We start from the raw sequence: 72,089 nt of genomic DNA, 5'->3' as shown, positions 1-72,089 counted from the left end.
CAGGTGAGTAAATACCCATTAACAGGGGCAGCATTTACAGATTAGCAGGGAAGGTTCTGATGACAACTTGATTAATGCAAAACTAAATTAATCAATCTCTGATCACCACAAAAAGGAGCGGGTGAAATGTTTCTTTTTTTCTCATGAAGGATTTTTTTTTTCTGTGACTTACGTGGCATTGACTGAAGAAAAAAGTCCACAATTTCAAAACCCTTTTGGCAAAAACTTTATGTACCTCTAGCTAGCATTTCAGCCAGCATTAGCAAGTACAAGGAACGGAAAGGACTAAAGAAGAGAATACAGTCAAAGGAAAATCATGGAATAAAGAAAAACCAGGCACAGAGATAATATACATACTTTTTTAAAAAAGGAAGGAAGTTGAGGGAAACCTTTTTTGTTATTTCCAATACCTAGTCAGTCAACAAGTTTTATTTTGTTTTGTTCCGTTTTTAAGAGACAGGTCTCGTTCTGTCAGCTAGGCTGGAGTACAGTGGTGTTGTCATAGCTCACTGCAGTCTCAAATTCCTGGGCTCAAGGAATCCTCCCACCTCAGCCTCCCAAGGAGCTAATACTATGGGTTCATGCCACCATGTCCAGTTAATTTTGTTTTCATTTTTGTATTTTTTGTAGAGATGGGGTCTGATATGGTTAGGCTTTGTGTCCTCACCCAAATCTCATCCTGAATTGTAATCCCCATAATCCCCAAATGTCAAGGGAGAGACCAGGTGGCGGTAATTTAATCATAGGGGACAGCTTCCCCCATACCGTTCTAATGATAATGAGTTCTCATGAGATCTGATGGTTTTATGAGGGTGTCTTCCCCCTTCCCTTGGCAGTTTTTCCTGCTACCTTGTGAATAAGGTGCCTTGCCTCCCCTTCACCTTCCACCATGATATTAAGTTTCCTGAGGCCTCTCCAGGCATGCTGAACTGTGAGTCAATTAGACCTTTTTTCCTTTGTAAATTACTCAGTCTTGGGCAGTTATTTATAGCAGCATGAAAATGGCCTAATACAGTAAGTTGGTATGACTGAGAGTGGGGTGCTGCTATAAAGATATCCAAGAATGTGGAAGCAACTTTGGAACGGGGTAACAGGCGGAGGTTGGAACAGTTTGGAGGGCTCAGAAGAAGACAAGAAAATGAGGGAAAGTTTGGAACTTCCTAGAGACTTGTTGAATGTCTTTCACCAAAATGCTGATAGTGATATAGTCAATGAAGTCCAGGCTGATGTGGTTTCAGATGGAGATGAGGAACTTGTTGGGAAGCAGAATAAAGGTGACTATTGCTATAATTTAGCAAAGAGACTGGGAGCATTTTGCACCTACCCTAGAGATCTGTGGAACTTTGAACTTGAAGGAGAAGATTTAGGGTATCTGGTGGAAGAAATTTCTCAGCAGCAATGTGTTCAAGAATTGACTTGGATGCTCCTAAAAGCACTCAGTTTTATGCATTCATAAAGAGATGGTTTGGAATTGGAACTTATGTTTAAAAGTGAAATGGAGTGTAAAAGTTTCAAAAATTTGTAACCTCATGATGTGACAGAAAAGAAAGAAAAACCTATTTTCTGTTGAGAAATTTGAGCTGGCTTCAGAAATTTGCATAAGTAACAAGGAACCAAATGATAGTCACCAAGACAGTGGGGAAGATGTCTCCAGGGCATGCCAGAGAACTTCATAGCAGCCCCTCTTATTACAGACCTGGAGGCCTAGGGGGAAAAAATGGTTTCATGGGCTGGGCACAGGGACTTGCTGCTTTGTGCAGTCTTGGGGCTTGGTGCCCTGCATCCCAGCCATGGGTAAAAGGGGATAACACAGAGCTCAGGCTATTGCTTCAGAGGCTGCAAGCCCCAAGCCTTGGCATCTCCCATGTGCTGTTGAGCCTGTGGGTGCACAGAAGCCAAGAAGTTAGGTTTAGGAACCTCTGCCTAGATTTCAGAGGATGCATGACAATGCCTGCATGTCCAGGGATCTGCCCCAGAATGGCAGATCCACTGACATCTTGCACTGTGCTCCTGGAAAATACAAAATACATTCAATGCCAGCCTGTGAAAGCAGCCAGGAAGGGGGTTGTACTCTGTAAACCACAGGGGTGGAGCGCCTAAGGCCATGGGAACCCATCTCTTGTATCAGCATGATCTAGATATGAGACATGAAGTCAAAGGACATCACTGCAGAGCTTAAGATTTGGCTGCCCTGAAGATTTCAGACTTTGCATGGGGTCTGCTGCACCTTCATTTTAGCCAGTTTCACCCATTTGGAATGGGTGTGCTTACTCAATGCCTGTACCCTCATTGTATCTAGGAAGTGACTAACTTACTTTTGATTTTACAGGCTCATACGCAAGACTTGCCTTGTCTCAGGTGAGACTTTGAATTTGGACTTTTGGGTGAAATGTTGGAACTTGGACCCAATGCTAGCTAGTGGTACATAAAGTTTTTGCCAAAAGGGTTTTGAAATTGTGGACTTTTTTCTTCAGTCAATGCCACGTAAGTCACAGAAAAAAAAAATCCTTCATGAGAAAAAAAGAAACATTTCACCTGCTCCTTTTTGTGGTGATCAGAGATTGATTAATTTAGTTTTGCATTAATCAAGTTGTCATCAGAACCTTCCCTGCTAATCTGTAAATGCTGCCCCTGTTAATGGGTATTTACTCACCTGATGTCTCACCTCATTTCTCTACAGATATTCTCATTGTAAATTAAGGGAATCGGGGCAAGATGAGAAATTTAACAGTTAGACCACAACACAATGTTGCCCTTAGCAAAGTGCTTTGAGATTGTCGCATTGCCTAAAAAATGCAATCAATATCTAGGAAAGCTCTTTAGAAATCAGAGCTAACAGTTCTCCTTCTCTCTGGCAATTCCTTGAGCTCCCCCCAAAAAATGTTTGAAAGTACTAAAGGGCTAACTGACTTGAGTAACAACTCTCATCTGTTTTTTAAAAAGAGGTCCAGCAGAGTTGACAGGTTCAAAGACATTGAAAGTTTCAGTGGTTAATGTTTACACCAGAGATTTCCCTTTCTCTCTGATTCATGGCTTAAATTTCTCCAGTTTAGGAAAAGAAATTCTTGAAAATAAATGTAACTGTAGTTCATCACACTGAAGTGGAACTTCAAAGAGGCACCAATACCGCTGCACCTTTGCCTGAGGGACTGAGGAGGAAGATAAAGAAGGAAGCTGGCTGGGTGTGGTGGCTCATGCCGGTAATCCCAGCACTTTGGGAGGCTGAGGTGGGTGGATCACCTGAGGTCAGGAGTTCGAGACCAGCCTGACCAATATGGTGAAACCTCATCTGTACTAAAATTACAAAAATTAGCCAGGCGTGGTGGTGTGTGCCTGTAGTCCCAGCTACACCGGACGCTGAGGCAGGAAAATCAGTTTAACCTGGGAGGCAGAGGTTGCAGTGAGCCAAGATCGTGCCACTGCACTCCAGTCTGGGCAACAGAGCCAGACTCTGCCTGAAAACAAAAGAAAACAAAACAACAAACAAACAAACAAACAAAAAAATGAAGGAAGCCAGATTACCACAAAACAATATGATAAAGACAAGCAACTCAAATGAAAAATGACCGGAGGCTATGAACAGGTCTCTCAGCAATGAGGAATCCAAACAGTCAACAAACAGTAGAAAAAAGTTTAACTCCATGAGCAGTCAGGGAAAACCAAAGTAAAATGAAAATGAGATGCCACTTCTTGACCATCAGGTTGGCAAATTAAAGAGTAGTGATATCAATATTGGAAAGTGAATAGACAAATGAAGACTCTAACTCACAAATGGTGGAGTGTAAATTGGTACATACTGGCACAACACTTCAAAGGGCAATTTTCTGATATCTATTAAAATTTGAAATGTGCATATCCATGACCCGACAGATATATCTCTTGGCGTTCACCCCCAGAAAAAATAAATACTCATTTGGCTCCAATGAGAGAGGTTCATTGTATATTATTAATAACCACGACAAAGCACAAGTGACCTAAATGTCCATTGACCAGGGAATGGCTAATAATGGTGGCATATCCATATTATGTAAAATTATGCCAAAGTTAAAAGGAATTAAGTATATATATATGTGCTGACATTAGAAATTTCTGAGTAACTGGGTGTGATGGTGTACCCCCATTGTCCCAGCTACTCATAGGCTGAGGTGGGAGGATCACTTGAACCCAGGAGTTCCAGGCCAGCCTGGGCAATACAGCAAGACCTCATTTCTAAAAAAGAAAAAAAATCTACCTGTTAATGTAGATATTTCTGAGTCATGTTCTTGGAGGAAAAAAATCAAGTTACATACATTTTAATAGCATTTTTGTTCAAGAACATATACCCCAAATAATATATATTCCCTCTATATACCCTCTAAGTATAAACATATAGTGTAAGCATATATTTTCTACAATATGTATACATATACATATTGCTTATTATATGAATATAATTTCTCTATTACAAGTATAATAAAAATGCCACATATTTTATGTTAGTAAATATGTTCTGTAAGTTCAAATATCAAATGTTCCCTATAAGTGTATAAAAGGAAACATCTAGAAAAACATCTGAAAGGATTTACACCAAACTACCAATCTCTGGGAATGGATCTGGGATGTAGAGCTGGTGGTCAAAAGGTAACTTAAGCCTACCTGAATGTTTTTAGTATTTTAAAGAAAGGGGCACATATTATCTATTACTCATATTGTCAAAAATGGATAAGAAACAAAAAATGAATGTAGAAAGAATAAAACTAAGGAAATGAAGGTTAGCATGATTAGGGATGAGGAAAGGAAGAAGAGTGAGTTATACCAGCTTTTTCTCTCTGCTTCCTCCACAAGTGTTCAACTTGTGATTTGCAAGAGTTTGCTCAGTAGTGATGCCTCCTGATGCAGAAAAAGCAGTTTCAAAGCAACTGGGAGAAGTATGTGTGTGAGTAGTCAGTCAGTGGTGTAGAGATGAGATTGATTCCAACATTTGAAAAAAGTACTGAAAGATTTGTTAACAGGCAAAATTCAGAAGGAAATGTGGAAATTTTACTTTTGTTAAGCAGATAGGCTCCTCAAGGGCCAATTGTTTTGGAGCAATTCATTAGTGTAGATAGATGTATTATCTGTTCAGGCTGCTATAGTAAAAGCAATACTCCACAAAACAATAGTACATGAACATGATTTATCCAAGTTTGTTGCTACTTTGTAACTAGGATTGTCTTTCCTCTAGTTTCCAATAACATGTTCCTCACGTCAGAATGGTCTTTACTGTCTATATTTCTACTAAGTCTCTTCACAACTACTTAGGTACTCTCTAAGAAGAGTCAAGTTTTCTCTACAGCTCTCCTTTTCTCCTTCTGAACCCTCATCAGAATCACCCTTTATGGCCTGGTCTGTTCACAGCAGTGTAGGATTTTTCTAGGATACATGTCAAAACTCTTCCAGCCTCTACCCATTACCCATTTACAAAACTGATTCCATAGTTTTAGGCATTTATTATAGCAGCACCCCTCTCCCAGTACTACCTTTCTTAATCTGTTCAGGCTCTTATAATAAAAATACCTGAACCTGGATGGCTTATAAACAACAGAAATTTGTATCTCACAGTTTTGGAGACTGGCAAGTCCAAGACCAGGGTGTCAGCACGGTGAGGTTCTGGTGAGGACACTTTTCTGGGGTGCAGACTGCCAACTTCTTGCTGTATTCTTACATGGTAGAAGGAGTAACTAAGCTCCCTGAGTCCTCTTTTACAAGGGCATCAATCCCATTCACCAAAGCTCTGGCCTCATGACATAATTCGTCTCCCAAAGGCTCCACTTCCTAATACCATCACTCATTCACGAACGCTCTGCCCTTAGGACCTAATTCATCTCCCAAAGGCTCCACTTCCTGATACCATCACCCCAGGGACTAGAGTTTCAACATATGTACAGGTGAGGGGTTGAGTGGGGGCAAACATTCAGACCATAGTGTTGTTTAGGGCTTAGATTTGTGGTTTGGCTTCTTTGTTTAGCTACTCTCATGGGAACAAGACATTTAATACATACATTTGTCCCACTATATTACCCCTTTCTTCCTCCATGTAGTTTGCTAATATAGCATAATGGTTGAGAACTCAGATGTTAAAGTCTGACTGGGTTTAAATCACAGCTCTGATGCCTACCAACTATGATCTCAGGCAAGTTATCCAACCTCTGTGTACCTCTACTTCCTTCTCCGTAAAATTGAGATCATAATACCACCTAGTATTGTTATGAGGATTAGATGAACTAGAAGTAAAATGATTACAATAATGCCTGGTACATAGTATGCACCGTATCAGTATCAGTGCCTTGTGTCAACATTATCACTTTTAACAAATCAATAATTTTTCAGTTAAATATTTAATATTTAGAATCAAGAGGCCATCATGAAGATTACGCAAGTTTGCTTCAGACCAATCCCAAAATTCAGACAATCTGCTTAGGAGATTTAAGTTTTGACTGAATAAACTATTATTGCAGGTAGTAGGATTAAAGGTGAATAGGCAGGGCTTAAGCCAATGTTGCTCAGTTGATAGACATATCTGTAAGTATGCACAAGTGTACACGAGATGCGTGTTGCTATGCTGGACCACACGATTACAGGCCCAATAGAAGATGAGGCACCATACCCTGAGATTTAAATGGAATTGGTTTAAACATCTGCTAACATGCAATGGGAATAGCACGTATTTCTTTCTATCTTGCTGGGCATACTGAGCTTATGATTTTTGCTTTTCCAGGTCACTTTTGGCTGTAAGCTACTGTTCCTGCTGAATTATTTCATCTACATATCATCTTGCTGTGGATCAGCATGCTGTCCCTGACCCATGTTGCAACGGACAGTGTCCTTGACACTCCTCACAAAATACCGCTGACATAAGGCATTTGTGTGTGTACTGGAAACTTGGTAAAGGTTGGACACAATAGCAGGACAGTATGCTACATAACCACAGTAAAGAGTCATAAATCTTTTAGCTGTTAACCTTCTTTTTAAAAGCAGTCTGGCTAACCTCACTCATCACCTAATGTAGTCAAGATGCTTCGTTGCAAGCAATAGTCACAGAAGTTTTGGCTGGTTTAAACAGGAGAACAACTTATTAAAATTTATTGGGTAACTAGCCCACAGAATCTCAAAATGAACCAAAGAGCCAGGTTGTCTCCAGGAATGACACACAAAACCATGGCGCAGAACTTGTCCAGTGAAGAAACCTCAGCTGTCACCACTGGGCACTGAGTTACATTGTGGCTTGCACAACTGACAGTAGTGGCCATTGCAGCTCTAACCGATACCATGGCTGCCGCTGCTGCTGTTGATACTCTTCTCCAGAAAGTATTCTCTGCAGTCCCTTCTTTACAGCATCAGTAGTCCCCTCTTCAAAATTTGGGATGGGTGCATCTCACTGATGTTGTGTAGGTTACCTGCCCAAGATGTAGCTGCAAGAAAGGCTGAGAAAGTAGACTATTTATTTATAAGGTGAAGCATTCTCAGATCCAGGGGGGGTGCAACTTGTTTATGACAAGCGCTCTCGATGGCAATGTTTCTTGACCGTCAGTGTGCACATGAGCCATTTGGAGATCTTGTTAAAATGCAGACTCTGATTCAGTAGGCTTGGCATGGGACCTGAGATTCTACAGCACCCGCGTGATGTGAAGTTGCTGATCTGAGGATTACATACACTGAGTAGCAAGCCTCCACAGCACCAATAGCACCAATTTTCAAATTTGGCGCCATATTGGAGTAACAAGATAAACTTTTCCTTAAAAAAAATATTGACTTCTGAGCCCTGCCCTCAGCTGATTTAATTGGTTTGGGGTGAGGCACGGATATACAAATGTTTTAAATTTGTTTAAAAAATAGTTAAATTTATTTAAACAATAAATATAATTTTTAAAATTATATTTTAAAAACATATAAAAAAAGTTTCTAATATACTCAGACATCTTTCACTGCAGGCTCCAACTTCTTGTCTCTTTGCAAGGTTATTTTAATTTCATTTTTCTGAGAAGGAGTCTCACTGTGTCACCCAGGCTGGAATGCAGTGGGGGCAATCTTGGCTCACTGCAACTGCCACCTCCCAGCCTCAAATGATCCTCCCACCTCAGCCTCCTGAGGAGCAGGGACCACAGCTGCACACTGCTACACCCAGCTAATTTTTGGTATTTTTGGTAGAGACAGGGTTTCCCCATGTTCCCCAGACTGGTCTCAAACGCCTGAACTTGGGCGATCCATCGGGCTCAGCCTCCCAAAGTGTGAGAATTACAGGTGTGAGCAAATAAGCCAACCTGCAAGGTTACTTCTTTTCTCCAGCTTCCAGGACTTCCACTTCTCCCCCCACCCCCTTGCTTGGTTTCTCCCCTTGTAATTTGATTATTCTCATTTATTAGGCAGAACAATTTGAAACACTACTCTTTAGTCCCTTGGGCCTAACTTTGCATATCTAAAGCTCTATAGAGTTCTGCTAATCCAGTGTTTGCCAAAACCATGTTACCTGTTGACCTGGCAGAATGTGGTATGAAGTGACGCATAAACAAACAGTGTTTTAAATTTGAATCTTTCTGTATTTATTTTAATGTCACTGTTTAAAATGCAGATAAAACAGTACATCTGATCTTGCAAATGTTATTGTTTAGGACAAGAAGTTAATTTTAAGAACAGGTAAATAATAATAGACGCTCAGGGCAGATAAAACAAAAGTCTTGAAAATGATTTGCAAGTGATTGAAATTCAAGTGTGCCTATACAAACATAGCCTTCTTTCCAAAGCCGTAGGCTTTAGGAGCACAGAAGAACTGGCAGAGGTGTTCAAAGACACCAGCATTTTTTCTTCTCCCCCAGCGTATAGGAAGAAATATAGAGAGCTATTTCTGAGCTGATACGAATTACGCCACTAATCTTACTTAACACACTGAAATGGATACAATCAGTTTTGATCCTAAAAATTTTTTTAAGATATTTCATAAGATTTCAAGAAAACGGCACCAGCCTTTGAAAAATTCATGATCTAAAGAAAAGTAAATTCTAAGAATCACTTATGAAATATAAAATACAAATAATGTTTGATCCCTTGACCAGCTAACCTTTAACAAGAAAATGGGTGAAACTGTTCAGAACTGTTAAGAACTAATACACAAATCCAGAAAGTGTTAAAACTCCTAAGCAGGCAAAATTTTTAAAAACTCCACACCTACTTACATCATTGTGAAAGTTCAGAACACCAAAGAAAAACTGATCTTACACAGCAAAAAGACTGACAGCAGATTTCTCAGTTGCAATAGAAACTAGAAGATAACAGAGTAATATGCTCAATATTCTGAGAGGGAAAATACTTTTAAACCTAGAATTATATATTCGGTATAATTATGAAACAACAGGGAAAAATCAAAATATTTTAGGTAGAAAAAAACCCAAGAGTTTACCACATCACACTGTCACACAAGGACATTATAAAGGATTTGCTACGGGCGTAAGGAAAATGATTCAGAAGGCAGATCTGAGATATGCAAAGAAATGGTAAGCAAAATGTTACTACATATGTGGATGGGTCTAAAAAAACGATGTCTAATTTATATGATGAAACCAGGATAGAGCTAAAATAGTGAATAACATATAAACTGAGAGAGGGGAGGGTGTCCAAAGCTAAAACATCCTAAAGCCCTTTGTATTATTCAAGAGGAGAGTAAAGCTATGTATTAGCTTTATATTTTAAGTTTACATTTTCAAATAGTAAAACAGTCACCTAAAAATATAGACTGCATTACTCCAAATAAGTTGAGGAAAAAAATAACGTGACAAAAGGAAAAAACACAAAACAAAACACATACACACGTGAGCATATTACTGTTATCTTCCAGTTTCTATTGCTACTGAGAAGCTTCTTCTGTAAGTTTTAACTTTCTTGTTTGTATGCCATTCTTATTCAAGATAAGTAGTGTTGTATAAATTTTTACTGTGAGCGTGTCCTTAAAGGATCATTTTCTTTCAGCCTAGGTTGTAGAGGGATTCATCCAAGTCGGCTTTATGTTTGCTTCTGCCAGGCATTCTAGATGCCCCATGTCTAGGATCTCTTTAGGCAGGAGAGAGGGTGACGGTGTAGGAGGACCCATTTCTTGGCTTGCGGATTCCAATAATATGTCACAGATTTAAACCCCAAACTTTCATGAAATGCAGGTCTAGGGTTTTAAAATATAATGAGAGTTAAATACGTATTTTCTTCATCCAGAGATGGGGCAAGCTTCCTCATCTGCTCGTTCATGGGTGATTTATATTTTCCCCACTCCATCCTTTTCCTAAGGATTTTAGGGACAATGGCTTTTTGCAGAGTACTCAGTTCCAGCTCCCACCTTGAGCCCTTACCTCCTGCCCCTAAACATCCAGACCTCAAGTTAGAGAGAGTAACATTTTGCCCACACCTAGGAGGACCAATCCTTCTGGTTTCCTTAGGGATGCAGGGATTTCTCAGTGCTAAAACCAGTTAAGTCCTGGGCAAACGAGTATGACTGGCTGCCCTACAACCCAGCCCCCATATCCAGGGCAGGAGAACAATCATTTGAACAGTTCATTGCTCTGGTTTTCAGTTTATTTTTGGTTCTTGGAATTTCCCTTCTTTTTTTATGGGTTTATCTGCCTATTGGAAACAAAACGTTATTTTTTTTTTTTTATCCCGCATTACTAGATGTCAGTAGTGAGACACGTCTCACGTTATAGCAGTCCAGCATTTTGCCAGTTCAAAAAGTCACATTTTAATTCTTTCCGTCAGTACAGAAGTGAAGTTTGAGGATAAAGGTCATAGCCACTTAGCCCTGTGTGCATAACAAGGTGCTGGAGTGGTCCCCAAACTTCTGTGATTGGCTCCACCACCTGCCCCGCAGCTTGCTCCCGCTCTAGGCCCTTGGTCTGATCTTGAGAATGTTCTGTAAGTCTCTAGGCAGGCCTAGCGTCTTTCTGTAAGTCCTAGAAGGTGAAGTCTTCCATTAAAATGTAAAATCCCTGAGCAAAGAGATATTATTTTATTCTGTTCACTCCTGCATCTGCAGTACCTGGTAATCACAGGCACTCAGTAACTATCTCTTGAAAGAAGGAACATCCTGAATGTCAAAACTGGCGTTTCCTCCCATCCAACCCCTTATATCTCAAACTTGACAGAAAGGAGTCCAAGTTTCTGGCCTGTTGATGTCTCCCTCCGTTTTCCACAGACTTGCTACTATTTATTTCTGCAGGTACTTTAAAAGATTTTGGGGTGGGTGTGACGCTAACAGTGATTGTGCTAAACCTGTGCATTCCGGAAGCCATTTTGAAACTACAGCCCAGACACATTATCATTTTTTAAAACTATACCATATATTTCAGTATGCATACTTATTTCAAGGGTGTTTTGGAGGCGGTGCCCGCCTGGAACCCAGGCACTGGCCAGCACACACGCACGGCATACCCTGCGTACTCTACGCACCCACAGCGTGGGGGACGCCGTCATCCCCCGCAGGCCTCCGCCCTCCAGGGGGCGGGTGTGCTGCCACCCATTGGCTCAGGCCGATACCACGCGCCCCGATACCCGGCACAGGAGCCACCTCCCAGAGCCCCGCAGTCCATGCCTCAGTCTGCCTGCGCTCCTCAGTCTGGCGGTTCTGCCTCTGAGGGTTCGCCCGCCCTTGGTTTTCCTTACACCTTCGCCTTTGGCTCCTTTGACCACTCGAAGCCCCACAGCGTGTTCCAGCGGACTTCACCAGCAGACCCAGAAGTGGTGGGTGAAACACTGCCTCTGTTCCTCCTTGAGCCTGTCGGGAGCTGCTGCCTGCCACCATCATGGTGAGTTGAAGGAAAGACCTGAGGGGCAAGGCCTGTGGGGTCTTCACCGGTGGGTGAAACCAGGCTCCGCCTTATCCTCGGTTTTCCTGTTTCGGGGCCACCCCCCTGAACGCATTAGGAGCCGTGGCCCACAGGGTGGGGTGAGGCGGCCTGGCAGCAGCGCGGCCTATACAGAGAGGCAGGCACAGAAGTGGCGGGACAGCAAGCATGGCGTGGGTCCCCAGGACGCCCTGCCTCACAGTTCACTTACAAGGGCCACGGCCTCCTTGCGGAACCCATTTCCTGCCCCGGGGTCTCTCCTGGCAGCGGTTTGGGGTGCGGGTTCCCCACCCCCACGCGTCCCCACCCCCACTCCTAGGCGCCCTTTCCCCCTTCCCCCACTCCCACGCGCCCCCACCCCGCCAACTTCACTTCTGACGCTCTCCTGGTGGCTCCGCAAGATGGCGGCGAGCCTGCTGAGAGACTTGCCTCCTTGGATTGGGAGGGCCGGAACTTCTTCAGGAAGTGGTTCCCTCCTGGTCCTTGTACTACTGGGTGGGGTGGGTTGGTGGGGTTTGTGGGGGCCTGAGTGTGGCGGGTGGGGCGGCCTGAAGGCGCGGCCCACTAGCTGAGGGGGCTGGGTGGGAAGTGCCTCTGATCCTTTCGCGGCTAGCAGCTGCTGGGGGCTTGGCTGATGGCGGCTGGCTGATGGCGGCTCCCTACTGCGGCGGCGACAGGCACAAAAGCTCACTCGACGCCATCTTTGTGGCAAGAGGTTGGCTTCGGCAGCTACCATTGAGAATTTTAGAATTTTTAAACTCCAGGCACAATCTTTCCCCCGTAGATAAACCAGGAAACTTTGACTAAATGTCCAATTGGTAGATAATGTTGGGTGTGCATTTCTGTGAGTTTGGTAAATGCCCAGCGTTCGTTGAGCACCATCACAGATGTGGCTCTGAATACGCTGACCAAACACGGAGTCACAAACACGCGTGTTACATGCTGTGTGCGTATCTGCATTGATAATTTTGTCTTTTCGTTTTTAGAAATAAAAGGAGTTTTATACACGGTTTATATTACCATGTATAAACATTAAAATAATATATAAGCAACTATAATGTGTAATAAGTGTGCAACATGTTACCCATGCTAATGAAAAAATCACCTTGAGTTATAAGTTATAATTATTTACAATAATACTTTTCATTTTTAGAGGTAGAGGGAAGAAATGCTTATAGTTTCATTAGGTTTTTTTCCTGATTATAAAAGTAGTATATTTACTCATTTGAAAACAATCACAGTAAGAAAATAGCAGTCCATCTTAATACCAACACATAAAACCACAGTTAAATTTTGATACATGAATGCCTTTCCAGCTTATTTTTATGCATGTATTGCAATTGCATATAGATAGGCCAGCTTTTACAAAAGTTACATAGTGCTGCTTAATACTATTTTACAACGGGCAGCTTTCAATTAATGTGGGTATTATTCTGAAGATAACTTTAATTTTCAGTATATCATGTTAAAAATTGTACTGTTGTTTTACTGAATTCCCTTATGATGAATACTTTTTCAGTATTAAAACTATCATGGGCTGGGCGCGGTGGCTCACGCCTGTAATCCCAACACTTTGGGAGACTGAGGCGGGCGGATCACTTGAGGTCAGGATTTCGAGAGCAGCCCGATTAACATGGTGAAACCCCATCTCTACTAAAAATACGAAAAATTAGCCAGGCGTGGTGGCGTGCACTTGTAATCCCAGCTACTCGGGAGGCTGAGGCAGGAGAATCATTTGAACCTGGGAAGCAGGTTGCAGTGAGCTGAGATGGTGTCACTGCAATCCAGCCTAGGCAACAAAGGGAGACTCGGTCTCAAAACAAAATTTTAAAAATGCCATGAATGTCCTTGTGTAAATATCTTGGCACACTTGTACTTAATTATTAATTCCTTGAGATGAATTGCTGTAAGTGGCATTGCTGGGTGGAAGTGCTTTGCCCTTTCATAACAATTTTAAATTATGCTCCTCATTAGTATAGTGGTGAGTATCCCCCTGTCAAATTATGATACACCTTTTCCAAGGTGCTCTTGGTAAAGCATGTATCAGTATTTTCCCACTGATGGTGTGTAGAGTGATCTCTGTTCCACACCCTTTCTAATGAACGGTATTAGGATTTTGTACATCGTCAGCCTAATAGCTGGATAATATTACACTATGTTGATGTGCACTTTTTTGAATCATCAGTGAAGTTGAGCATTGATCATTCGCTTTTTAGATTTCCTTTTTTAATTTTATTTTTCTTACTGACTCATAAAAACTCTGTATTAATATTCGCACTTGTCATACATAGTGGGAAAATATATATAGTAGTAATGATGAGGTGCCATGGTGCCCTTACCTTATTCCTATTTTCAGTGGAGATGGCTCTAGTATTTCACTGTAAGCTTCATGGTAGGGTAGAATTAGATTGATAGAAAATAAGAATCCTCTATTTCTATTTTACTTAGGTTTTTAAAAAATTTAAAAATGAATGCTGTATTTTATTAAATACTTTTTCAATGATGAATTAAAGTAACGTATCCTGCGAATGCAGTATTCTTGCATTGCCAATATAAACTATATTCTTTCCTACTGGAATTTTGCATTTGTGTTGAGGAGAGGGTTGGACCATCTTGATGAGGCTTTGTTGCTTATGTGCTGTTAACCTTTGTAAAATGCATTGAGAAGTACTTTTTTCCTCTTTGAAAACTGAAGAAAAGAGTTTAAATTTCTTAATCTCTTCTTCTATCTTTACTTCAGGTTTCTGGCGTCTGTGTGCACCTCTCTGTGACACACCACATACACCCAAGTTACCTGTTTCTTTGCAAGTTGAAAAAACTCCCAGGGAAACTAAGCCAAATACCATTGGGTGTTCTTTTTCAAGATTGTTTGGGAAGAATTAAAATTTCTGTACAAGTTGACCATGTCGTTGATTTCAAAATTTATTCCTATAGAGTTTGTGCATAACAACATTCTTTTATAACCACGGGCCACAACCCATTTTTCAGGTCTCATATATTTTTGCTTTTTCTTGCTTAGTTTTGCAACGATTGTGTATTGCTTGAATTTCATCCTTGCCACCCACCACTCCCCGGGACTCTGTTCTTGGATTAACTTCTGATTTTCACGTCATATTTTCTTAATTTTATCACTCTCTTTATTTGCTCCTCTTCCTATCGCTGTGAATGTAACTTCGATGACTACAAATGATAGGCTTTTTCCTGGCCAGTTTATGTAAATAACAATTTACTTACATGTTCACATAGTAATTGCATTAGATAATACTGGCAGAGGAGCTGACATGGCAGGAGTTTAATGATAATTTTTTCCAGCTTTTAGCTGTCTTTGTCACTTGATTGTCCGCATATAACAAGGAATATGTTTGCTAGAAATAGCAATGAGAGTTGTGATTATGACGGTCTTGAAGCTCACCCCTGTTTACTATTGCAACATTTCTCATTTGAAAATTCAACAACTCACTTGAAGATACGGTTAAGAAAATTGCTTCTTTAATGCAGTTTGTTTTCAGGATGCCATTGACGGTTACGATGGTACTTTCTTTAAAATTAAACGTTTGCTTATCCGAAGCATTCATTTATATTTTTGGCCGTAGTTTAAAACTAACCAAAGATTGTCTGTTGATTGTGGATTTTTATATATACGTTATATAATTATGTATAAGTACACAGTCGGAATTGAACAATCCCTGCTACTCGAGCCATGGTAAAAGTGAAGTACATTGCAGAAAACGAAGTACATTGCTTACCTTGTTAGCTTTGAGCGCCACCTGCTGGCTGAGGACTAGGACATGATCATTACTTCCTTAATTTAAAGTATTATGACGCTATTAAAGAGATTCAGTGAATTTTATATGTACGATTCCAGTTAAGCAGGCAGCCGGTTTGTAAGATCCAAGCTAAAGTCAGACTTCTTAATCATATCAAATGCCTTTTTTCTTCTTTACCAAACTACGGTTATTTCGAGTATCCAAATGAGTATGAGAATCAGAAGAGACACCCGAGGTCTTTTCCGGCCATTCGTTTTCAAGCAAGGAAGCTGAAACCGAGGTCATGAAAAGATTCACTTTAGTGAGCGATGGAAATCAGGTTCTTCCCAAAGAAGAATTTTCCTCTTCAATTCTTGTGGCACGGTGACAAGGTTTCTTAACCAGACCCTTTTCAAATTGCGCACCAAATACTTCCTTGTTGTAGGAGGCTGTCTTTACACTGTAGGATGCGCAGTAGTGTGCCTGGCCTTCGGCCCATCAGATTCCAGGAATACATCTCAGTTGTGACAGCCAATCTCTAAACGTCGCTAAATGCCCCTGGGGCTCAAAAATCTTGCCCAGTTGAGAATCAGTGCATTTCCATAACCTCTCATAGTCTGACACAGTTTTCTGCCAGATGTTACATTTCTAAATTAGAATACATCCAAACACTATGGTGCCGAGACAATACTGTCATATAGCTTGTTTATCAAGGAAACACATACCCAAAGTTCATCCACAAATCAAGGGGGAATTGGAAAGGAGAAAAAGAAACTACAAGAATTTCAGAATTTGTTTTGTTTTGTTTTATTCTGTTTGGGATTTCTGAATGAACGGAGAAGGAATTGGTAAATTGTCTATAGGGAAGGGAGATCTAATCAGGTTCCCAGTAGTTCAAGGTAGTGCAGCTTAATGTCATTTGGAAAAAACAGTAATGTGAGACATTTTTGAAAGGGAAAACTTTAAAAATAGTGTTTTAAATTTTTCTTTCACATCATTGTCATGAAATAACGCTGTTAAAGGAAAGAATTAGGAATTAGTTACAAACCCAAAATAGCAAGTACAAGCACGAAAGAATAGAGAAATGCAGTAACCTCGGCTTTAGTTGATTTGACAATTTAGATTTCATCTCTAGTAAAGCTGTGTAGAATCAGTAACTTCTAGGCTCTAATTAACAAAGCAGGAACCCTCCTTTCTTATTAACTTCTGTAACATTACTGTGTTCAAAAAGATAACACAGTTTCTTTTGTCTTTTGTTTTCTTTCAGACAGGTATATGTGTAATAGCTTTCTCTTTTGCAGCATTTTGTACTGACATTTGTGAAGTCAACAGCACTTCACCAATGATTTTTAAATTAATGATGTGTCATAGTTTCGTGATGTGTCAGTTAGTTCTTAATTAAAATTTTTTCAAAATAAGTCAGCTAAATAGTGAAGCCAAAAAAGAAACTTGAAAACAAATCGGCTGAAAATAAATTCAAATAACAGGACACTAACTTACATTGGCACACCACTTGTACCACTTTATACGTACAAAATGAATTCACAGATGTGATCTCATGTCATTCTCAAAGCACTTTGCCCACAGATACGTAGCTGGCAAGTAGGTGGCTTATAACCACTTACCTGTAAGGGACATAAACCTAGATCTCCTGACTGAATTAATTTTTGTTTCACTATGCTATATTGTTTCTCCAACGTATGTATTACTTATGAATACTACTTCAGAAAATTTTACATTAACCTTAGAGTCTGCTGTGGAAAGAATAAAGACAGTTCTGATCAGAATCTAGAAAATTAGTGAGTTATATGTCTTTGTTTTTTTATCTGAAAATAAAGATGGTATCATTTATATCTATCAGCCCACTGTGAAAATCAGAATTATCAGTCAGACTGATTCCGTGTTACTCAGGAAGTAAAATGTTATTTCAAAAGATGCTTTGAACACCCTAGCGTTACGGAAGAGGATTGTAACAAATTGGTTTAAAACGTTGAGGCTTATTTTCTTTTTGGTGGGGCTTTTTTTTTTTTTTTTTTTTTTAAGATTTATCTTTAGTCTACTCAGTAAAGTGAAAAGTTGTTTATGAATATAGAACAGGATGATTTTAATAACTTTAATTTTTACAAATCTAAACTCTCTAGTTTTGGGTGTCTTTTTTAACTACTTCACACAGTACTTTCACAAATACTAAATGGGTATTCTTCCACAGCGTTATACAGGACTCGGTGATGAGCGGCACTAGGTTTAAGAAAGTACTGTATCCTTCGGTTAAAATTCCATGCTGATGTACTCTGATAAGTTTAAATCCTGAGCCTGAACTGAGCTGCACTGGTGACTAATTTACAATGAAAGTAATTTATATAAAATATACTTAAAATACAAAAATGGTATTGCACATTATGTATGGGTTTTGCCTGCATACGTAATTATGATGTCTGCTTTCCAAATTACAGTCTGCTGCCAATCCTGAGACTCCAAACTCAACCATCTCCAGAGAGGCCAGCACCCAGTCTTCATCAGCTGCAGCTAGCCAAGGCTGGGTGTTACCAGAAGGCAAAATCGTGCCAAACACTGTTTTTGTTGGTGGAATTGATGATAGGGTATTGTATTCGTACCTCATTTTTACCTTAAAATACATCATGAACAATGGGATTTGGGCCCTGTTACAAACTTAAATGGTTTTTTTTGTACTTCCTGGAGGTTTAGAATTGCTTTTAGGTTTGACCCATAGGTACTAAAAATATCTTTGACAAAGGGCTGCTGGTCATTCGGGGATAAATGGGGGAGAAATTTCCACCTCATGGTAGTAAAATTGTAGTAAAGTTGAAATTTTTGAATGCTGAATTTTTACTCTGACGTTCAATTCTTTTCCATAGACGGATGAAACTGAGATTAGAAGCTTCTTTGGTAGATACGGTACAGTGAAAGAAGTGAAGAGAATCAGGAATCGAACTGGTGTGTCCAAAGGGTGAGTAATCTTATCAAAAATATGTGAACTCCAGTCACCTATTCTATAAGTATCAGACAAGACTTCAAAACTGATATTCTGACCCTTGTATAAATGAAATATTCTGCAGTGTTAATTTCTTTCACGTAGGGGATAAAAGGCTATTACCAGTTCTTCTATTTGACCATTTTTCTAATGTTTGTTTTTAAATGTCTCCAGTTTCTATTTCATACAGATGAGTTAATCAGTCTTCTCAAATAATTGTTTTCTTCATACACTGCACAGCATCTTAAATTTTAACCACCTTGTCTTAGACAGTAAGTTAAATTCAGGTTCACAGATATGAATTCTTTGTTAGTCAATAAAGTTTTCACACTGCCCTAATCCTAGCACATTTTGACATAGTTCTGCTTAAGAAAAAGTGGTATTTGTAGAGGATCTGTCATGTACATCTTAGCAAATACTTATCATGGTATACTATTCGTCTTTTGTCATGATCACTTCTGTATATAGAAGAGTAGAACTTCTGAACCACGTGCTGTATGATGGTGATTTTATGCTTCATTTGTCTGCCTTTATAGCTATGGATTTGTTTCGTTTGTTAATGACGTGGATGTCCAGAAGATAGTAGGAGTAAGTAATCTAATAGAAAAATCTCTTATTTATCTTATTGCTACAACGTTTAGTGTCAGTGATATACTCGGACTTGTGTAAAATTTGGGGAAAGACAGACTTCCTGTTCAAAATCCAAACTCAGAGTAACCTCACATAGCTTGTTTGATCCTGTTTATTTTTGACTGGACACCTAGTTTCATGAACTACAGACAGGAAGGGTTGGAGACAGGGTGATGGAAAGTTTTTGATCAACTTTCACTTGATGCCTCTTGACACTGATTAGAGTAGTAAGGGTAAGTAAGGTAGCTTCGTGATGACAAATTTTAATTTGGTGCGTGGTTGTCCCCGATCTTCTATGATGATAGGTACTTTAGAAGACTTCAGGTGTTTACCCAAGTCTTGGAAGCTAACACTTGAAAATTGATTCTAGTTTTGTTAACGGTTCTATTTTCAGTCACAGATACATTTCCATGGTAAAAAGCTGAAGCTGGGCCCTGCAATCAGGAAACAAAAGTTATGTGAGTAGGAAAAGAAATTGTTCTTTTTTGACCCGTGTAGCTTTTCAAATAGCTAAAAATAGGCTTTTTTCTTCTTGCTTTTTAAAAAGGTGCTCGTCATGTGCAGCCACGTCCTTTGGTAGTTAATCCTCCTCCTCCACCACAGTTTCAGAACGTCCGGCGGAATCCAAACACTGAAACCTACCTGCAGCCCCACATCACGCCGAGTCCTATAACTCAGCACGTTCAGGTAAGAACTGCTTATGTTCCTGTTCTCTTGTTTATTGTAGTCATCCTTCCCTCTGTGGAATTGTATCTACACTTTCCATAGTAAGTGGCAATAGAATCCCTGTTTGAACAGTGTGAGTAACGGGAAATCTGTTACTTTTGTTAGAAATTTCTTATTCTTCGTGTTCGTCATTTGAGCTAAGAATCTTCTGTATACTTGGCGAAGCTTTCTCTTAGAAATGACCTCTGTAGACACATGAACAAATCTCTTCCTATCTCTGCCTCTTTCACCTCATATAACTAGTTCCTAAAGTATTTGGAAGCAGCCCTCCTTATGTGTCTGCCTAGTTTATTGTTCTCTAAGGTTAGCAGTTAACCTAGCTATTCTTTACTTGCAATGATTTCCAGATGCCTCCTCATATAAATTGCTTGACTTCTGGGTACATTCTGGTTCTGGGATGGGTAGATTTCTGATCTCTTTTGCTCTATCTAGAAATCCCGTGAGTTTCTGGCATGTAATTTCTCTGATGCTGGTTGCTTTGATATTTAAAGTAGGATTTGACATACTCTTGTCACTTACTGGTGATAAATAACGTTTAGTTTGTTCTTCGTTCATTTTATTTATGTGTTAGTTTAAAAGAGATTTTCTTCGATGGAAAATAAAGTAACCAAATAGTAGTGAATTAGTTCTTCAGTGTCTCTCATTTGTTGACATTTTCCGTGTACTTGAAACGTGTAGGGTCCACCTCTTCTTCTTTTTCCTTCTCTGAGCAATGGCTAGAAGAAAAGCCCTACTTGTTTGTAGCATTTACTGTGAGCCATTACTGAATGTGGGTGTATTGATGAATGATGCTACCTGTATGTTTTTAATCAGTAAGTATTTATTGAAAAGTAGAAGACATTATACTGTCTCTTTTCCAGCTGTGGCTTATTTACTGCCCTTAATCTGTGGAAATGAAGTACAGAGAAAGCCGTAACATCTGTCGAAGAACTACAGTATTACCCTATAATATCGTCAGATAGCAAACAGTCTAGAAGTATTTTGGCAAAGAAAGAGCAAATGTATTATTTTAACTTACGTTGAAATCTATCTTAATAGAGCCTTATCACCAGCGTAAGAAATAACTTCTGGGTGGGCATAAGTACACAGTATAAATATGGTGGACTTTGGCCGGTGCAACAGTCACTTGTTTTGTCATTTGTCTCTTCCCCCTCCCCGCCCAAAGGGTAGCACTTGACAGAGAATATTTGTTTCTTCGTGTCAGTCATTCATTTAGAAATCTGTATTTCTGTATGTAGAAAAATAATTACCATTTCAAGGTTTTTCGTATTTTTGTTATTTTGGGAATGATATTGCTTTCTAGTTAAAAAAACAAACAAACACATTTTACCGTATTAATCCATTCTTTCTGTAAACTTTATTCTCGGCTTATTCTCCTTATCCAAACTCACCAGGTCAGGTCATCACTGGGTATCAGTTGCCTGTGTATAATTATCAGGTGATTGAAGAGGGAGTAAAATGATTTACTTTCAGCTACTACTGAGGCCTTCAACTTGCTTATACAAATTGCTTGAATAGGTTGTCGTTTTAAACTAGTGAACTGTACCTAAAATTTAAGAAATCACTTAGAATTAGTGTAATGAGGACCTCTGTTTTATTTAGAAGTGATGAAATAAGATTTTGACAGGAGGGTACTTAGCAATAACTTTTCTGCAGAACAGTTTCTGAGATTTGGTGTTCCCTTCTTTGTTTCAGCATGTATTTTGTTATCTTTGCTGTCAAAGAGCTGAAACATCCAGACTGACTTTCATGAATCTTGTAGAGATACAGAGTGAAATAAAAGCTTTACCGAATTCTTAGAGCACAGAATTCCAATTGTATTTTTATTTTAGCTTGCTGCTTCATGATAGCAGTTCTCTGGGTCTCTTTTCAACGGTACAACTATTATCTGTGACCCATAATCGTATCTGTGGTAACAAATTCAAAGAATTAATATCTTTGAGGGTTCCACAATTCTATTTCCATAAAATTGGGAAAAAGGTGAGGTTTTCTGTGTAGAAGTAACAACAAGAACTTTGGGGATTAGAAACCTAAAGTACTTCTTTTTTCTATTCTGTTTCTTTTATTATAACAAAGGAGCCATCATGATAAATACTCCAATATTATGTAACTCATGTGTTTTTGAAAACGTGTAGGAGTATTTAAATAATTTTGGTTACTTTTTTTTTTTTTAATTTAAGATTCCACTGCACTGGCCCGTTGGGGCGCAAAGGAGTTATGTTGTTCCTCTGGTTAAGCGAATTAGTGAAACATATACTTGCTCTTCTTTCTTGATTTTTTGTGTGGCACATATGCCTATAAATATTTTTAATGATTCTTTATATTGATGTGTTAACGTTTTGTTAGTTTCTTTTTAACCCAATTATAATCTCCCATGGGAGCAACAGTGCCTTTTTCTCTCTCAGGTTTTTGTATGCTTAAGCAATGGCTTCTCCAAATAATGACAAGTGTTCAGTTTCTTTTCGATAGATTATTTAATCTAAGAAAGGTAGTCCTAATGTGGCTTTATCTAAGAAAGGTAGTATTAATTTGGCTTTAGAATAGCATGTATCTGATGAGAATCTGCATCTGGATGTACCAACCGTAAAAAATTTCATAAAGAGAAACAGAAATGTTTTGCTGTTAATTACTCTTAAATAAGAATAGGATTAAAAAGAGTATTACCTCTATAACACCTGAGCTGCTTTCCCCCATATAACTAAAATATTTAAAAGCAGTTCTCCTCATGTGTCTGCCTGCTTTATTCTTCTCTAAGTTTAGCAGTTAATCCAGGTATTCTTTATTTGAAATGATTTCCAGATGCCTCTGCATATTAAATTGCTGACTTCCAGATATATTCTGGTTCTGGAATGGGTAGATTTCTGATATGTTTTAGGTATCTGTAAATCCCGTCAGTTTCTGGCATGTAATGTCTCTGATCCTTGTTAGTTTGCTATTTAAAGTAGATTTGACATATTCTGTCACTTACTGGTGGTAAATAACGTTTATTTTCTTCTTAGTTCATTTTATTTATATCTTAGTTTAAAAGACATTTTCTTTGATGGAAAATAAAATAACAGAATAGTAGTGAAGTAGTTATATTCAGTGTTTCTCATTTGTTGACATTTTCCCTGTACTTGAAACATGTATGGTATACCTCATCTTCTTTTTCCTTCTCTGAACAATGGCTGGAATAAACGCCCTACTTCTATCATTTACTGTGAGCCATTACTGAATCTGGGTGTATTGATGCATGCTGCTTACCTGTATGTGTTGAAACAATAAGTATTTATTGAAACATATGAGACATTATACTATCTCTTTTCCAGTATTGGATTATATACTGCATTTAGTTTTTCAACATGAAGTACAGAAAACGCCGTAAATTCTGTAGAACTACGTATTACCTTATAATATTGTCAAATACACATCAGTCTGGAAGCATTTTTACAGGGAAATAGCAAATGTATTAATTTAACTTACATTGAACTCTGTCTTAATGCAGCCTTATCACCAGTGCAAGAAATAACTTCTGGGTGGGCATAAGTACACAATAGAAGTAAGGTTAACTGCCCGGTGAAATAGCCAGTTCTTTTGACATTTGTCTGTTCCCCCTCCACGCCCAACCATAGCACTTGACCGAGAATAATACGTTCTTCATAAATCAGTCAGTCACTTACAATTCTACATTGTTGCATATAGAAAAATAATTAGTATTTCAGAGTTTTTAATACTTTTGTTATATTGGGACTAATTCTTCCTAATTAAAAATAATGTTTTAACGTATTAATTCATTCTTTCTGTATAATTTATTTTCAGGAATATCCCACTTATCCAGATTCAGCATTTCAGGTCACCACTGGATATCAGTTGCCTGTATATAATTATCAGGTAATGTAAGAGGGAGTAAAATGATTTGCTTTCAGGTATTATTGGGGCCTTTAACTTTTTTATACAAATTTCCTGAATAGTTGGTCATTTTAAACTAGTGAAGTGTACCTAAAATTTAAGGAAACACTTAGAATTAGTGTAGAATGAAGACGTCTGTCTTATTTAGAAGTAATGAAGTAGTATTTTGAGAGGAATACACCTGGCAATAACATTTCTGTAGAAGAGATTTCTGAGATGTGGTGTTCTCTCCTTTATTTCTGGATGTAGTTTTCATCTTTACTGTGAAATAGCTGAATGAAACATCCAAACTGACTTTCATGAATTTTCTTAGGGAGATAGAGTGAAATAAATTTATGCTGCACTTTTCAGAGCACAGAATCCCAATTACATTTTCATTTTAGCTGGCTGTTTGAAGATAGTAATTCTCTGGATCTCTTTTCATAGATACAAGTATATCTATGACCCATAATTATATCTATGGAAATAAACTGAAAGAGGTAGTATCTTTGAGGTTTCCACATTGCCAACTCCTGAAAATTTGGAGAAAGGTGAAGTTTCAAATATAAAAGTAACAAGAATGTCATGGACTAGAAACATAAAGTACTTAAGTTTTCCTTTCTGTTACTTTTATTATAATAAAAAAGGAGACAGCCGGATAAGGACTTCAATATTGTGTTTCTCATGAGTTTTTGAAAATGTGTAGGAATACTTTAATAGTTTTGGTGTCCTTTTTTTTTTTTTTAAAGGTGCCACCATAGGGGCCTATTGGGGAGCAAAGGGATTCCGTTCTTGACGTTAAGTGAATTAGCCAAACATAGACTTCCTGTTCATTCTTGATTTTTTTCCATGTCCTATATGCCTATAAATATTTTTGAGTGATTCTTTATATTAATTTTTTTGTTGTTGTTTCTTTCTTGTGAACCCGATTACGAACTCCCATCGGATCAAGAGTGCCTTTTTTGCCCTCAGGTTTTTATGTGCTTAAGCAATGGCAGGTCCACATAATGATAGACTATATAATCACAGAAAAGTGGTATTCACTTGACTTTAGAATTAGCACGTATCTGCCAAGAATCTGCCTCTGGCTTTACCAGCAATAGAAAATTTATAGAAGAGAAACAGAATTGCTTTGCTGTTAATGACACTTAAATAAGAACAGGAGTGAACGAGAGTATTACCTCCAAATCACCGGAGCTGCTTTCCCCCTTATAACCAGTTCCTAAAGTGAATGAAAGCAGCTCTCCTTATGTGTCTGCCTACTTTATTCTGCGGTAAGTTTAGCAGTTCATCTAGCTGTCCTTTATTTGAAATGATTTCCAGATGCCTCCTCATATAAATTGCTGACTTCTGGATATTTCCTGGTTCTGGAATGAGTAGATTTCTGATGTGGTTTAGTATATATATGTAAACCCCATGAGCTTCTGGCATCTAATTTCTCTGATCCTGGTTACATTGATATTTAAAGTAGGGTTTGACATACTCTGTCACCTACTGTTGATAAATAACGTTTATATTCTTCTTAGTTCATTTTATTGACGTGTTAGCTTAAAAGACATTTTCTTTGACGGAAAATGAAGTAACAAAATAATAGTGAAATAGTTCTGCAGTGTCTCTAATTTGTTGATATTTTCCATGTACTTGAAACATGTATGGTATACCTCTACTTTTTCCTTCTCTGAACAATGGCTAGAAAAAAAGTCCTACTTTTTTCTGTGATTTACTGTGAGGCATTACTGATTCTGGGTGTATTCATGTATGCTGCTACCTGTATGTTTTCAAACAATAAGAATTTCTTGAAACATATAAGACATTATACTTTCTCTTGTCCAGTATTGGATTATAGACTGCACTTAGTTTTTTGGAATGAAGTACAGACAAAGCCATAACATCTGTACAACTACATATTACCCTACAATATTGTCTGATACAAAACAGTCTAGAAATATTCTTACAGAGAAATTGCAAATGTATTAACTTACATTGCAATCTGTCTTAATGGAGCCTTATCACCAGTGAGAGAAATAACTTCTGGGTATGAATAAGTACACAGTATAAGGTAAACTTTGGTGAAGTAGTGAATTCTTTTGTCATTTGTTCCCCCTTCACACCCAAAGTGTAGCACTTGAAATAGAATCTTTCTTTCTTCATGAAGTCAGTCAGTCATTTGGAATTCTGCATTGTTGTATGTAGAAAAACGATATTTTACCTTTTTTAATAGCTTTGTTATATGAGGAATTGTATTTCTTTGTAATTTTAAAAAGTGGCTTACCATATTCATTTTTTTTTCTGCAAACCTTTCTTTTCAGGCATTTCCTGCTTATCCAAGTTCACCATTTCAGGTCACCACTGGATATCAGTTGCCTGTATATAATTATCAGGTAATGTAAGAAGGAGTAAAATGATTTACTTTCAGGTATTATTGAGGCATTTAACTTGTTTATACAAATTTCCTGAATAAGTTGGTCATTTTAAACTAGTGAAGTGGACCTAAAATTTAAAGAAACACTTAGAATTAGTGTAGAATGAAGACGTCTGTCTTATTTCAAAGTAATGAAGTAGTATTTTGAGAGGAATATACTTGGCAATAACTTTTCTGTAGAAGAGATTTCTGAGATGTGGTGTTCTCTTCTTTATTTCTGGATGTAGTTTTCATTTTTACTGTCACATAGCTGAATGAAACATCCAAACTGATTTTCATGAATTTTCTTAGGGAGGTAGAGTGAAATAAATTTATGCTGCACGTTTCAGAGCACAGAATTCCAATTATATTTTCATTTTAGCTAGCTGTTTGATGATAGTAATTCTCTGGATCTCTTTTCATAGATACAAGTATATCTATGACCCATAATTAAATCTATGGTAAGAAACTGAAAGAGGTAGTATCTTTGAGGTTTCCACATTGCCAACTCCCGAAAATTTGGAGAAAGGTGAAGTTTCAAATATAAAAGTAACAAGAATGTCATGGACTAGAAACATAAAGTACTTAAGTTTTCCTTTCTGTTACTTTTATTATAATGAAAAAGGAGACAGCCGGATAAGTACTTCAATGTTGTATTTCTCACGTGTTTTTGAAAATGTGTAGGAATACGTATAATACTTTTGGTGTCCTTTTTTTTACTTTCTTTTTTTTTTTTTTTAAGATGCCAACGTATGGGCCTGTTGGGGAGCAAAGGATTATGTTGTCCTTGACGTTAAGTGAATTAGCCAAACATAGACTTCCTGTTCATTCTTGATTTTTTTCCATGTCCTATATGCCTATAAATATTTTTAAGTGATTCTTTATATTAATTTTTTTGTTGTTGTTACTTTGTTGTTAACCCAATTATGAACTCCCATGGGAGCAAGAGTGCCTTTTTTGCCCTCAGATTTTTATGTGCTTAAGCAATGGCAGGTCCACATAATGATAGACTATATAATCACAGAAAGGTAGTATTCACTTGACTTTAGAATTAGCGTGTATCTGCCTAGAATCTGCCTCTGGCTTTACCAGCAATAGAAAATTTATAGAAGAGAAACAGAATTGCTTTGCCGTTAATGACGCTTAAATAAGAATAGGAGTAAACGAGAGTATTACCTCGAAATCACCGGAGCTGCTTTCCCCGTTATACCCAGTTCCTAAAGTGAATGAAAGCAGCTCGCTTTATGTGTCTGCCTACTTTATTCTGCGGTAAGTTTAGCAGTTCATCTAGCTATCCTTTATTTGAAATGATTTCCGGATGCCTCTTCATATAAATTGCTGACTTCTGGATATTTTCTTGTTCTGGAATGATAGATTTCTGAGGTGGTTTTGTATATATATATATAAACCCCGTGAGCTTCTGGCGTCTAATTTCTCTGATCCTGGTTACATTGATATTTAAAGTAGGGTTTGACGTACTCTGTCACCTACCGTTGATAAATAACGTTTATACTCTTCCTAGTTCATTTTATTGACGTGTTAGCTTAAAAGACATTTTCTCTGACGGAAAATGAAGTAATAAAATAATAGTGAAATAGTTCTGCAGTGTCTTTAATTTGTTGGTATTTTCCATGTACTTGAAACATGTATGGTATACCTCTTCTTTTTCCTTCTCTGAACAATGGCTAGAAAAAAAGTCCTACTTTTTTCTGTCATTTACTGTAAGGCATTACTGATTCTGGGTGTATTCATGTATGCTGCTACCTGTATGTTTTCAAACAATAAGAATTTATTGAAACATGTAAGAGATTATACTTTCTCTTCTCCAGTATGGGATTATAGACTGCACTTAGTTTTTCGTAATGAAATACAGACAAAGCCATAACATCTGTCGAACTACATATTACCCTATAATATTGTCTGATACAAAACAGTCTAGAAATATTCTTACAGAGAAATTGCAAATGTGTTAATTTAACTTACCTTGCAATCTCTCTGAATGGAGCCTTACCACCAGTGTAAGAAATAACTTCTGGGTGTGAATAAGTACACAGTATAGGGTAAACTTTGGTGAAGTAGTCAATTCTTTTGTCATTTGTTCCCCCTTCACACCCATAGTGTAGCACTTGACATAGAATCTTTCTTTCTTCATGAAGTCAGTCCTTCATTTGGAATTCTGCATTGTTGTACTTAGAAAAACGATATTTTACCTTTTGTAATATTTTTGTTATATTGGGAATTATATTTCTTTGTAATTTTAAAAAGTGGTTTACCATATTCATTTTTTTCTGCAACGTTTCTTTTCAGGCATTTCCTGCTTATCCAAGTTCACCATTTCAGGTCACCACTGGATATCAGTTGCCTGTATATAATTATCAGGTAATGTAAGAAGGAGTAAAATGATTTACTTTCAGGTATTATTGAGGCATTTAACTTGTTTATACAAATTTCCTGAATAGTTGGTCATTTTAAACTAGTGAAGTGTACCTAAAATTTAAGGAAACACTTAGAATTAGTGTAGAATTGAAGACGTCTGTCTTATTTAGAATTAATGAAGTAGTATTTTGAGAGGAATATACCTGGCAATAACTTTTCTGTAGAAGAGATTTCTGAGATGTGGTGTTCTCTCCTTTATTTCTGGATGTAGTTTTCATCTTTACTGTGAAATAGCTGAATGAAACATCCAAACTGACTTTCATGAATTTTCTTAGGGAGATAGAGTGAAATAAATTTATGCTGCACTTTTCAGAGCACAGAATCCCAATTACATTTTCATTTTAGCTGGCTGTTTGAAGATAGTAATTCTCTGGATCTCTTTTCATAGATACAAGTATATCTATGACCCATAATTATATCTATGGAAATAAACTGAAAGAGGTAGTATCTTTGAGGTTTCCACATTGCCCGCTCCCGAAAATTTGGAGAGAGGTGAAGTTTCAAATATAAAAGTAACAAGAATGTCATGGACTAGAAACATAAAGTACTTAAGTTTTCCTTTCTGTTACTTTTATTATAATGAAAAAGGAGACAGCCGGATAAGTACTTCAATGTTGTATTTCTCACGTGTTTTTGAAAATGTGTAGGAATACTTATAATACTTTTGGTGTCCTTTTTTTTGCTTTCTTTTTTTTTTTTTTTTTTAAGATGCCACCATAAGGTCCTGTTGGGGAGCAAAGGGATTATATTGTCCTTGACGTTAAGTGAATTAGCCAAACATAGACTTCCTGTTCATTCTTGATTTTTTTCCATGTCATATATGCCTATAAATATATTTAAGTGATTCTTTATATTAATTTTTTTGTTGTTGTTACTTTCTTGTTAACCCGATTATAAACTCCCATGGGAGCAAGAGTGCCTTTTTTGCCCTCAGGTTTTTATGTGGTTAAGCAATGGCAGGTCCACATAATGATAGACTATATACTGAAAGAAAGGTAGTGTTCATGTGACTTTACAATTAGCATGTATCTGCATAGAATCTGCCTCTGGCTTTACCAGCAATAGAATATTTATAGAAGAGAAACAGAAATGCTTTGTTGTTAATTACGCTTAAATAAGAATAGGAGTAAACGAGAGTATTACCGCCAAGTCACCGGAGCTGCTTTCCCCCTTATAACCAGTTCCTAAAGTGAATGAAAGCAGCTCCCCTTATGTGTCTGCCTACTCTATTCTTTGGTAAGTTTAGCACTTCATCTAGCTATTTTTTTTTTTTGAAATGAATTCCAGATGCCTCCTCATATAAATTGCTGACTTCTGGATATATTCTGCTTCTGGAATGGGTAGATTTCTGATGTGGTTTAATATATATAGAAACCCCGTGAGCTTCTGGCATCTAATTTCTCTGATCTTGGTTACATTGATATTTAAAGTAGGGTTTGACATACTCCATCACTTAATGTTGATAAATAACCTTTATATTCTTCTTAGTTCGTTTTATTTATGTGTTAGCTTAAAAGACATTTTCTTTGATGGAAAATGAAGTAACAAAATAATAGTGAAATAGTTCTGCGGTGTCTCTAATTTCGTGATATTTTCCATGTACTTGAAACATGTATGGTATACCTCTTCTTTTTCCTTCTCTGAACAATGGCTAGAAAAAAAGCCTTACTTGTTTCTGTTATTTACTGTGAGCCATTACTTGAATCTGTGTGTATTCATGTATGCTGCTACCTGTATGTTTTCAGATAATAAAAATTTATTGAAACATATAAGACATTATACTTTCTCTTCTCCAGTATTGGATTATAGACTGCACTTAGTTTTTCCTAATGAAGTACAGACAAAGCCATAACATGTGTCGAACTATATATTGTCCTATAATATTGTCTGATACAAAAGAGTCTAGAAATATTCTGACAGGGAAATAGCAAATGTATTAATTTAACTTACATTGCAATCGCTCTTAATGGAGCCTTACCACCAGTGTAAGAAATAACTTCTGGGTGTGAATAAGTACACAGTATAAGGTATACTTTGGTGAAATAGTCAGTTCTTTTGTCATTAGTTCCCCCTTCACTCCCAAAGTGTAGCACTTGTCATAGAATCTTTCTTTCTTCATAAAGTCAGTCATTCATTTAGAATTCTGCATTATTGTATGTAGAAAAACAATATTTTACCTATTTTTGTTATATTCAGAATTATATTTCTTTCTAATTTTAAAAAAAATGGTTTACCATATTCATTTTTTTCTACAACCTTTCTTCTCAGGCATTTCCTGCTTATCCAAATTCACCATTTCACGTCACCACTGGATATCAGTTGCCTGTATACAATTATCACGTAATGTCAGAGGGAGTAAAATGATTTGCTTTTAGGTATTATTGAGGCCTTTAACTTGTTCATACAAATTTCCTGAATAGTTGCTCATTTTAAACTAGTGAAGTGTACCTAAAATTTAAGGAAACACTTAGTGTGGAATGAAGACCTCTGTGTTATTTAGAATAATGAGGTAGTATTTTGACAGGAATATACTTGGCAATAACTTTTCTGTAGAAAAGGTTTCTGAGGTTCGGTGTTGTCTTCTTCATTTCTGGATGTAGTTTTCATCTTTACTGTCAAATAGCTAAATGAAACATCCAAAATGTCTTTCATGAATTTTCTTAGGGAGATAGAGTGAAATAAAATTATGCTGCACTTTTCAGAGCACAGAATTCCAGTTACATTTTCATTTTAGCTGGCTGTTTGACGATAGTAATTCTCTGGATCTCTTTTCATAGATACAAGTATATCTGTGACCCATAATTATATCTATGGTAATAAACTGAAAGAGCTAGTATCTTTGAGGTTTCCACATTGCAAAATCCCGAAAATTTGGAGAAAGCTGAAGTTTCCGATATAAAAGTAACAAGAATGTCATGGACTAGAAACATAAAGTATTTGAGTTTTCCTTTCTGTTGCTTTTATTACAATAAAGGAGACTGCAGGATAAGTACTTTAATAGTGTGTTTCTCATGTGTTTTTGAAAATGTGTAGGAATACTTTAATAGTTTTGGTTTCCTTTTATTTATTATTTATTTATTTTTTAAGGTTCCACCTTAGGGGCCTGTTGCGGAGCAAAGGGATTATGTTGTCCTTGATGTTATTTGAATTAGCCAAACATAGACTTCCTGTTCATTCTTGATTATTTTCCATGTCATATATGCCTATAAATATTTTTAAGTGACTCTTTATATTAATGTTTTTTGTTGTTGTTGTTACTTTCTTGTTAACCCGATTATAAACTCCCACGGCAGCAACAGTGCCTTTTTTGCCCTCAGGGTTTTATGTGCTTAAGCAATGGCAGCTCCACATAATGATAGACTATATAATCAAAGAAAGGTAATATTCACGTGACTTTAGAATTAGCATGTAGCTGCATAGAATCGCCTCTGGCTTTACCAGCAGTAGTAAATTTATAGAAGAGAAACAGAAATGCTTTGCTGTTAATTACGGTTAAATAAGAATAGAAGTAAAGGAGAGTATTACCTGCAAATCACCAGAGCAGCTTTCCCCCGTATAAGCAGTTCCTAAAGTGAATGAAAGAAGCTCCCCTTATGTGTCTGCCTACTTTATTCTTCAGTAAGTTTAGCAATTCATCTAGCTATCCTTTATTTGAAATGATTTCCAGATGCCTCCTCATATAAATGGCCGACTTCTGGATATATTCTGGTTCTGGAATGGGCAGATTTCTGATGTGGTTTTGTATATATATATAAACCCGATGAGTTTCTGGCATGTAATTTCTCTAATCGTGGTTACATTGATATTTAAAGTAGGGTTTGACATAGTCTGTCACTTACTGTTGATAAATATTGTTTATTTTCTTCTTAGTTCATTTCATTGATGTGTTAGCTTAAAAGACATTTTCTTTGACAGAAAATGAAGTAATGAAATAATAGTGAAATCGTTCTGCTGTGTCTCTAATTTGTTGATATTTTCCATGTACTTGAAACATGTATGGTATACCTCTTCTTTTTCCTTCTCTGAACCATGGCTAGAAAAAAAGCCCTACTTGTTTCTCTCGTTTACTGTGAGGCATTAGTGATTCTGGGTGTATTCATGTATGCTGCTACCTGTATGTTTTCAAACAATAAGAATTTATTGAAACATGTCAGACATTATACTTTTTCTTCTCCAGTGTTGGAATATAGACTGCAATTAGTTTTTTGGAATGAAATACAGACAAAGCCATAACATCTATAGAACTACATATTACCTTACAATATTTTCTGATACAAAACAGTCTGGAAATATTCTTACAGCGAAATTGCAAATGTATTGATTTACCTTACATTGCAATCTGTCTTAATGGAGCCTTATCACCAGTGTAAGAAATAATTTCTGGGTGTGAATAAGTACACAGTATAAGGTAAACTTTGGTGAAGTAGTCAGTTCTTTTGTCATTTGTTCCCCCTTCACACCCAAAGTGTAGCACTTGACATAGAATCTTTCTTTCTTCATAAAGTCATTCATTTGGAATTCTGCATTGTTGTATGTAGAAAAAGGATATTTTCCGTTTTGTAATATTTTTGTTATATTGGGAATTATATTTCTTTCTAATTTTAAAATGTGGTTTACCATATTCATTTTTTCTGCAACCTTTTCAGGCATTTCCTGCTTATCCAAATTCACCAGTTCAGGTCACCACTGGATATCAGTTGCCTGTATACAATTATCAGGTAATGTAAGAGGTAGTAAAATGGTTAGCTTTCAGGTATTATTGAGGCCTTTAACTTGTTTATAGAAATTTCCTGAATAGTTGGTCATTTTTAACTAGTGAAGTGTCCCTAAAATTTAAGGAAAGACTTAGTGTAGAATGAAGACCTCTGTCTTATTTAGAAGTAATGAAGTAATATTTTGACAGGAATATACTTGGCAATAACATTTGTGTAGAGAGATTTCTGAGATTTGGTGTCCCCTTCTTCATTTCTGGATATAGTTTTCATCTTTGCTGTCAAACAGCTGAATGAAACATCCAAACTGACTTTCATGAATTTTTTTAGGGAGACAGAGTGAAATAAAATTATGATCCACTTTTCAGAGCACAGAATTCCAATTATATTTTCATTTTAGCTGGCTGTTTGACGATAGTCATTCTCAGGATCTCTTCTCAACGATACAAGTATATCTATGACCCATAACTATATCTATGATAATAAACTGAAAGAGCTAGTATTTTTGAGGTTTCCACATTGCCAACTCCCAAAAATTTGTAGAAAGGTGAAGATTCAAATTTAAAGTAACAAGAATGTCATGGACAAGAAACATAAAGTACTTAAGTTTTCCTTTCTGTTACTTTTATTATAATAAAAAAGGAGACAGCTGGATCAGTACTTCAATACTGTCTTTCTCATGTGTGTTTGAAAATGTGCAGGAACAGTTTAATAGTTTTGGTTTCCTTTTTTTTTTTGTTTTTTGTTTTTAAAGATACCACCACAGGGGCCTGTTGGGGAGCAAAGGGATTATGTTGTCCTTGACATTAAGGGAATTAGCCAAACATAGACTTCCTGTTCATTCTTGATTATTTTCCATGTCATATATGCCTATAAATATTTTTAAGTGACTCTTTATATTAATGTTTTTTGTTGTTGTTGTTACTTTCTTGTTAACCCGATTATAAACTCCCAAGGCAGCAACAGTGCCTTTTTTGCCCTCAGGGTTTTATGTGCTTAAGCAATGGCAGCTCCACATAATGATAGACTATATAATCAAAGAAAGGTAATATTCACGTGACTTTAGAATTCGCATATAGCTGCATAGAATCTGCCTCTGGCTTTACCAGCAGTAGTAAATTTATAGAAGAGAAACAGAAATGCTTTGCTGTTAATTACGGTTAAATAAGAATAGAAGTAAAGGAGAGTATTACCTGCAAATCACCAGAGCAGCTTTCCCCCGTATAAGCAGTTCCTAAAGTGAATGAAAGCAGCTCCCCTTATGTGTCTGCCTACTTTATTCTTCAGTAAGTTTAGCAATTCATCTAGCTATCCTTTATTTGAAATGATTTCCAGATGCCTCCTCATATAAATGGCTGACTTCTGGATATATTCTGGTTCTGGAATGGGCAGATTTCTGATGTGGTTTAGTATATATATATAAACCCGATGAGTTTCTGGCATGTAATTTCTCTGATCGTGGTTACATTGATATTTAAAGTAGGGTTTGACATAGTCTGTCACTTACTGTTGATAAATATTGTTTATTTTCTTCTTAGTTCATTTCATTGATGTGTTAGCTTAAAAGACATTTTCTTTGACAGAAAATGAAGTAATGAAATAATAGTGAAATCGTTCTGCTGTGTCTCTAATTTGTTGATATTTTCCATGTACTTGAAACATGTATGGTATACCTCTTCTTTTTCCTTCTCTGAACCATGGCTAGAAAAAAAGCCCTACTTGTTTCTCTTGTTTACTGTGAGGCATTAGTGATTCTGGGTGTATTCATGTATGCTGCTACTTGTATGTTTTCAAACAATAAGAATTTATTGAAACATGTCAGACATTATACTTTTTCTTCTCCAGTGTTGGAATATAGACTGCAATTAGTTTTTTGGAATGAAATACAGACAAAGCCATAACATCTATAGAACTACATATTACCCTACAATATTTTCTGATACAAAACAGTCTGGAAATATTCTTACAGCGAAATTGCAAATGTATTGATTTACCTTACATTGCAATCTGTCTTAATGGAGCCTTATCACCAGTGTAAGAAATAATTTCTGGGTGTGAATAAGTACACAGTATAAGGTAAACTTTGGTGAAGTAGTCAGTTCTTTTGTCATTTGTTCCCCCTTCACACCCAAAGTGTAGCACTTGACATAGAATCTTTCTTTCTTCATAAAGTCATTCATTTGGAATTCTGCATTGTTGTATGTAGAAAAAGGATATTTTCCGTTTTGTAATATTTTTGTTATATTGGGAATTATATTTCTTTCTAATTTTAAAATGTGGTTTACCATATTCATTTTTTCTGCAACCTTTTCAGGCATTTCCTGCTTATCCAAATTCACCAGTTCAGGTCACCACTGGATATCAGTTGCCTGTATACAATTATCAGGTAATGTAAGAAGTAGTAAAATGGTTTGCTTTCAGGTATTATTGAGGCCTTTAACTTGTTTATAGAAATTTCCTGAATAGTTGGTCATTTTTAACTAGTGAAGTGTCCCTAAAATTTAAGGAAAGACTTAGTGTAGAATGAAGACCTCTGTCTTATTTAGAAGTAATGAAGTAATATTTTGACAGGAATATACTTGGCAATAACATTTGTGTAGAGAGATTTCTGAGATTTGGTGTCCCCTTCTTCATTTCTGGATATAGTTTTCATCTTTGCTGTCAAACAGCTGAATGAAACATCCAAACTGACTTTCATGAATTTTTTTAGGGAGACAGAGTGAAATAAAATTATGATCCACTTTTCAGAGCACAGAATTCCAATTATATTTTCATTTTAGCTGGCTGTTTGACGATAGTCATTCTCAGGATCTCTTCTCAACGATACAAGTATATCTATGACCCATAACTATATCTATGATAATAAACTGAAAGAGCTAGTATTTTTGAGGTTTCCACATTGCCAACTCCCAAAAATTTGTAGAAAGGTGAAGATTCAAATTTAAAGTAACAAGAATGTCATGGACAAGAAACATAAAGTACTTAAGTTTTCCTTTCTGTTACTTTTATTATAATAAAAAAGGAGACAGCTGGATCAGTATTTCAATACTGTCTTTCTCATGTGTGTTTGAAAATGTGTAGGAACAGTTTAATAGTTTTGGTTTCCTTTTTTTTTTTTTGTTTTTTTTTTTTAAAGATACCACCATAGGGGCCTGTTGGGGAGCAAAGGGATTATGTTGTCCTTGACATTAAGGGAATTAGCCAAACATAGACTTCCTGTTCATTCTTGATTATTTTCCATGTCATATATGCCTATAAATATTTTTAAGTGACTCTTTATATTAATGTTTTTTGTTGTTGTTGTTACTTTCTTGTTAACCCGATTATAAACTCCCAAGGCAGCAACAGTGCCTTTTTTGCCCTCAGGGTTTTATGTGCTTAAGCAATGGCAGCTCCACATAATGATAGACTATATAATCAAAGAAAGGTAATATTCACGTGACTTTAGAATTCGCATATAGCTGCATAGAATCTGCCTCTGGCTTTACCAGCAGTAGTAAATTTATAGAAGAGAAACAGAAATGCTTTGCTGTTAATTACGGTTAAATAAGAATAGAAGTAAAGGAGAGTATTACCTGCAAATCACCAGAGCAGCTTTCCCCCGTATAAGCAGTTCCTAAAGTGAATGAAAGCAGCTCTCCTTATGTGTCTGCCTACTTTATTCTTCAGTAAGTTTAGCAATTCATCTAGCTATCCTTTATTTGAAATGATTTCCAGATGCCTCCTCATATAAATGGCTGACTTCTGGATATATTCTGGTTCTGGAATGGGTAGATTTCTGATGTGATTTAGTATATATATATAAAGCCCGTGAGTTTCTGGCATGTAATTTCTCTGATCCTGGTTACATTGATATTTAAAGTAGGGTTTGACATACTCTATCACTTACTGGTGATAAATAACGTTTATATTCTTCTTAGTTCATTTTGTTGATGAGTTCGCTTAAAAGACATTTTCTTTGACGGAAAATGTAGTAACAAAATAATAGTGAAATAGTTCTGCAGTGTTTCTAATTTGTTGATATTTTCCATGTACTTGAAACATGTATGGTATACCTCTTCTTTTTCCTTCTCTGAACCATGGCTAGAAAAAAAGCCCTACTTGTTTCTCTCGTTTACTGTGAGGCATTAGTGATTCTGGGTGTATTCATGTATGCTGCTACCTGTATGTTTTCAAACAATAAGAATTTATTGAAACATATAAGACATTATACTTTCTCTTCTCCAGTATTGGATTACAGACTGCACTGAGTTTTTTGGAATGAAGTACAGACAAAGCCATAACATCTATAGAACTACATTTTACCCTATAATATTGTCTGATACAAAACAGTCTAGAAATATTCTTACAGCAAAATTGCAAATGTATTAATTTAACTTACATTGCAATCTGTCTTAATGGAGCCTTATCACCAGTGTAAGAAATAACTGCTGAGTGTGAATAAGTACACAGTATAAGCTAAACTTTGGTGAAGTAGTCAATTCTTTTTTTTTTTTAATTATGCTTTAAGTTTTAGGGTACATGTGCACATTGTGCAGGTTAGTTCCATTTGTATACATGTGCCATGCTGGTGCTCTGCACCCGCTAACTGGTCATCTAGCATTAGGTATATCTCCCAATGCTATCCCTCCCCCCTCCCCCCACCCCACAACAGTCCCCAGAGTGTGATATTTCCCTTCCTGTGTCCATGTGATCTCATTGTTCAATTCCCACGTATGAGTGAGAATATGCGGTGTTTGGGTTTTTTTCTTGCGATAGTTTACTGAGAATGATGATTTCCAATTTCATCCATGTCCCTACAAAGGACATGAACTCATCATTTTTTATGGCTGCATAGTATTCCATGGTGTATATGTGCCACATTTTCTTATTCCAGTCTATCATTGTTGGACATTTGGGTTGGTTCCAAGTCTTTGCTATTGTGAATAATGCCGCAATAAACATACCTGTGCATGTGCCTTTATAGCAGCATGATTTATACTCCTTTGGGTATATACCCAGTAATGGGATGGCTGGGTCAAATGGTATTTCCAGTTCTAGATCCCTGAGGAATCGCCACACTGACTTCCACAATGGTTGAACTAGTTTACAGTCCCACCAGCAGTGTAAAAGTGTTCCTATTTCTCCACGTCTTCTCCAGCACCTGTTGTTTCCTGACTTTTAAATGATTGCCGTTCTAACTGGTGTGAGATGGTATCTCATTGTGGTTTTGATTTGCATTTCTCTGATGGCCAGTGATGATGAGCATTTTTTCATGTGTTTTTTGGCTGCATAAATGTCTTCTTTTGAGAAATGTCTGTTCATGTCCTTCACCCACTTTTTGATGAGGTTGTTTGTTTTTTCTTGTAAATTTGTTTTAGCTCATTGTAGATTCTGGATATTAGCCCTTTGTCAGATGAGTAGGTTGTGAAAATTTTCTCCCATTTTGTAGGTTGCCTGTTCACTCTGATGGTAGTTTCTTTTTCTGTGCAGAAGCTCTTGAGTTTAATTAGATCCCATTTGTCAATTTTGTCTTTTGTTGCCATTGCTTTTGGTGTTTTAGACGTGAAGTCCTCGCCTGTGCCTATGTCCTGAATGATAATGCCTAGGTTTTCTTCTAGGGTTTTTATGGTTTTACGTCTAACGTTTAAGTCTTTAATCCATCTTGAATTGATTTTTGTATAAGGTGTAAGGAAGGGATGCAGTTTCAGCTTTCTACATATGGCTAGCCAGTTTTCCCAGCACCATTTATTAAATAGGGAATCCTTTCCCCATTGCTTGTTTTTCTCAGGTTTGTCAAAGATCAGATAGTTGTAGATATGCGGCGTTATTTCTGAGGGCTCTGTTCTGTTCCATTGATCTATATTTCTGTTTTGGTACCAGTACCATGCTGTTTTGGTTACTGTAGCCTTGTAGTATAGTTTGAAGTCAGGTCGTGTGATGCCTCCAGCTTTGTTCTTTTGGCTTAGGATTGACTTGGCAATGCGGGCTCTTTTTTGGTTCCATATGAACTTTAAAGTAGTTTTTTCCAATTCTGTGAAGAAAGGCATTGGTAGCTTGATGGGGATGGCATTGAATCTGTAAATCACCTTGGGCAGTATGGCCATTTTCACGATATTGATTCTTCCTACTCATGAGCATGGAATGTTCTTCCATTTGTTTGTATCCTCTTTTATTTCCTTGAGCAGTGGTTTGTAGTTCTCCTTGAAGAGGTCCTTCACATCCCTTGTAAGTTGATTTCCTAGGCATTTTATTCTCTTTGAAGCAATTGTGAATGGGAGTTCACTCATGATTGGGCTCTCTGTTTGTCTGTTGTTGGTGTATAAGAGTGCTTGTGATTTTTGTACATTGATTTTGTATCCTGAGACATTGCTGAAGCTGCTTATCAGCTTAAGGAGATTTTGGGCTGAGACAATGGGGTTTTCTAGATATATAATCATGTCGTCTGCAAACAGGGACCATTTGACTTCTTCCTTTCCTAATTGAATACCCTTTATTTCCTTCTCCTGACTAATTGCCCTGGCCAGAACTTCCAACACTATGTTGAATAGGAGTGGTGAGAGAGGGCATCCCTCTCTTGTGCCAGTTTTCAAAGGGAATGCTTCCAGTTTTTGCCCATTCAGTATGATATTGGCTGTGGGTTTGTCATAGATAGCTCTTACTATTTTGAAATACGTCCCATCAATACCTAATTTATTGAGAGTTTTTAGCATGAAGGGTTGTTGAATTTTGTCAAGGGCTTTTTCTGCATCTATTGAGATAATCATGTGTTTTTTGTCTTTGGTTCTGTTTATATGCTGGATTACATTTATTGATTTGCGTATATTGCACCAGCCTTGCATCCCAGCGATGAAACCCACTTGATCATGGTGGATAAGCTTTTTGATGTGCTGCTGGATTCGTTTTGCCAGTATTTTATTGAGGATTTTTGCATCAATGTTCATCAAGGATATTGGTCTAAAATTCCCTTTTTTGGTTGTGTCTCTGCCTGGCTTTAGTATCAGAATGATGCTGGCCTCATAAAATGAGTTAGGGAGGATTCCGTCTTTTTCTGTTGATTGGAATAGTTTCAGAAGGAATGGTACCAGTTCCTCCTTGTACCTCTGGTAGAATTCGGCTGTGAATCCATCTGGTCCAGGACTCTTTTTGGTTGGTGAGCTATTGATTATTGCCACAATTTCAGCTCCTGTTATTGGTCTATTCAGAGATTCAACTTCTTCCTGGTTTAGTCTTGGGAGAGTGTATGTGTCGAGGAGTTTATCCATTTCTTCTAGATTTTCTAGTTTATTTGCATAGAGGTGTTTGTAGTATTCTCTGATGGTAGTTTGTATTTCTGTGGGATCGGTGGCGATATCCCCTTTATCATTTTTTATTGCGTCTATTGGATTCTTCTCTCTTTTTTTCTTTATTAGTCTTGCTAGCGGTCTATCAGTTTTGTTGATCCTTTCAAAAAACCAGCTCCTGGATTCATTAATTTTTTGAAGGGTTTTTTGTGTCTCTATTTCCTTCAGTTCTGCTCTGATTTTAGTTATTTCTTGCCTTCTGCTAGCTTTTGAATGTGTTTGCTCTTGCTTTTCTAGTTCTTTTAATTGTGATGTTAGGGTGTCAATTTCGGATCTTTCCTGCTTTCTCTTGTGGGCATTTAGTGCTATAAATTTCCCTCTACACACTGCTTTGAATGCGTCCCAGAGATTCTGGTACGTTGTGTCTTTGTTCTCGTTGGTTTCAAAGAACATCTTTATGTCTGCCTTCATTTTGTTATGTACCCAGTAGTCATTCAGGAGCAGGTTGTTCAGTTTCCATGTAGTTGAGTGGTTTTGAGTGAGATTCTTAATCCTGAGTTCTAGTTTGATTGCACTGTGGTCTGAGAGATAGTTTGTTATAATTTCTGTTCTTTTACATCTGCTGAGGAAAGCTTTACTTCCCAGTATGTGGTCAATTTTGGAATAGGTGTGGTGTGGTGCTGAAAAAAATGTATATTCTGTTGATTTGGGGTGAAGAGTTCTGTAGATGTCTATTAGGTCCACTTGGTGCAGAGCTGAGTTCAATTCCTGGGTATCCTTGTTGACTTTCTGTCTCGTTGATCTGTCTAATGTTGACAGTGGGGTGTTAAAGTCTCCCATTATTAATGTGTGGGAGTCTTAAGTCTCTTTGTAGGTCACTCAGGACTTGCTTTATGAATCTTGGTGCTCCTGTATTGGGTGCATATATATTTAGGATAGTTAGCTCTTCTTGTTGAATTGATCCCTTTACCATTATGTAATGGCCTTCTTTGTCTCTTTTGATCTTTGTTGGTTTAAAGTCTGTTTTATCAGACACTAGGATTGCAACCCCTGCCTTTTTTTGTTTTCCATTGGCTTGGTAGATCTTCCTCCAACCTTTTATTTTGAGCCTATGTGTGTCTCTGCACGTGAGATGGGTTTCCTGAATACAGCACACTGATGGGTCTTGACTCTTTATCCAGTTTGCCAGTCTGTGTCTTTTAATTGGAGCATTTAGTCCATTGGCATTTAAAGTTAATATTGTTATGTATGAATTTGATCCTGTCATTATGATGTTAGCTGGTTATTTTGCTCGTTAGTTGATGCAGTTTCTTCCTAGTCTCGATGGTCTTTACATTTTGGCATGATTTTGCGGCGGGTTGTACCGGTTGTTCCTTTCCATGTTTAGTGCTTCCTTCAGGAGCTCTTATAAGGCAGGCTTGGTGGTGACAAAATCTCTCAGCATTTGCTTGTCTGTAAAGTATTTTATTTCTCCTTCGCTTATGAAGCTTAGTTTGGCTGGATATGAAATTCTGGGTTGAAAATTATTTTCTTTAAGAATGTTGAATATCGGCCCCCACTCTCTTCTGGCTTGTAGGGTTTCTGCCGAGAGATCCGCCGTTAGTCTGATGGGCTTCCCTTTGAGGGTAACCCGACCTTTCTCTCTGGTTGCCCTTAACATTTTTTCCTTCATTTCAACTTTGGTGAATCTGACAATTATGTGTCTTGGAGTTGCTCTTCTCGAGGAGTATCTTTGTGGCGTTCTCTGTATTTCCTGAATCTGAACGTTGGCCTGCCTTGCTAGATTGGGGAAGTTCTCCTGGATAATATCCTGCAGAGTGTTTTCCAGCTTGGTTCCATTCTCCCCATCACTTTCAGGTACACCAAGCAGACGTGGATTTGGTCTTTTCACATAGTCCCATATTTCTTGGAGGCTTTGCTCATTTCTTTTTATTCTTTTTTCTCCAAACTTCCCTTCTCGCTTCATTTCATTCATTTCATCTTCCATTGCTGATACCCTTTCTTCCAGTTGATCGCATCAGCTCCTGAGGCTTCTGCATTCTTTACGTAGTTCTCGAGCCTTGGTTTTCAGCTCCATCAGCTCCTTTAAGCACTTCTCTGTATTGGTTATTCTAGTTATACATTCTTCTAAATTTTTTTCAAAGTTTTCAACTTCTTTGCCTTTGGTTTGAATGTCCTCCCGTAGCTCAGAGTAATTTGATCGTCTGAAGCCTTCTTCTCTCAGCTCGTCAAAGTCATTCTCCATCCAGCTTTGTTCCGTTGCTGGTGAGGAACTGCGTTCCTTTGGAGGAGGAGAGGCGCTCTGCGTTTTAGAGTTTCCAGTTTTTCTGCTCTGTTTTTTCCCCCTCTTTGTGGTTTTATCTACTTTTGGTCTTTGATGATGGTGATGTACAGATGGGTTTTTGGTGTGGATGTCCTTTCTGTTTGTTAGTTTTCCTTCTAACAGACAGGACCCTCAGCTGCAGGTCTGTTGGAATACCCTGCCGTGTGAGGTGTCAGTGTGCCCCTGCTGGGGGGTGCCTCCCAGTTAGGCTGCTCGGGGGTCAGGGATCAGGGACCCACTTGAGGAGGCAGTCTGCCCGTTCTCAGATCTCCAGCTGCGTGCTGGGAGAACCACTGCTCTCTTCAAAGCTCTCAGACAGGGACATTTAAGTCTGCAGAGGTTACTGCTGTCTTTTTGTTTGTCTGTGCCCTGCCCCTAGAGGTGGAGCCTACAGAGGCAGGCAGGCCTCCTTGAGCTGTGGTGGGCTCCACCCAGTTGGAGCTTCCCTGAGGCTTTGTTTACCTAATCAAGCCGGGGCAATGGGGGGGGCGCCCCTCCCCCAGCCTCGCTGCCGCCTTGCAGTTTGATCTCAGACTGCTGTGCTAGCAATCAGCGAGACTCCCTGGGCGTAGGCCCCTCCGAGCCAGGTGTGGGATATAATCTCGTGGTGTGCCGTTTTTTAAGCCCATCGGAAAAGCGCAGTATTCGGGTGGGAGTGACAGGATTTCCCAGGTGCCATCCGTCACCCCTTTCTTTGACTCAGAAGGGAACTCCCTGACCCCTTGCGCTTCCCAAGTGAGGCAATGCCTCGCCCTGCTTCGGCTCGCACACGGTGCGTGCACCCACTGACCTGCGCCCACTGTCTGGCACTCCCTAGTGAGATGAACCCGGTACCTCAGATGGAAATGCAGAAATCACCCCTCTTCTGCGTCGCTCAAGCTGGGAGCTGTAGACTGGAGCTGTTCCTATTCGGCCATCTTGGCTCCTCCCCCTGCTTTTTTTTTTTTTTTAAGATGCCACCATAGGGGACTGTTGGGGAGCAAAGGGATTATGTTGTCCTTGACGTTAAGTGAATTAGCCAAACATACAGTTCCTGTTCATTCCTCATTTTTTTCCACGTCGTATATGCCTATAAATATTTTAAAGTGATTTTTATATTAATGTTTTATTTTATTTTTTCACTTTCTTGTTAACCGGATTATAAACTCCCACGGCAGCAACAGTGCCTTTTTTTGCCCTCAGGTTTTTATTTGCTTAAGCAATGGCAGGTCCACTTAATGATAGACTATATAATCAAAGAAAGGAAGTATTCATGTGGCTTTGGAGTTAGCATGCATCTGGGTAGATTCTGCCTCTGGCTTTACCAGCAATAGAAAATTTGTAGAAGAGAGACAGAAATGCTTTGCTGTTAATTGCGCTTAAATAAGAATAGGAGTAAACGAGAGTATTACCTCGAAAGCACCAGAGCTGCTTTCCCCCTTATAACCAGTTCCTAAAGTGAATGAAAGCAGCTCTCCTTATGTGTCTGCCTACTTCATTCTTCAGTAAGTTTAACAGTTCATCTAGCTACCCTTTATTTGAAGTGATTTCCAGATGCCTCCTCATATAAATTGCTGACTTCTGGATATATTCTGGTTCGGGAATGGGTAGATTTCGATGTCCTTTAGTATATGTATAAATCCCGTGAGCTTCTTGCATCTAATTTCTCTGATCCTGCTTACACTGATATTTAAAGTACGTTTTGACATACTCCATCACTTAATGTTGATAAAGGACGTTTATATTCTTCTGAGTTCGTTTTATTTATGTGTTAGCTTTAAAGACATTTTCTTTGATGGAAAATGAAGTAACAAAATAATAATGAAATAGTTCTGCAGTGTCTCTAATTTTTTGATGTTTTCCGTGTACTTGAAACATGTACGGTATACCTCTTTTATTCCTTCTCTGAAGAATGGCTAGAAAAAAAGCCCTAGTTATTTCTGTCATTTACTGTGAGGCATTACTGAATCTGGGGGTAGTCATGTATGCTGCTACCTGTATGTTTTCAAACAATAAGAATTTATTGAAACATATAAGACATTATACTTTCTCTTCTCCAGTATTGGATCATAGACTGCACTGAGTTTTTCGGAATGAAGTACAGACAAAGCCATAACATCTGTGGAACTGCATATTATCCTATAATATTGTCTGATACCAAAGAATCTAGAAATATTGTGACAGGGAAATAGCAAATATATTTATTTAACTTACATTGCAATCTGTCTTAATGGAGCCTTATCACCAGTGTAAGAAATAACTTCTGGGTGTGAATAAGTACACAGTATAAGGTAAACTTTGGTGAAATCATCAATTCTTTAGTCATTTGTTCCCATTCCCACCCAAAGTGTAGCGCTTGACATAGAATCTTTCTTTCTTCATAAAGTCAGTCATTCATTTAGAATTCTGCATTGTTGTATGTAGAAAAATGACATTTTACCTTTTTAAATATTTTTGTTATGTTGGGAATTGTATTTTTTTCTAATTTTAAAAAAATGTTTTACCATATTCATTTTTTTCTGCAACCTTTCTTTTCAGGCATTTCCTGCTTGTCCAAATTCACCAGTTCAGGTCACCACTGGCTATCAGTTGGCTGTGTACAATTATCAGGTAATGTAAGAGGGAGTAAAATGATTTGCTTTCAGGTATTATTGAGGCCTTTAACTTGTTTATACAAATTTCCTGAATAGTTGGTCATTTTAAACTAGTGAAGTGTACCTAAAATTTAAGGAAAGACTTAGTGTAGAATGAAGACCTCTGTCTTATTTAGAAGTTATGAAGTAATATTTTGACAGGAATATACTTGGCAATAACTTTTCTGTAGATCAGATTTCTGAGATTTGGTGTCCCCTTCTTCATTTCTGGATGTAGTTTTCATCTTTACTGTCAAATAGCTGAATGAAACATCCAAACTGACTCTCATGAATTTTCTTACGGAGATAGAGTGAAATAAAATTATGATCCACTTTTCAGAGCACAGAATTCCCATTATATTTTCATTTTAGCTGGCTGTTTCAGGATAGTAATTCTCTGGATCTCTTTTCATAGATACAAGTATATCTATGCCCAATAATTATATCTATGGTAATAAACTGAAAGAGCTAGTATCTTTGAGGTTTCCACATTGCAATCTCCCGAAAATTTGCAGAAAGGTGAAGTTTCTAATATAAAAGTAACAAGAATGTCATGGACTAGAAACATAAAGTACTCAAGTTTTCCTTTCTGTTACTTGTATTATAATAAAAAAGGAGACAGCAGGATAAGTACTTCAATATTGTGTTTCTCATGTGTTTTTGAAAATGTGTAGGAATATTTTAATAGTTTTGGTTTCCTTTTTTTTTTTAAGATGCCACCATAGGGGCCTGTTGGGGAGCAAAGGGATTATGTTTTCCTTGATGTTAAGTGAATTAGCCAAACATAGACTTCCTGTTCATTCTTGGATTTTTTCCACGTCGTATATGCCTATTAATATTTTTAAGTGATTTTTCTATCAATGTTTTATTTTATTTTTTTACTTTCTTGTTAACCCGATTATAAACTCCCATGGGAGCAACAGTGCCTTTTTTGCCCTGAGGTTTTTGTTTGCTTAAGCAATGGCAGGTCCACTTAATGATAGACTATATAATCAAAGAAAGGTAGTATTCACGTGGCTTTTGAATTAGCATGTATCTGCGTAGATTCTGCCGCTGGAATTACCAGCAGTAGAAAATTTGTAGAAGAGAGACAGAAATGCTTTGCTGTTAATTACGCTTAAATAAGAATAGCAGTAAACGAGAGTATTACCTCCAAATCACCAGAGCTGCTTTCCCCCTTATAACCAGTACCTAAATTGAATGAAAGCAGCTCTCCTTATGTGTCTGCCTACTTTATTCTTTGGTAAGTTTAACAGTTCATCCAGCTATCCTTTATTTGAAATGATTTCCAGATGCCTCCTCATATAAATTGCTGACTTCTGGATATATTCTGGTTCTGGAATGGGTAGATTTCTGATGTGGTTTAGTATGTATATAAATCCCGTGAGCTTCTGGCATCTAATTTCTCTGATCTTGGTTACATTGATATTTAAAGTAGGTTTTGACGTACTCCATCACTTAATGTTGATAAAGGACGTTTATATTCTTCTTAGTTCGTTTCATTTATGTGTTAGCTTAAAAGACATTTTCTTTGATGGAAAATGAAGTAACAAAATAATAATGAAATAGTTCTGCAGTGTCTCTAATTTATTGATATTTTCCGTGTACTTGAAACATGTACGGTATACCTCTTTTATTCCTTCTCTGAAGAATGGCTAGAAAAAAAGCCCTAGTTATTTCTGTCATTTACTGTGAGGCATTACTGAATCTGGACACATTCATGTATGCTGCTACGTGTATGTTTTCAAACAAGAAGAATTCGTTGAACCATATAAGAGATTGTACTTTCTCTTCTCCAGTATTGGATTATAGACTGCGCTTAGTTTTCCAGAATGAAGTACAGACAAAGCCATAACGTGTGTACAACTACACATTGTCCTATAATATTGTCTGATAAAAAACAGTGTAGAAATATTCTGACAGGGAAATAGCAAATGTACTAATTTAACTTACATTGCAATCTGTCTTAATGGAGCCTTACCACCAGTGTAAGAAATAACTTCTGGGTGTGAATAAGTACACAGTATAAGGTAAACTTTGGTGAAGTCGTCAATTCTTTTGTCATTTCTTCCCCCTTCACACCCAAAGTGTAGCACTTGACATGGAATCTTTCTTTCTTCATAAATCAGTCATTCATTTGGAATTCTGCATTGTTGTATGTAGAAAAACGATATTTTCCCTTCTGTAATATTGTTGTTATTATTGGGAATTATATTTCTTTGTAATTTTAAAAAGTGGTTTACCATATTCATTTTTTTCTGCCAACCTTTCTTTTCAGGCATTTCCTGCTTATCCAAGTTCACCATTTCAGGTCACCGCTGGATATCAGTTGCCTGTATATAATTATCAGGTAATGTAAGAAGGAGTAAAATTATTTGCTTTCAGGTATTATTGAGGCCTTTAACTTGTTTATACAAATTTCCTGAATAGTTGGTCATTTTAAACTAGTGAAGTGTACCTAAAATTTAAGGAAACACGTAGAATTAGTGTAGAATGAAGACCTCTGTCTTATTTAGAAGTAACGAAGTAGTATTTTGACAGGAATACACTTGGGAATAACTTTTCTGTAGAACAGATTTCTGAGATTTGGTGTCCCCTTCTTCATTTCTGGATGTAGTTTTCATCTTTACTGTCAAATAACTGAATGAAACATCCAAACTGACTTTCATGAATTTTCTTATGGAGATAGAGTGAAATAAAATTATGACCCACTTTTCAGAGCACAGAATTCCAATTATATTTTCATTTTAGCTGGCTGTTTCACGATAGTAATTCTCTGGGTCTCTTTTCACAGATACAAGTATATCTATGACACATAATTATGTCTATGGTAATAAACTGAAAGAGCTAGTATCTTTGAGGTTTCCACATTGCCAACTCCCGAAAATTTGGAGAAAGGTGAAGTTTCAAATATAAAAGTAACAAGAATGTCATGGACTAGAAACATAAAGTACTCAAGTTTTCCTTTCTTTTACTTTTATTATAATAAAAAAGGAGACAGCAGGATAAGTACTTCAATATTGTGTTTCTCATGTGTTTTTGAACATGTGTAGGAATACTTTAATAGTTTGGTTTCCTTTTTTTCTTTTTTTTTTTTTTAAGATGCGACCATAGGGGCCTGTTGGGGAGCAAAGGGATTGTATTTTCCTTGACGTTAAGTGAATTAGCCAAACATAGACTTCCTGTTCATTCTTGATTTTTTTTCCATGTCATAAGTGCCTATAAATATTTTTAAGTGATTCTTTATATTAATGTTTTTGTTTTTGTCTTTGTTACTTTCTTGTTAACCCGATTATAAACTCCCATGGGAGCAAGAGTGCCTTTTTTGCCCTCAGGTTTTTATGTGTTTAAGCAATGGCAGGTCCACATAATGATAGACTATATAATCAAAGAAAGGTAGTGTTCATGTGACTTTAGAATTAGCATGTATCTGCATAGAATCTGCCTCTGGCTTTACCAACAATAGAATATTTATAGAAGAGAAAGGGAAATGCTTTGCTGTTAATGACGCTTAAATAAGAATAGGAGTAAACCAGAGGATTAGCTGCAAATCACCCGAGCTGCTTTCCCCCTGATAACCAGTTCCTAAAGTGAATGAAAGCAGCTCTCCTTATGTGTCTGCCTTCATTATTCTTCAGTAAGTTTAGCAGTTCATCTAGCTATCCTTTATTTGAAATGATTTCCAGATGCCTCCTCATATAAATTGCCGACTTCTGGATATATTCTGGTTCAGGAATGGGTGGATTTCTGATATGTTTAGTATATATATATGTAAATCCCGTGAGCTTCTGGCATGTAATTTCTCTGATTGTGGTTACATTGATATTTAAAGTAGGGTTTGACATACTCCATCACTTAATGTTGATAAAGGACGTTTATATTCCTCTTAGTTCGCTTTATTTATGTGTTAGCTTAAAAGACATTTTCTTTGATGGAAAATGAAGTAACAAAATAATAATGAAATAGTTCTGCAGTGTCTCTAATTTTTTGATGTTTTCCGCGTACTTGAAACATGTACGGTATACCTCTTTTATTCCTTCTCTGAAGAATGGCTAGAAAAAAAGCCCTAGTTATTTCTGTCATTTACTGTGAGGCATTACTGAATCTGGGTGTAGTCATGTATGCTGCTACCTGTATGTTTTCAAACAATAAGAATTTATTGAAACATATAAGACATTATACTTTCTCTTCTCCAGTATTGGATCATAGACTGCACTGAGTTTTTCGGAATGAAGTACAGACAAAGCCATAACATCTGTGGAACTGCATATTGTCCTATAATATTGTCTGATACCAAAGAGTCTAGAAATATTGTGACAGGGAAATAGCAAATATATTTATTTAACTTACATTGCAATCTGTCTTAATGGAGCCTTATCACCAGTGTAAGAAATAACTTCTGGGTGTGAATAAGTACACAGTATAAGGTAAACTTTGGTGAAATCATCAATTCTTTAGTCATTTGTTCCCATTCCCACCCAAAGTGTAGCGCTTGACATAGAATCTTTCTTTCTTCATAAAGTCAGTCATTCATTTAGAATTCTGCATTGTTGTATGTAGAAAAAATGACATTTTACCTTTTTAAATATTTTTGTTATGTTGGGAATTGTATTTTTTTCTAATTTTAAAAAAATGTTTTACCATATTCATTTTTTTCTGCAACCTTTCTTTTCAGGCATTTCCTGCTTGTCCAAATTCACCAGTTCAGGTCACCACTGGCTATCAGTTGGCTGTGTACAATTATCAGGTAATGTAAGAGGGAGTAAAATGATTTGCTTTCAGGTATTATTGAGGCCTTTAACTTGTTTATACAAATTTCCTGAATAGTTGGTCATTTTAAACTAGTGAAGTGTACCTAAAATTTAAGGAAAGACTTAGTGTAGAATGAAGACCTCTGTCTTATTTAGAAGTTATGAAGTAATATTTTGACAGGAAATACACTTGGCAATAACTTTTCTGTAGATCAGATTTCTGAGATTTGGTGTCCCCTTCTTCATTTCTGGATGTAGTTTTCATCTTTACTGTCAAATAGCTGAATGAAACATCCAAACTGACTCTCATGAATTTTCTTACGGAGATAGAGTGAAATAAAATTATGATCCACTTTTCAGAGCACAGAATTCCCATTATATTTTCATTTTAGCTGGCTGTTTCAGGATAGTAATTCTCTGGATCTCTTTTCATAGATACAAGTATATCTATGCCCAATAATTATATCTATGGTAATAAACTGAAAGAGCTAGTATCTTTGAGGTTTCCACATTGCGATCTCCCGAAAATTTGCAGAAAGGTGAAGTTTCTAATATAAAAGTAACAAGAATGTCATGGACTAGAAACATAAAGTACTCAAGTTTTCCTTTCTGTTACTTGTATTATAATAAAAAAGGAGACAGCAGGATAAGTACTTCAATATTGTGTTTCTCATGTGTTTTTGAAAATGTGTAGGAATATTTTAATAGTTTTGGTTTCCTTTTTTTTTTTAAGATGCCACCATAGGGGCCTGTTGGGGAGCAAAGGGATTATGTTTTCCTTGATGTTAAGTGAATTAGCCAAACATAGACTTCCTGTTCATTCTTGGATTTTTTCCACGTCGTATATGCCTATTAATATTTTTAAGTGATTTTTCTATCAATGTTTTATTTTATTTTTTTACTTTCTTGTTAACCCGATTATAAACTCCCATGGGAGCAACAGTGCCTTTTTTGCCCTGAGGTTTTTGTTTGCTTAAGCAATGGCAGGTCCACTTAATGATAGACTATATAATCAAAGAAAGGTAGTATTCACGTGGCTTTTGAATTAGCATGTATCTGCGTAGATTCTGCCGCTGGAATTACCAGCAGTAGAAAATTTGTAGAAGAGAGACAGAAATGCTTTGCTGTTAATTACGCTTAAATAAGAATAGCAGTAAACGAGAGTATTACCTCCAAATCACCAGAGCTGCTTTCCCCCTTATAACCAGTACCTAAATTGAATGAAAGCAGCTCTCCTTATGTGTCTGCCTACTTTATTCTTTGGTAAGTTTAACAGTTCATCCAGCTATCCTTTATTTGAAATGATTTCCAGATGCCTCCTCATATAAATTGCTGACTTCTGGATATATTCTGGTTCTGGAATGGGTAGATTTCTGATGTGGTTTAGTATGTATATAAATCCCGTGAGCTTCTGGCATCTAATTTCTCTGATCTTGGTTATATTGATATGTAAAGTAGGTTTGGACATACTCCATCACTTAATGTTGATAAAGGACGTTTATATTCTTCTTAGTTCGTTTCATTTATGTGTTAGCTTTAAATACATTTTCTTGACGGAAAATGAAGTAACAAAATAATAGTGAAATAGTTCTGCAGTGTCTCTAATTTGTTGCTGTTTTCCATGTTCTTGAAAGATGTGTGGTATACCTCTTCTTTTTCCTTCCCTCAACAATGGCTGGAAAAAAAGCCCTACTTGTTTCTGTCATTTACTGTGTGGCATTACTGAATCTGGGCATGTTCATGTATGCTGCTACCTGTATGTTTTCAAACAATAAGAATTCATTGAAACATATAAGACATTATACTTTGTCTTCTCCAGTATTGGATTGTAGACTGCACTTAGATTTTTGGAATGAAGTACAGACATAGCACTAATATCTATAGAACTACATATTACCCTTTAGTATTGTCTGATACAAAACAGTCTAGAAATATTCTGACATTGAACTAGCAAATGTATAAATTTAACTTACATTGCAATCTGTCTTAATGGAGCCTTATCACCGGTGTAAGAAATAACTTCTGGGTGTGAATAAGTACACAGTATAAGGTAAACTTTGGTGAAATAGTCAATTCTTTTGTCATTTGTTCCCCCTTCACACCCAAAGTGTGGCACATGACATAGACTATTTCTTTCTTCATAAAGTCAGTCATTCATTTAGAATTCTGCATTGTTGTATGTAGAAAAATGATATTTTAACGTTTTTAATATTTTTGTTACATTGGGAATGATATTTCTTTCTAATTTTAAAAAATGGTTTAGCATATTCTTTTTTTTCTGCCACCTTTCTTTTCAGGCATTTCCTGCTTATCCAAATTCAGCAGTTCAGGTCACCAGTGGATATCAGTTCCATGTATACAATTACCAGGTAATGTAAGAAGGAATGAAATGATTTGCTTTCAGGTATTATTGAGGCCTTTAAATTGTTTATACAAATTTCCTGAATAGTTGGTCATTTTAAACTAGTGAAGTGTACCTAATATTTAAGGAAACACTTAGAATTAGTGTAGAATGAAGACCTCTGTCTTATTTAGAAGTAATGAAGTAATATTTTGACAGGAATATACTTGTCAATAACTTTTCTGTAGAACAGTTTTCTGAGATTTGACCCTTCTATATTTCAGGATATAGTTTTCATCTTTGCTGTCAAATAGCTGAATGAAAGCTCCAGAATGACTTTCATGAATTTTTAGGGATATAGAGTAAATAAAATTACTACCCAATTCTTAGAGCACATAATTCAAATTATAGTTTCATTTAGTAGGCTGTTTCCCGACAATTGTTGTCTGGTTCTCTTTTCATAGTAGAGAGGACTCTATGACCAATAATCATATGTAGCATAATAAGTTCAAAGTAGTAACATCTTTGAGATTTCCACAATGCCAAATCCAAAAATTGGGGAAAAGGTGTGGTTTCGTATTTGTATGTGGAAGTAACAACAAGAATGTCAGGAATTAGAACCATGAAGTACTTCTTTTTTCCATTGTGTTTCTTTTATTATAATAACAAAGGAGCCAGCATAGGTACTTCAATATTTTATATATCATTTGTTTTTGAAAATGTTTATGAATATTTGAATAATTTTGTTTTCCTGTTTTTTTTTAAGATGCCACCGCAGTGGCCTGTTGGGGAGCAAAGGAGGTAGGTTGTACCTCTGGTAAAGTGAATTAGCCTACCATGTACTTCTGTTCTTTCTGGATTATTTTCCATATCATTTATGCCTTATAAATATTTTTAAATGATTCTTTATATTAATGTGTTACATTTTGTTACTTTCTTTTTAACCCAGTTACAATCTCCCATGGGTGCAACAGTGCCTTTTTCTCTCTCAGGTTTTTGTGTGCTCAAAGAGTGGCTGGTCCACATAATAAGTGTTCAGTTACTTGTTGATAGACTGTGTAATCTAAGAAAGATAGTATTAATGTTACTTTAGAATTAGCATGTATCTGCGTAGGGTCTGCCTCTGGCTTTACCAGCCACAAAAAATTTGTTGAAGAGAAACAGAAATGTTTTGCTGTTAATTACTCTTAAATAAGAATAGGAATAAAAAAAGAGTATTACCTCTAAAATACCTGAACTTCTTTCCCCCATTATACCTAGTTCTGAAAACATTTGAAAGCAGCTGTTCTAATGTTTCTGCCTAGTTTATTCTTTAAGGATAGCGATTAATCTAGCTCTTCTTTACTTGCAATGATTTCCAGGTGACTCCTCATATAAACTGCTGACTTTGGGATATATTCTCAGTCTGGAATGTATAGATTTCTGACCTATTTTACTGTACCTATAAATCCTGTGAATTTGTGGCATGTAATTTCTCTGATCCTGATTACTTTGATATTTACAGTAGGATTTGACATACTCTATCACTTATTGGTGATAAATAACGTCTATTTTCTTCTTAGTCCGTTTTATTTATGTGTGAGTTTAAAAGACATTTTCTTTGATGGAAAATAAAGTAACAAAATAGTAGTGAAATAGTTCTTCAGTGTCTCTCATTTATTGACATTTTCTGTGTACTTGAAATGTGTAGGATATACCTCTTCTTCTTTTTTCTTCTCTGAACAATGGCTAGAGACAAAGCCCTACTTGTTTCTAACATTTACGGTGAGCCATTACTGAATTTGGGTGTATTCATGTATGCTGCTTCCTATATGTTTTCAAACAGTAAGTATTTATCGAAACATATAAGACATTGTACTGTCCTTCTCCACTTTTGGATTGTACACTGCCCTTAGTTTTTCGAAATGAAGTACAGAAAAAAAACATAACATCTGTAGGAGAACTACATATTACCCTGTAATATTGTCAAACACAAAACTATCTGGAAGTATATTGACAAAGAAATAGCAACTGTATTAAGTTAACTTACATTGAGATCTGTCTTAATGGAGCCTTATCAGCAGTGTAAGAAACAACTTCTGGGTGGGCATAAGTACACAGTGTCAGTAAGGTGAACTTTGCCTGGTGAAATAGTCACTACTTTGTCATTTGTGTGTTCCCCCACCCCACCCAAAGGGGCTTAGCACTTGACAGAGAATATTTATTTCTTCCTAAAGTCATTCATTCATTTAGAATTCTGCATTGTTTTATATGGAAAATTAATAAATATTTTAAAGTTTTTCATTTTTTTTATTTTGGGAATAATATTTTTTTCTAATTTAAAAAGATGTTTTACCATATTCATTCTTTCTGTAAACTTACTTTCAGACATATCCTACTTATCCAAATTCACCAGGTCAGGTCACCACTGGGTGTCAGTTGCCTGTATATAATTATCAGGTAATTGAAGAGGGAGTAAAATGATTTGTTTTCAGATATTATTGAAGCCTTTAACTTGTTTATATGAATTTCCTGAATAGTGTGTCATTTTAAACTAGTGAAATGTACCTAAAATTTAGGAAAACACTTGCAATGGTCTAGAATGAAGCCCTCTGTATTATTTAGAAGTAATGAATTAACATTTTGACAGGGATATACTTAGCAATAACTTTTCTGTAAAACAGTTTTCTGAGATTCGTTGTCCCCTTCTATATTTCAGCATGTATTTTTTCATCTTTTTCGTCTTTTTATCATCCCATTCTTAGAGCACAGAATTCCAATTATATTTTTATTTTAGCTTGCTGCTTCATGATAGTAGTTCTCTGGGCCTCTTTTCATAGATATGACTACATCTGTGACCCATAATCATATCTATGGTGATAAGTAATAAATTGAAAAAACTAGTATCCTTGAGATTTCCACAATGCCAACTCCAGAAAATTGGGAACATGGCGAGGTTTTATGTATAAAAGTAACAAGAACATCAGGGATTAGAAACATAAAGTACTTCTTTTTTTTTTACTCTGTTTCTTTCACTTTAATAACAAATGAGCCAGCATGATAAGTGCTTCAATATTGTGTATCTCATGAGTTTTTGAAAATGTGTAGGAATATTTTAATAGTTTTGGTTTCCTTCTTTTTATTTTTTTAAGGTGCTACCACCATGGCCTGTTGGGGAGCAAAAGAGGTTATGGAGTAAAGTGAATTAGTGAAACGTATACTTCCTCATCTTTCTTGACTTTTTTTCTATGCCATATATGCCTATAGATATTTTTAAATGGTTCTTTATATTAATGTTTTATGTTTTGTTATTTTATTTTTAACCCAATTATAAACTCCCATGAGAGCAACAGTGCCTTTTTGTCTCTCACATTTTTGTGTGCTGAAACAGTGGCTGGTCCACATAATGATAAGTGTTCAGTTACTTGTTGATAGATTATATAATCCAGGAATGGCGGTATTAACTGGCTTTAGAATTAGCATGTATCTGCCTAGAATATGCCTCTGGCTTTACTAGCCATAAAACATTTGTTGAAGAGAAACCGAAATGTTTTGCTATTAATTACTCTTAAAGAGGAATAGGAATAAAACAAGAGTATTACCTCTAATACAACAGAGCTGCTGTCTTACATCACGATTGGATATTTGAAGGATATAGTAAGTGTTAAAATTCTCAAAACACTCCCTTAACTACATTTGTTTCTTAGAATCCTTCTACCTCTGATTATGTTGATACCTGGAAGACGTTTTAAAACAAAAGGCTGCCTTAATGCATTTCAACTTTTCGTTTAAAACAAGGTTTCTGAAGTAACACAATTGAATTTCAACACAACCTACATTGAAACTTTTGATACCAGCTCACCTTTTTGAGGAATAAATAAGTAGCTTTTAAACGTATCTGTATTATCTGTTTAATTACACTTTCATTATTTTAAATATAGGCTTATTCAGCTCTTAACTGTCACTGTAGTGAAGTTGATACAGGAGGTGATGTTGTGCTAAATGAATGCTGAATTCATGAAGCTACCCCACCCTCTGGAAATGGCCCACAAAAGGCAAACATCTAATTTTGAATTTTTTTTTACAATATATATTTCATATTTTTTTCTAGTTTGAATAACTTTTTTTGAGAAGCAAACATTTTTGCCCAAATTTAAAAATGTTAGCCATAAATCATGGAGCTTAAATAATGGACTGATACTCAGCAGTTAATGTAAAGGTTGTTGAAATTTCAGATACCCCAAATTTTCAGTATATACCTAAAGTTTCTGATTCAGCAAGTCCTTTCCTGTATTTCAGTTTCACTAATTTTAAAAAGCCATTCTTTAATAAATACTGTATTAATATGATTTGGCAGAATGCTATGGGAGGGTTTCCTCTAGAATTCTACTCAAAAGAAGAATTAGTATGAATTGTATGTCCCTTTTCTTTTACAACAGTTTTGATCTTAAGCAGTGAAAAATATCATTTAAATAAGCATTCTCTCCGTAACATTATATGTGGCAGAAGTTTCCAACAGTGGTGAAGTCAGTAGTAATTATTCAAATACTGAAATAGACAGGGTTGTTTCTTTTTTTTATCATTAGTGCAAATTTCTGTAATAACAGTACTGTCACTCTTGCGTCACATATGTTCTGTTAGACAGGTGGGAGTGTGGAAGTAGTTGATGTGCTGGTAATATGTATAATACCCAAGAAGTCCCATTGCTGTGTAAATTCCTTGATTTGATATTGGATTTTAAAATGTGAATAAATATGAAAACATAACTCTTACAGTATAATTGTCCAGTTTTGTTCTGAGTATTTTTTCTTGAAACATTGGAATTCACTTAGGGATTTAACAAATTCAGCTTTTTAAACCAGTATTCTATCGCTAAGGTTCTAAAATAATTCTTCAATTTGTCAGAAAACTTACATACTGAGGATATGTGGCAGGAATTATGAATCACATTTTTATGAATTTCTTTTTTTTTTTTTGAGACAGGGTCTTGCGGTGTCGCCCAGGCTGGAAGTGCAGTGGTGTGATCTCGGCTCACTGCAACTTCTGTTTCCTAGGTTCCAGTAATTCTCCCTGCCTCAGCCTCCCGAATAGGTGGAATTACAGGCACCCGTCACCCAGTTAATTTTTGTATTTTTTAGTGGAGAAGGGGTTTCGCCATGTTGGCCAGCATAGTCTTGAACTCCTGATATCAGGTGATGCGTCGTCCTCGGCCTCCTAAAGTGCTGGGATTACAGATGTGAGCCACTGCTCCCAGCCTCTTTTAGCATTTTTGCATTTCTTTAGAAATAAACTGATATGTTCATTAAACCATCAAAGGAAAAACCAAAACACACCCTTATTAAGAGTGAGTGAAAGAAAGAGTTGTCTTTACATTACTGAAAACTTCTGTGTTTCAGAAATCTGTGGACCGAAGCTTACAAATGGCGGTATCTTGTCTGTTTAATCCAGAGAAGAGACTGATAAATTCCGTTGTTACTCAAGATGATTGCTTCAAGGTATGAAAGGAATGGCATGCATAATTAAAAAGCACACTTGTTCCCTCTCAAGTTAGCTGTTTTCCTTGTGGCACATGTATTTTGGGCTTTCTTAGAGGAATTTTTTTTCTTTTTTTTTTGTTTTGAGATGGAGTCTCCTCTGTCGCCCAGGCTGGAGTGCAGTGAGTGGCCCCATCTAGGCTCACTGCAAGCTCCACCTCCCAGGTTTACTTAACGCCATTCTCCTGCCTCAGCCTTCCGAGTAGCTGGGACTACAGGCGCCCACCACCACGCCCAGCTAATTTTTTGTATTTTTAGTAGAGACGGGGTTTCACCGTGTTAGCCAGGATGGTCTTGATCTCCTGACCTCGTGATCCACCTGCCTCAGCCTCCCAAAGTGCTGGGATTACAGGCATGAGCCACCGTGCCCGGCCTAGAACATTTAATTGAACTGTTGGCATTTGACTGTAACCCAGTAAACCAGTGTGGGTTTTACCTGGCAGTATATTTTCTGCTGCCGAGCCTTGATATAATGTAGTCAAATTTAGGGAAGAATCCTGCAGCAGAAATTTGTAATTGAAAGGGTTTACTAGAGAAGAGAGTTAGTTGACTACCTTGACCAAATAGTAAAAGAAAATTTTAGATACAGAAAGGAGATCTTGGCTGGGTGCAGAGGCTCACGCCTGTAATCCCAACACTTTGAGGGGCTGAGGTGGGTGGATTGCTTGAGCTCAGGAGTTCGAGGCCACCCTGGGTAACAAGGCAAAACACCATCTCTACAAAAAAAATACAAAAATCAGCCAGTTGTGATGGTACATGCCTGTAGTGCCAACTACTCCAGAGGAGTCTGAGGCAGGAGGATCGCTTGAGCCTGGGAAGTTGAGGCTGCACTGAGCCATGATTGTGCCATTGTAGTCCAGCCTGGGCAACAGAGTGAGAGACCTTGTCTCAAAAAAAAAAAAAAAAAAAAAAAAAAAAAAAATAGAACTTAATACATGCATATTGGACTAAAGAGAAGAAAAGAAATGATTTACTCAGATGATACACCTGAACAGTGTGAAGGGAGAAAAGGGGTAAAATGAAGCAGTAAAAAGTTGAGTAGAAAGAGAGGTTGATTCAGAGTTGGTGAAGTGGAAGAGAATGTGGCTAGTTGAATTCCAGAAAGCTCTGACTTCTGATCCCACTTTCTGTCCATGTTGGATAGATAAATCTTTTATTAAGGCTCTAATTCTTACAAGTCTAAAATGAGAAGGTACAGGACTAAAGGTTTCTGGGTCCCTGTGGTTCTAAGTCTATACATACGAAAAAGAACTAACTTGGTCAGTCCGGTGGGAGAAAAATATTATGGTTAATAAAGGGAAGGTGTTCTTTAAATAGCAATTTTATTAAAATAATACCAGTAATACACTTTATGTATTTAAAATGTGCACTTCACTGTTTTTTCATATATTCAAAGTTGTGCAACCATGTCCACAATCAATTTTAGAATATTTAAATCACCTCAAAAATCACCCCCGTACCTTAGCAGTCACCTGCTATTTTCCTGGAACTTGTGTGTATCCCTAGGCAAACACTAATTTACTTTTTTCCTCTAAGGATTTTCCTGTCCTGGAGATTTCTTGTGTATGGAATCATACATAATGATGTGGCATTTTGTGACTGGAATTTTTCACTCAGCATAATCTTTGTAAGGTTCATCAATATTCTAGCACGTATCAGAACTTAATCATTTCTTTTTATTTGTAGATATTACCTTATTCTGTTTATGCATTCGTCTGTTAAAGACATTTGGATTATTTCCACTTTTTAGCTGTTATAACTAATGCTGTGAACATTCATGTACAAGTTATTGTGTGGACATACGTGCTTACCTCTCTTGCGTATATACTTGGGAATGGAATTGCTAAGTCATATTTAACCTTTAGTGGAACTGCCAGATTTGTCAAAACTGGCTACACACTTTACATTCAAAAGAAAATGTTTAACCATCACTTTGTGTCTTACAACAGAACTAGCTTTTTTTTTGTCTGTGAATGGATATGGGATGGAGCCTAAGCCTTTTTAAAGGGTTATATTATGAATCTTCTGTATAATGTAGAAGTGTAGAGCCAGATAGCAGAATTAAGTTCTTAACATCTTTGCAACATGGAGTAAATATATTTAAATTTGACATTTGTTCTCTTGTTGCTTCATTCTACATAGGTAGTACAATTTAGAAAAGAAAGAACTGGAATTGTACATCAGCTTATCTTGCCCAAAATTCTGATTACATTGGTGTCTACAGTAGTACTTAAGTGATTTTCAAAGCAGAAGATAGTCTTTTGTTTCTTTTTTTTTTTTTTTTTTTTTTTTTTTGCGGTGACCTCATTTGGTCATCCAGGCTGGAGTGCAGTGTCGCAATCACAGCTTACTACAACCTCAAACTCCTGCACTCAAGGGATCCTTCTGCCTCAGCGTCCCAAATAGGACGACAGACATGCACCACCACACTTAGCTAGTTAAAAAGAAATTTTTTTTTTTTTTTTTGAGACAGAGTCCCACTGTGTCACCCAGGTTGGAGTGCAGTGGTGCGATCTTGGCTCACTGCAAGTTCTGCCTCCCAGGTTCATGCCATTCTCCTGCCTCAGCCTCCCGAGTGGCTGGGACTACAGGTGCCCGCCACCACGCCCAGCTAACTTTTTGTGTTTTTAGTAGAGATGGGGTTTCATCGTGTTAGCCAGGATGGTCTCGATCTCCTGACCTTGTGATCTGCCCGCCTCGGCCTCCCAAATTGCTGGGATTACAGGTGTGAGCCACCGTGCCCAGCCAAAAGATTTTTTTTTAAGAGAGAATCTTACTATATTGCCCTGGCTCGTCTTGAACTCCTGGACTCAAGTGATCCTCCTGCCTCAGCCTCCCAAAGTGCTGGGATTACAGGCGTATGCCACCATGTCCAGCCCAGAAAATATTTTTTTAAACTTGAGTTCTCACCTGGTGGTAGACAGAAGACTCGCTTTGAAACTTCCAGAGTTTTCTGCTTATTTGGGAGAGGAATCAGAAGTTGGCATCCTGCAGTTGTCTGACATTTAGACCTATTTTAATTGACTGTACGTTGTTATATTGAATTAGAATGCCTGAGATATTTTTGAATGTATTTACAATTTCCATAGCCGATTTTTCTTCATTGTCTTAGTTATCTAGCCCTTTCACAATCTTGTTTCCTACATGACCTCTGAAGATACATGTTGGTGACCAGTTTTCTAGATTTTAACCTAAATTGATTATCACTCTTTTGACAGATGAGGTAACTTCCAGAAGCCACTTTTGTTTATATGAAAATGAAACTGAAGTCTTAAAAAAAGGGCACAGCTTTGTAGAAAAGGAAATGTTATTACTCGTTTCACTCATTCCCATTCCTCCTTGTAAGACCTCTCACTTCTCTCTGCACGTCTGCAGGCAACATAGAGTGAAAAGAAAGTTTTGCATGTATTTTAAAGTTTTATCTTCCTTTCTAAAGAATGATATGTCTTCACAGGTTAATGATATGTTCTTCAAATGCCAAAACTTACATATTTTAATCTAAAAACATGAAATTTCAGATTGGAGAGCTGTTCGCAAGCTGTAGTTGGTATTAAATGCAGTTCAATTAGTGAAAAAAGTATTCTTTACAATTACATTTTCTACCAGCTGTCTTTGGGACATTACTGCAAAATTATTAACTAAGAAGTACATAAAATGATACTGAGTTTAAGTCCTTTTATTTCTCAGTTTACTGGAATTTGTTTTATTTAATTATTGATTTCTTTTTTTAACTGTTTAATAAAACTAGCCATCTTGGTACATTTGTTATCCCAGTGTTCAAATATGCTTCCTGAAAAGAATCATCTTTTTTCCTCATTATTTATAATGTTTAAACCCAAAACAAATGGTTTAAGTTTTGACAACTTTCAGATCCATAGTAGTCATCAGAAATTTTCAGTAAAATAAAAGGACTATTTCTGTCTTTTCCAGGGTAAAAGAGTGCATCGCTTTAGAAGAAGTTTGGCAGTATTTAAATCTGTTGGATCCTCTCAGCTATCTAGTTTCATGGGAAGTTGCTGGTTTTGAATATTAAGCTAAAAGTTTTCCACTATTACAGAAATTCTGAATTTTGGTAAATCACACTGGGTATAACTTGTATTATTAGACTCTCTAGTTTTATCTTAACACTGAAACTGTTCTTCATTAGATGTTTATTTAGAACCTGGTTCTGTGTTTAATATATAGTTTAAAGTAACAAATAATCGCGACTGAAAGAATGTTAAGATTTATCTGCAAGGATTTTTAAAAAATTGAAACTTGGATTTTAAGTGTTTAAAAGCAAATACTGATTTTCAAAAAAGTTTTTAAAACCTGATTTGAAAGCTAAGAATTTTGATAGTCTGAACACAAGCATTTCACTTCTCCAAGAAGTACCTGTGAACAGTACAATATTTCAGTATTGAGCTTTGCATTTATGATTTATCTAGAAATTTACCTCAAAAGCAGAATTTTTAAAACTGCATTTTTAATCAGTGGAACTCAATGTATAGTTAGCTTTATTGAAGTCTTATCCAAACCCAGTAAAACAGATTCTAAGCAAACAGTCCAATCAGTGAGTCATAATGTTTATTCAAAGTATTTTATCTTTTATCTAGAATCCACATATGTATGTCCAATTTGATTGGGATAGTAGTTGGGATAACTAAAATTCTGGGCCTAATTTTTTAAAGGATCCAAGACAAACTAAACTTTACGGGGTATATAACCTTCTCAATGAGTTACCATTCTTCTTTTTTATAAGAAAAATTGTTCCTTGAAATGCTAAACTTAATGGCTGTATGTTAAATTTGCAAAATACTGGTATTAAAGAATGCTGCAGCTTTTTTATGTCACTCAAAGGTCAGTCAGAGTATCTGAAAGGAATTGTTTTTATAAAAACATTGAAGTATTAGCTACTTGCTATAAATAGATTTTTATTTTTGTTTTTTAGCCTGTTATATTTCCTTTTGTAAAATAAAATATGTCCAGAAGAGGCAAAATAGGTAGTTTTGATATTTCTAAATCACGAAAGTTGTTTAGTAAGTATATCTTAAGGATCTGCTAGAGTTAAAGTTAATGTTGTTTCTAGATTAGGTAGTGTCCTCATTTTATATTGTGACCACACAGCTAGAGCACCAGAGCCCTTTTGCTATACTCACAGTCTTGTTTTCCCAGCCTCTTTTACTAGTCTTTCAGGAGGTTTGCTCTTAGAACTGGTGGTATAAAGAATGGAAGTAGCTGTATGAGCAGTTCAAAGGCCAAGCCGTGGAATGGTAGCAATGGGATATAATACCTTTCTAAGGGAAACATTTGTATCAGTATCATTTGATCTGCCATGGACATGTGTTTAAAGTGGCTTTCTGGCCCTTCTTTCAATGGCTTCTTCCCTAAAACGTGGCGACTCTAAGTTAATGTCGTTACTATGGGCCATATTACTAATGCCCACTGGGGTCTATGATTTCTCAAAATTTTCACTCTGAATCCGAAGGATAGAGTCTTTAAACTTTAGAATTCCCAAGAGGGCCTTATTACACCTCAGAAATTGAAAGCACCATGAATTTGTCCATTAAAAAATTATCCATAGTTTTTTTAGGGCTTTTAACATTCTGACATACATCATTCTGTGATTAAATCTCCAGATTTCTATAAATGATACCTATATTCTAAAGAGTTAATTCTAATTATTCCGATATGACCTTAAGGAAAAGTAAGGGAATAAATTTTTGTCTTTGTTGGAGTGAAGTATTTAATAGAGTAAGGTAAAGAAGATATTAAGTCCTTTTCAAAATGGAAAATTAATTCTAAACTGAGAAAAATGTTCCTACTACCTATTGCTGATACTGTCTTTGCATAAATGAATAAAAATAAACTTTTTTTCTTCAAATGTGTTTTTTGGCTTTCTGACGTAATAATGTAAAATGGTGGGGAGTTGCGTGGGAACTGTGTAACAAGGTTTAAGTTCGTATAACAAGCTTTAGATTCTTAAAATGCAGAAGTATAAAGTTCAATTTACTAATCTGTCTGAGTTAGCCCATAAAAGCAAATGTAGGTACAAAGATAAGTTTAAGAGGTGCATCAACAGCAGTGCAGAGTAGGAATGCTGATGAACACATCCGACTCTGCTATCTCACGGCTAAGGTCCCTCACATTTTGGACCCTATGAAGCATTTTGTCTACTGTACACTTTGGGCCTAGTCTCTAGATCATTTATTTCAGGGTATTGCAGTTGCTTAAGGGAGCTTAAATTTTTTATATTGCAGGTACTTCCTGTGGATACCATAAAAAAAAAAAAAATCAGTACCGCTTCTTCTAGCTTTAGTGTTAGTACTCAGTTCTATAAGCTGAGTCCAGTGGAGAGGAAACTCCTCAGACCCTCTTGTATTTCATTAGTTAGTAAGCTTGCTGATTCATAACCAGAAAGTTGACTCCAAGGATACGCAGGATAGCAAGCAGTGCTTTCTGCATCACCAAAGATTAAATTGTGATGTTTAGTGTCCAATAATAGGCAAAAAAATAGTAATTCTTTTATGTGCCTATGTGTATATATGTATACATATGTGTCTATATATGCATATATTTATGGTTACGTACATACTAACGATTATCCAGAATATTTGGTTCTAGCTGATCAAGCTAGTAGGTTTTCAGTATTTTCAGACCCCAAAACTAGACTACATATGGGTTAAGATAGTTGCTTTACACCAGCTTGTTTCTAGTTTCCTATTAAATTATTACCACAAAAATCTTTGGAATTGAAAAATAACAGTTAAGCACTTTTTTGTAAAAAGTTCAAGTTATGGTGAAATCAAGCAGCTCTAAAAAGGTTGGTCACCTCCATAAGTGTATTCTGCGTGTTGGTTTTTTCTTTTTCTAAAATCAGATTACCTTTAATTCAAAATAACTTCAGAATTGGTAGTACCTGTCTGGCAAGGAAGTCATTGACTCTTAAAAATAAATGCTCCACAGCACTTCCCTCTCGTTATAAAGCACCTCTAGCCCCCTCTTCACTAAATTTTTCTTGGCTTTTTTTTAAAGGTAAACTGATAAAAATGGGCTGCCACATTGCTTAATCGCCTTGCCTGCTTTCCTTGCTGTCAGTTGAGGGTAATGAGGAGCAGCAACGATAAGGCAGCGTGCCACCTTGCTTTCACAAAGATGCCAATAGAGAAAGTGGGGAAACATAAGGCAGAAAAAAGTAGCAGTATTTTACATTGACCAAGTCTTGTGAATGGGCCAGCTATTGAGTGTGATCATTTGGAATCCCTAGATAAGGATTGCTCCTGTACATATTTTGATAAGTGTAATCTATCCCTTCCCAACATGTGTAGTATGTCTCTGTATGTAACTGATTGTTGTGAGCAATTCCTTGCCACTCATCAAAGACAGAACTTTCCATCTGTAGACAGTACATTTTGTAGTAGAAAACAATAGACAGAAGAAGTTCAAACTGTAAACATGTTTTTGAATGCTCATGCAAGATAATCTGCATAGCAAAGAAATAATAAGACAATTCAACATTGCATTTAGAGTTAAAAACATCTGTCCAGTATGGCTGTAGCTGTGGGCCAATCCTAAGTAAACGCAAAAAAAAAAAAAAAAAAAAAAAAAAAAAAAAAAAAATTGTCTCTTGGTACAGAAGTTGAAACTACCACTGTACAATTAAACTCTATGGTCGCTGTATTTTACATTTTTAACTGGTCTGAAACAGTTCTCTAGTTAAGTCTGTAGTTCGTTTTCCCAAGACAAGGCTTTATAGGTGCACCTTCATTAATGCTGCATGCCAGGAATTCCACATGAAACTTCAAGATGCCGGTTCACTAGGTCTTTTCCACATGAAACTTCAAGATACCGGTTCACTAGGTCTTTAACAATAGAACAAATACTTGCATGACTGGGATATTCAGGTCATGAACACTCCTTATAAATTTGAAGCAATAGTAACATGTTAAGCACTTTGGAAAATTGGAGGTTTCATAACCCTCAATCAGATCTTTTTATAGAATAACAAAAATACACTAAGGTTCTAATCACATCTATTGTCTTTGCCCAAAATAACATGGATAGAGACACACTCCATTCTGGCTCAATCTTAGATGAAACTCCAGAAGAAAGGCAGTTGATAATGATACAGCCAGGCCAGCTGTTTAAGTGGACGTGTCCCCTCTGCCCTTGTACATTTGTTTAAAATTTTTGATAGGACTCTTCCCGCCTCCTTCACACCCTCCATAAATCTGACTAGGCCCATAAGAATGGAGAGAGGTAATTTAAAAGGCAGAGGACATTTTTCTCCTTGTTTTTACCTATGCTGATCCCCTACCTGGTGTTGGAGCAGCTTCACTGTGAGTAAAATCTGAACAGTGTTTAAGCAGTAAACCCACTATATTGAGGAAAGCGTGACCTGCACTTTTCTTTTTTTTTTTTTTTCCCTGAACATGACTTGGTTGTTGCTCATCATTTTGGTTGGTGATGGGTCTTTGACAAACCGATAGGCTCACCATCCAAAGTTGTGTCCATGTTTAGATCAGTGCAGTATTCGATAGGGCACGTTTCCTCAAGATACCAATTTTACAGGGAAGTCAAAGAGCATCAGAGCTATCATAAGGGGTGCTTTTCAGAAGCCAAATCCTGGGCCCCATTCTCAGATGCTCTTATTCTAATGCTCTGGATGGGCCCAGTAATCTGCATTTTTAACATGTGCCCCAGGTGATTCTGACCACTGTAACATACTTTGAGAAATACGGCCTCAGTTGGGGAGCTCTCATTATATCATCTCAAGCTACCCCTGGATATAGGATAGAAACAGCCCTGTCTGGTCAATTATGACTTTCATAAAGGATTCCGTTGGCTTAATTCACCGAATTCATCTTTCCCGGCCAAGCCCGTGCCTGGGAATGCCAGCTGTCCACAGGCAAGAGTGACTCATGAATGGGCTGAAATAGATTGAATAGGAAGTTTGAAAACCAAGACTTGTGGCCGGAAATCGGTGACAGGAGGGAGTGACTACAGAGGCAAAGCTGGATTCCAAGGCCAAGAGCAGGCAAGCCAAGGGTGAGGGACTAGGCTCGAGTGGGAAAGGGCAGATTGGATATCCTGGGGACAGAGACACTGTGTTTGCCTCCTGGAGTGAAGAACTATGCCTTTGACTCACTTGACACACTTTGCAAATAGTATTACCCATGGTTTTTAGAAAAGTATGGCCTGTCATTGCTCCTTTTCCTGCTGTGGAATTAACTAATACCTCTTAACACCTTTAAGCAAGAATGATAATAACAGATCAATATAAAAAAAAATGTTGAGATCAAGTTCCAGAGACAGCCTTAGGCATTTGATACCCATATTCTTTTTGTATGTGTCTTTGTGTTTTAAAATTTCACATTTAATTCACTCAAAAGTATAAAAATATTTATTTAAAGAATAATAAATACCCAAGTTGGCTTGAGAAATAGAACATTTCATTAATTAAAAAATATGCCCTCCCTGATCACACCCTCTTCCTCCCCAAGAAGAAGAAACCACTAAATTGAATTTTGGTTTAATCATCTGCTGAATAAAATGTTTCTTTTCACAATATTTTGAACTTTAAGAGAACATATACTGAAACTATTTTTTTTTTTTGGGGCCCATTGTTAGACTCATCCGTGTTGACTGGGAGATTGTATTTATTTTCACTGCTTTTTAGTTGTATCAGTTGAATATTTTACGGTTTGTTATTTCCCTTGCTGGGGGACAATTGACTTTTATTTTTCGTTTTAAAATTTTAAATGTAAATCGTGTTGATTCGTTGATTGCTGTTACAAACTATGCTCCTACAAACCTTGTTAAATGCCTCTGATCACTTAGGTACTAGCATGTCATAAAAAAGAGTGAACTTTAAATCCCAGCCCCAAATACTTCCTGAGTAAGCTTGGACGAGCTTCTCACTGAGTCTTGCTTTCCTCCTCTGTAAAACAACAATACTAATATCTACTTTATAGTGTTACTATGAGATTATTTGGGGCAACACATCAATGTGGTTAGCTTCCCATCCACAGATCTACCCACCTGCATCCCACTCAAACCCACCTAAGTTTTCTGCAGCCTTTACATTTCAGTAACTAGAACTTCACACGTGGTCTGTGTATAGAGCAGCCATGGTTTGGTGAATGACTGTGTCCTGAAATGTAGTCTTTTGCGTACCTTCTTTGGTAGTAGGAAACAGCTCATTATGCTAGGCTCTTCGGGATATTTTCTAGAATAGTTCCCTTTTTCTGAGAGGGCCTTGAATGAGTAGAACACTAACAAATGAGTGAAATAATGGTACATAGGCCAGCATTCCCTAAGCACAATTTCTGTTTTTCCTTCATGAAATGCTGGAGGTGGCAGGCAGGATTTCATATCCATTCTTCTCATCACATGCATACTCCCTGAAATTTGTATAGGATTTTAGGGTTTTCAGAGCTACTTCGTATATATGATTTCGTTTGGTCTTCGTCAACTCCTTTGAAGTGCTAGACATGTCTAGGTTTTAGGTGTGATTTTCTTAAATTTACACACCCTGGGATTCAGATAAATAAGAAACTGAGACTTGACATCTGGGCCATTGCTTTTTATACTATCTCATAGATAGCAGACTCTCCAAATCAAAATACAGAAATATTTTTACTAATACATAATAATTATACACATTTATGGGATATCTGTGACAATTTCATGCTTCCATGCAACGTGTGGTGATCAAAACAGGGTAACTGGGATATCCATCACCTCAAACATTTATCATTTCTTTGTGTGGGGAGCATTTTCTACCTATTTGGAACTACACAATAAATTATTGTTAACTATAGTCACCCTCCTGTGCTGTCAAACACTAGAACTTATTCCTTCTAACTGTATTTTTGTATCCAGTAAACAACCTCCCTTAATTCCCATCCCCCAACCCCAACACTCACTCTCTGTAGCCTCTGTTAACTACTGTTCTACACTTTACCTCCATGAGATCAATTATTTTGGCTCCCACATATGAGTGAGAATAAAGACATTTGTCTTTCTGTGCCTGGTTTATTTCACTTAAAATAATGTCCTTGGTTCCATCCATGTTGCTGCAAATGACAGGATCTCATCCTTTTTAATGGCTCAACAGTACTCCATTGTGTAGATGTACCACATTTTCTTTATGCATTCATCTGTTGACGGATACTTAGGCTGGTTCCAAATCTTGGATATTGTGAATAGTACTGCAATAAACATGAGAGTGCAGAGATCTCTTCAACATGCCATGCTGTTTTTGTTACTACTACAGTTTTGCAGTACATTTTGAAATTTGCTAGTGTGATGCGTTCAGCTTTATTCTTTTGACTCAGGATTGCTTTCGCTACTTGGAGTCTTTTGTGGTTCCATAGAATTTTATGATTTTTTTTTTCTAATTTCTATGAAGAAGTATTTGGCATTTTCACAGGGATTGCATGAAATCTGTAGATCACTTTTGGCAGAATTGGTTATTTTAACAATATTAATTCTTCCAACCTGTGAACATGCGGTTGGGGTGTGTTTCTACTTTTTTGTGTAATCTTTAATTTATTTTGTAAGTTTTTTAATAGTTTTCCTTGTAGAGGTATTTATCTCATTGGTTAAATTTATTCCTAGATACTTTATTTTATTTTTTATACCTATTATAAATGGGATTGCTTTCTTGATTATTTTTTCCTGCTGGCTTGTTGTTGGTACACAGAAAGTCTAGTGGTTTTTGTATATTTATTTTGTGTACAGCAAATTTGCTGAATTCACTTATCACTTCTGAAAGTTTTTTTGGTGGAGTTTTAAGGGTTTTGTATCTGCAAACAAATTTACTGAATTCATTTATGACTACTGAAAGTTTTTTGGTGGAGTTTTAAAGGTTTTATATCTGCAAACAGGGACAATTTGACTTCTTCCTTTCCAATCTGGATGCTCTTTTTTTTCCCTTGCCTAATTGCTGTGGCTAGAACTTCTGGTACTATGCTGAATAAAAGTTGTGAAGTGGGTATTTTTGTCTCTTCCATATGTTAGAGGAAATCCTTTGAATTTTTCCCTGTTCAGTATGATGTTGGTTGTGGGTTTATTATATATGGCTTTTATTGTGTTCAGATATATTCCTTTTACGTCTGACTTGTGGAGAGTTTTTATCATGAAGCCCTGTTGAATTTTATCAAATGTTTTTTCTGCATCTATTGAGATGATCAAATGGTTTTCGTTCTTCACTCTGTCAATGTGATGTATCATATTTACGTTGGTTTGCATATGTGGAAACATCCTGTCATTTTGTTAATTATGTTCTGGTTGTTTTGTATAACCTTTGTTGATTTCTTTCTTATTGTTTATCATTGCAGTTTAGTATTTTCCTGTAGTGATAAAGTTTGATTCTTTTTCCTTTCTCCCTTGTATATCTGCTCTACTGGGATGAATCCCTTGCATCCCTGGGATAAATCCCACTTGGTCATGGGGAATGATCTTTTTAATGTGCTGTTGGTTTCAGTTTCTTAGTATTTGGTTGAGGTTTTTTGCGTTTATGTTAATCAGAGATACTGGTCTATAGTTTTCTTTTTTTGTTGTGTCCTTGTCTGGATTTGGTATCAGAGTAATGCTGACCTCAAATAATGAACTTTGAAGAATTCTCTTCAACTTTCTGGAAGGGTTTGAGAAGAATTGCTATTATTTATTTAAATTTGTGGTGTAATTCAGCATTGAAGCCCTCATTTCCTCAGTTATTTGATGGGAGGCTGTTTATTACAGATTCAATCTTCTTACTCATAATTGGTCTGTTCAGATTTTCTATTTCTTTTTTCTTTTTCTTTTTTTTTTGAGAGGGAGTCTCTCTCTGTCACCCAGGCTGGAGTGCAGTGGTGTGATCTCGGCTCACTGCAAACTCCTCCTTCCGGGTTCATGCCATTCTCCTGCCTCAGACTCCTGAGTAGCTGGGACTACAGGCACCTGTCATGATGCCCAGCTAATTTTTTTGTATTTTTAGTAGAGATGGGGTTTCACCGTGTTAGCCAGGATGGTCTCCATCTCCTGACCTCATTATCCACCCGCCTCTGCCTCTCAAAGTGCTGGGATTACAGCTGTGAGCCACCGTGCCCGGCCCGTGTTTTCTATTTCTTACTGGTTCAATCTTGGTAGGTTTTATGTGTCCAGGAATTTGTCTATTTCTTTCTGCTAGGTTCTCTGATTTTTTGGTGTATAGTTGTTCAGAATAGTCTGTAATGATCCTTTATATTTCTCTGGTAGTCTCCTATTTCATTTCTGATTTTATTTATTTGAGTCTTTTTCTCTTTTATTCTTGGTTTGTGTAGCTAACCGTTTGCAAATTTTGTTTTGCAAAACCAACTTTTCACAAAACCAACATTTTCTTTTGTTGATCTTCTGTATTTTTATAGTCCCCATTTTATTTCTGCTCTGATCTTCATTATTTTTTTCTTCTACTAATTTTGGTCATGGCTTGCTGTTACTTTTCTAGTTCCTTGATATGCATCGTTAGGCTTTTAATTTTATTTCCACTTTTCGGATACAGGTATTTATTGCTGTAAGTTTCCCTCTTAAAATGGCTGTGTGGTATCGCATAGGTTTTCAAATGTTGCTGTTTTCATTTGTTTCCAGAAATTTTTAAATTATCGTTTTAATTTTTTCATTGACTTCTCATTCAGGAGCATGTTGTTTAATTTCCGTGTATTTGTGTAATTTCAAAAGTTACTCTTGTTATCGATTTCTAGTTTTATTCCATTGTGGTTAAGAGAAGATACTTACCATGATTTCAGTTCATTTAAATTTGTTGAAACTTAATTGTGTGGATGAACATGTGGTCTGTCCCCAAGAACAGTCCATGTGCAGAATTTACTGATGAAAAGCATGTGTATTCTGCAGCTATTGGATGAAATGTTCTAGAAATGTCTGTTAGGTCTGTGTGGTCTCAGATTCATTTCCTGTTAAATGTTTCTTTGTTGGTTTCT

General features: G+C 36.6%; 1 protein-coding gene across 1 annotated transcript; it reads left to right on the top strand.

Annotated features, from left to right (window-relative positions):
* Positions 1-12,485: 12,485 nt before the first annotated feature.
* Positions 12,486-58,616, top strand: LOC129395530 (deleted in azoospermia protein 2). Its single transcript, XM_063602083.1, is given in 18 exon segments — positions 12,486-12,518; positions 12,520-12,552; positions 18,037-18,183; positions 18,460-18,551; positions 19,112-19,163; positions 19,600-19,663; positions 19,753-19,892; positions 23,730-23,801; positions 26,108-26,179; positions 28,507-28,578; positions 30,904-30,975; positions 33,282-33,353; positions 35,662-35,733; positions 47,823-47,894; positions 50,220-50,291; positions 52,593-52,664; positions 53,403-53,437; positions 58,012-58,616. Coding segments are annotated over 18 exon segments (1,308 nt in total). The 3' UTR covers positions 58,076-58,616.
* The last annotated feature ends 13,473 nt before the right edge of the window (positions 58,617-72,089 follow it).

Source organism: Pan paniscus, chromosome Y (genome assembly GCF_029289425.2).
Source record: "Pan paniscus chromosome Y, NHGRI_mPanPan1-v2.0_pri, whole genome shotgun sequence".
In the NCBI taxonomy this organism is placed as follows: domain Eukaryota; kingdom Metazoa; phylum Chordata; class Mammalia; order Primates; family Hominidae; genus Pan; species Pan paniscus.
The sequence above is the reverse complement of the archived record's forward strand: the minus strand, read 5'-3'. Positions and strand labels throughout refer to the sequence as shown.